The sequence below is a fragment of the Colobus angolensis genome, unplaced genomic scaffold (genome assembly GCF_000951035.1).
Source record: "Colobus angolensis palliatus isolate OR3802 unplaced genomic scaffold, Cang.pa_1.0 Scaffold160, whole genome shotgun sequence".
NCBI lineage: Eukaryota > Metazoa > Chordata > Mammalia > Primates > Cercopithecidae > Colobus > Colobus angolensis.
In genome coordinates this window covers 163,811-235,899 of record NW_012114711.1, presented here as the reverse complement: position 1 = coordinate 235,899, position 72,089 = coordinate 163,811, and the positions used below count along the sequence as shown (strand labels likewise).

At 45.6% G+C, this 72,089-nt stretch overlaps 1 long non-coding RNA gene across 1 annotated transcript; it reads right to left on the bottom strand.

Annotated features, from left to right (window-relative positions):
• Positions 1-14,223: 14,223 nt before the first annotated feature.
• Positions 14,224-37,577, bottom strand: LOC105508352. The gene is made up of 3 exons (XR_001001243.1): positions 37,404-37,577; positions 29,396-29,502; positions 14,224-16,630 (listed from the first exon to the last, which is right to left on the bottom strand). It is a non-coding gene; the product is annotated as an uncharacterized LOC105508352 (long non-coding RNA).
• Between the last annotated feature and the right edge of the window lie 34,512 nt (positions 37,578-72,089).

Sequence of the window (72,089 nt, the reverse complement as noted above, 5' to 3'; positions counted from 1 at the left end):
TTTCCTCATCAGTAAAATGGGTCTAATGATACATACCCCATCAGATTATTGTGAAGATTAAAAGTAAAAAAGTATAGGCTGGGTGCAGTGGCTCATGTCTGTAATCCTAGCACTTTGGAGGCCGAGGCAGGCGGATCATTTGAGGTCACGAGTTTGAGACCAACCCGGCCAACATGATAAAACTTCATCTCTACTAATAATACAAAAAATTAGCAGGGCATGGTGGTTCGCGCCTGTAATCTCAGCTACTTGGGAGGCTGAGGCACGAAAATTGCTTGAACCTGGGAGGCAGATGTTGCAGTCAGCCGAGATGGCATCACTGCATTCCATCACAGAGTGAAACTGTGTCTCAAAAAACAAAAAACAAAAACAAACAAGCAATAACAACAACAAAAACAAAAGATGATGTTAAAATGTACAAGCTTTGAGGTTAGACAGACCTGAACTTGAATCCTAATTCTACCATTTACCAGCTGGTGACCTTGGACAGGCTACATCACCTCTTGGTCTCAGGTTTTCTTATTTGTAAAAGGCAGATAACATTCACCTTCTAGAACTGTTGTGAGATTGTTCTAGAATATAAATGAAATATATTAAGTGCTCAGTGCCTGGCACAGTACAGACAATCACATAAATGTATGTTTGTACTGTTATTCCTTATAGAGGTATGAGGAAGAGATGAACTCATCACTAAGTGGTCCATGCCTAATCTGAGATGCAACTCTGCTCAAGTCTATCCAGATAGTTAATGGATTTCATAGATGGGATGAATTAAGCCTATGGTAGGGCTGGGATTTCTGAGGAGAGAAGATCCAGGTGGTCATTAGGCATTGCCATCCTTCTGGGAATATGTTCCTACCCTCTTGAATTTAGGCACACCCAGATGACTTGCTTTGGCCAATAAAACGTGAGAGAGGTGGGTGGTACTTCCAGGTGGAAGCTCCAGGAGCAAACGCATGCTTGGTCTGTGCACCACATGTGCCGTGCCTGCTACGTGTTTTCCCTCCCCGATGATCAGTGAAGGTTGTGATGGTAGAATCTGGGACCCTGGGTTCCTGACCAGGGCTAGCATGGCACAGGGACCTCAGACAACTCATGATGGACATGCAGTGTGCATGAGAAATAATCTTCACTATTTGGGGGATCATTTGTTTCCACAAATGGACTTTGTCCAGGGGTCAGCAAAGTGATGCTGGCCAAATAATTGGAGCACAGCCATGTGCATTTGTTTACTTACCATGTAGGGCTGCTGTCACACTACAAAGGCATAGTTGAGTAGTTGCAACAGAGATCATCTGGCCCTCAAAGCCTAAAGTACCTACTATCTGGCCCTCTACATGAAGGTTTACTAACTAGCCTATCCTGATTGACATATGGGTTATTCATCTTCTGCTCTATCTCAACTTGGGGTTTGTTGGGGATCTTCCAACAAGATCCCAGGACATGCCAATGCTGCTGGTCCATGGACCCTTTTTTGAGTAGTGAGGCTCTAGGGCAAGGTTTCTCAATCTCAGCACTGTTGACATTTTGGGCCAGATAATTCTGTGTTGTGGGGGCTTCCCTGTGCATTGGAGGTTGTTTATAGCCGCATCCCTGCTTTCCACCCACAAGATGCCAAGAGTTCCTCCTAAGATGTGACAACCAAAAATATCTCCAGACATTGCCAAGTGTCCCCTGGGGTGCAAGATGGGAACCACTGCTCTAGGGACTCTCCAATAAGCTCACAATTCTCTGGGGTGCTGACAAGAAACCCTTGGGCCACAGGCTTGGTATATCTCCTGTCTGATTCCAAGAATGATGGAAACAGTGCCAATGATGGAGAACTCCTGAGTCAGGCAGGAAGAGCCAGGGTCAAGGGACATACAGAGGATGCCAGGGAGGAAAACAATGAAGTCGTTATATCCTTCTGCTCTGCTTGGAGTAATGTGTACATTTTAAACGTTTCACTGAAAAACGTGGATAAGATAGGTGGATAAATATCACTGCTTAGAACGTTTAGAGTCTGGAAAAACAACTCTAATGTGTAGGCTTCTTCATGGATGGCTAAGAGCCTTCCCAGGTGTGTCTGCCAGCCAGACATTTGCAGTGGGGCAGTCCCAGCCTCTTCTGCCTCACTCTTTCCCATCACAGTGCTACCCCATGGGAAGGGGCAGCTGACTGTCGCCTTCACTCTCACTCTGGAGGAGAGAAAGGGGAACGTTATCACCCTCCACCCTTGCCGTGTTGTCCCAAGGGCATGCTGACTTCCATCTGCTGCATGAACAGACCTCAAACTAGATGAATCAGAGGTGGCGGCTGCCGTGCGGACTGAGGGTGCTTTGAAATCAGGGGAAAAAGAATCGTCAACGTGTCTCAGTTTTCACAATTTGCATATCTGACCACAGAAGAAAATCCTCACAGTCTATGTATATATTTTTTGTAGACCCTTTGACATGTATTACGGTTTATTACTCTATTTATTTTTCTGTCTTGTCTAAAATTATAAGAGCCATATATAATTGTTATTTTGTAATTTAAAACAGTACAGAAGTGGGTACAGTTAAGAGGGAAGCCCTTCTTTCTTCCCTCCAATGCCACATCTCAGAATGAAACACTAAGAATAGGTTGGGTGTGATCCCTCCAGAGATTTCTATATATTTAATACACATGCGTAGTGTTTACATACGAGATCATACTACACATGTGTAAGATGGTTCTGCTTTACTGTTTTCTTTTCATGTCAGGGCCAGGCCAAGGGTGCAGAATTTAAGGAGGCACCCACTCTCAGGCTCATGTTAGCCCAGGGACATGGTTTGCACAACCCTGACAGTGAGCACACCCTTAAATTTCGTGTCCCAGGTGTCTTACTCTTAAGGAAGTAATACTTTTCTTTATGTCCTGGTACTCCCTGCGTAATATATCTTAGGTATCTATGTCAGTTCAAACAGCCCTACTTCATTTTTTTCATAATACAGTTTAAATTTAAAGGTAACTACTGCCAGGGGTGGTGGCTCGTGCCTGTAATCCCAGCACTTTGGGAGGCCAAGACAGGAGGATCGCTTGAGCCCAGGAGTTTGAGACCAGCCTAGGCAACATGGTAAAACCCCATTTCTACTAAAAAATACAAAAAAAAATTAGCCAGGCATGGTGGCGGACACCTGTAGCCCCAGCTACTTGGGAGGCTGAGGCAGGACAATGGCGTGAACCTGGGAGGCAGAGCTTGCAGTGAGCAGAGATCGCACCACTGCACTCCAGCCTTTGTGACTGAGTGAAACTCTGTCAAAAAAAAAAAAAAAAATTTAGCTGGGCATTGTGGTGTATGCCTGTGGTCCCAGCTACTTGGGAGGCTGAGGTGGGAGGATTGCTTGAGCCTGGGAGGTTGAGGCTGCCTGAGGCTGCCATAAGCTGTGATCACACCACTGCACTCCAGCCTGGGTGATAGAGCGAGACTCTATCTCAAAAAAGAAAAAAAATAATAATAATAAAACATAAAAATAAAATGCAGGGTAACTTTTGCTTTGGTTTCATTTTTGTCTACCCAGTGTGATACCAACAAAGTGATTTGGACATAGCTTTTGGAGCTGTTGCGCCTCTGCTACCTTCTGGACTTCTATGCCTGTGTTGCTTGGCTCCATAGCTCCTTCCTTGAGCTGCCCAGGTTAGTGGGTGGAGGGGACAGTGGTAAGAAGCTGAGAGAGACAAAGTAGGCTTGAGTTAGGAAAGGTTCAAGCTACCTGGAAAAAAAGAGGTGCACGAGGTGAGAGAAAGGGGCAAGAGTGGGCCTTTAGGAAGAGGCAGAGAAAGGAGATTTTGGGGAGAGTAGCTGCTTCCACGAGTCAGAATTTGAGAAAAGAATTGTGTGAAGAGGAAATGTAGCCTACGTTCCAGGGTGTGACTCAAGTGTTCTTGGAGGAGATTTACATCACTCCTCAAGGTCTTCTGGAGTTAGGTTTATTTAATGGAGTGCATCATGGCCTAGAGCCCAGTCCCAAGGCTAATTGGCCATAATTGGGTTACCTGTGTCTATTTGGTAAAGTTGAAGTGGGATCACAAGGGCCTAGGAGGGTTACTCAGTTTTCAATAATCAGCTCTCTTACCAATAGGGATTTCTTTTTTTCTTTTTTTAACTTTTATTTTAGGTTCAGGGGTACATGTGCAGGTTTGTTTTACAGGTAAACTGTGTGTCGTAGAGGTTCTGTGTACAGATTATTTCATCACCCAGGTACTAAGCATAGTACCCGATAGATATTTTTTCTGATCCTCTCCTTCTCCCACCCTCCACCTTCTGATAGGCCCCAGTGTGTGTTATTCCCCCCATGTGTCCATGTGTTCTCATCATTTAGCTCCCACTTATAAGTGAGAACAGGTGGTATTTGGTTTTTTGTTCCTCCATTAGTTTACTGAGGATAATGGCTTCCAGCTCCATCCATGTGGCTGCAAAAGACATGATCCTGTTCTTTTTTATAGCTACATAGTATTCCATGGTGTGTGTGTACCACATTTTCTTTATCCAGTCTACCAGATCTACACTGATGGGCATTTAGGTTGATTCCATGTCTTTGCTATTGTGCTGCAATGAATATATATATGCACGTGTCTTTATGGTAAAACTATTTATATTTCTTTAAGAATATACCCAATAATGGGATTGCCGAGTCACATGGTTATTCTGTTTTACTGCTTTCCACAATGTCTGAATTAATTTACATTCCCATCAGCAGTGTATAATGTTCTCCACAACCTCACCAGCATCTATTATTTTTTGACTTTTTAATAATTACCATTCTGACTGGTGTGAGATGGTGGTATCTCATTGTGGTTTTGATGTGTATTTCTCTAATGATTAGTGATAGTGAACATATTTGCATATGCTTGTTGGCGGCATGTATGTCCTCTTTTGAAAAGTGTCTGTTCATGTCCTTTGCCCACTTTTTAATTTTTTTTTTTTTTGCTTGTGAATTTGTGTGAGTTCCTTACAGATTCTAGATATTAGACATTTGTCAGATGCATAGTTTGCAAATAATATGGGGTCCTAGGCCACTTTGAGGAGTTTTGGAAATCTACAAAACTATTCCTCAGAACAACACAGGTGAGCAAATACACATAACATTTTGCCAACAGTTTTTAGGGGTTTTTGAACCCAGAGGCCCAACCTCGGCCCCCTGTGTCAAGGAAGCTGGGGAGGGCTCTGCCTGATGCTGCAGTCCCAGCCACCTGCAAATCAACTCATATTGAAAATGTGCCCAATCAGTGAGCACATTACCATCTCCAAGAGTGCCTTGTGGAGGCAGATATGAACTTGAAAACTGCGTATTCTAGAGTCTTGGCCTTTCCTGCTTGACAGCAAGAGGAATATGCAGGAGTTTGGTGGAAGTTTCTGACACAGAAATCTTACAACGGGAGTTTACCTCTGAAATCCCAATGGAGTCCATTAGTGGAGCGATTTGCAGCTCCTTGCTTTGCTAGGTGTGCCAAGAGCGGTTCTGGTTTTAGAAGGCAGTCATCCAGGACTGGGAAGGGGCAGGCTGGGAGAATCTAAGCCCCACTGAAGGGTCCCAAGTGGAAGATGAAGAATGATGAGGATGTAAATTCTTGGTGTCTGGGAGAAGCCTGAAAGACTGGAGGCTAAGACTAGCTTTGAAAATGTATAACAGGAGACTAAGTGGCATTTTCTTCATAATCTCAGACTGGCTGACAGTGGCACAGAGCTAGGGAGATTTCTGTACCACCGCTGGGGTAGGGGAGAACAAGGAGGCAACACACTGTCCTCAGGCCTGACGAGGTTGGCAGAATGGTCCCTGTTACTACTAATCATCATTACTGCCTTTCCACAAGCTATCAGTTTAAAAGAACAAAATGAGAGGGCAGAGTCCTGTAGCCTCGGAAGGAGTGTAATTCTCCTTCTCCTTCATCTTTTTCATCTTCCTTCAGCTCTTTCTTTTCCTTCTCCTTCTTCCTTTTATTCTTCTTTCTCTTCCTCCTCACCCTCCTCCTCCCTCACTATTTTTGTTTTTTAAAGCTATTCTAACCTCACTAGGGAAAGGAAGGGGACTGTGCTTTCTGAGGCCAAGCAAAAGGAATTGGAAGACAGTCAGGGGTTGTCTTAGTTACAGTTCCCTTAGATGCAGGTTCTGAGGCAATTAGTTTGTTTAGGAGGGGATTCCAGGAAACACTAATAGAAGAAATGGGGAAGCGAATCAGGGAAGGGAAGAAGTCACACTCTTCAGAGTGTGTCACAGAGCAAAGTATCACTGCAGGCAATAGGAGCTTAGTCCCACTGGGGACCTCTGACAGTCAATAGAGACCATGCCTTCTTAGATATTCCTCACAGGGGCTGGGATACTGATTCAACAACTCTAGAGAGCCATTGATTGCCTCCTGGTCTTGAAAGGTGTTAATTCCCTGGTTAATTTCAGCCTGCTGCTTGCTCTGGCAGAGTGAGCTCCAATCCTCAGAGGAAGCCCCCAGGCAAAGAGGCAAAGAGACACAGGTGCTGGCCAACAAAGCTAGGCTGACACATTATTTGATTTCATTCATAGCAAGTTCAGAGAGAAGGAAAACAGATCTATGGTGTTAGAAGTCCAGACAGCAGGTACCTTGTGAGGGGATGATTAGAGGAAGGTTTGTAAGATTATGATCTTGTCTAATTTATTGATCTGAGTTTGCACAGATGCATTCATTTCATACAAATTCATTGACCTGTACACTTGTAATCTGTGTGCTTTTCTACATGTCTTTTCTATTTAAATATATTTACAAAAACACTAAGTCTCATTTCTTGGAATGGGCTTTTTCTAGTAACTTAAAGTGTCTGAAAAGTTCCAGAATTGAATCAAGATGTCACCAAGAGAGACATTACCCAAAGGAAAATGGGAATTCAGCTGAGCAGAGATGAGGGCAGCAACATCCAGACATGACAAATGACCTGCCGCTCCAACAGAAACCACTAGAATCAAACACAAAGAAAGGAAATGGATGGGAAGAAGTCAATTTTGAGATTGTTTCCCAGCCCCAGTAAACTGCAATTTCTTGAAAAACCAGTTGCAAATGTTTGGCAGCAGCTTTGCAAAGAAGGTCCTCTGAGAAAGGATTCCAGATGGATAGGATGTTTCCCCAATACGTCTCTTGTCTTCAGGCTCCAGGGAGACCTGGCAGGGGCCGGCGTTGCAGCCCAATACACATGAGGGACCCATTGGCTTCTTCAAACTTCCCACTAAATGTTGTGATTAACCACGCTGTGGCTCCAATTAGATCAAATAAAAGCAACATGTTAAAAGAATAGCAGCAGGAGGTAATGTGCATATCATTAAAGAACAAGTTACAAATATGAGTCCTTTGGTGAGCCTAATAGAGACATGTTGCATGGAGCTGAGACAATGCAGAGTCTGCTGGTTTGAGGTTGCACCCTGAGTTTGCCATGGGTTGGGAGCTGGGTAGATATTAGTAAGAACGTTATCAAGGAATAATAGCCATTTTTTAGGGCTTCCTATCTGCCTGACACTGTGTGAAGTGCTTTGCACACAATACTAATGAAGTAAGTTGTATTTATTCCATTTTATGTTGAAGAAACTGAGGACCTAAGCAGATGGGAGAATTGATAAAGGTTAAACAGTTAACTAGTGGCTGGGTCTGCCTGAATCCAAAGTCCACCTGATTTTAATTTTTTATTGAAATTGAGGTATAACTTACATATAGGAAGATATGGACATCTTAAGTGTAAGGAACTATTGCCTATGCATACACCTGTGCAATCACCACCTAGGTCAAGCTATGGAGCATCCCTGGCATTCCAGAAGGTTCTCTTATGCCCCTTTTCCAGTCACTATCACTCCCAAAGAAAGTGCTGCTCAGAGTAGTTTTGCCTGTCCTTGAACCTCATAGGTGGCAGCCTACCCTGTGTGCTGTTTTGTATCTAGCCTCTTTCACTCAACTTATTTTCGAGATTTACCCATGTGTATAGTGCTTGAATTAGTAGCTCATTCGTTTTTCATTGCCGAGTAGTATTCCACTTAGAAATATACTGCACTTGATTGATTTGTTCTGCTGATAGTATTCAGGTTGTTTCCAGTTTTCAAGGCCAAGTGCTTTTAACCACACATATTTCACTGTAGATTGATGAAGGCAGCTGGGTTACTTGTTTTTGTTGTTGTTGTTTGTTTGTTTGTTTGAGACAGAGTCTCAGTCTGTCACCCAGGCTGAAGTGCATTGGCATGATCTTGGCTCACTGCAACCTCCACCTCCTGGGTTCAAGCGATTCTCCTGCCTCAGCCTCCCGAGTAGCTGGCATTACAGGTGCATGCCACCATGCCTGGCTAATTTTTGTATTTTTATTAGAGACAGGGTTTCACCCTGTTGGCCAGGCTGGTCTCAAACTCCTGCCTGCCTCAGTCTCCCAAAGTGTTGGGATTACAGGCGTAAGCCAGCTGGGTTACTTGTAATAGTCGGGCAGGGGAACTTACATGAAAAAAGAAGGAGGTTTCAGAGGTCACAACTATGAACAGTAAAGCTAAGAAAAAATGAAAGCTGAACGGAAACCTCTTGCTCTCAGATTTCTGCATAGCTCCTGCCCTTATGTCTTTCAGTCCGGTCTCTGTTCAGATGTCACATTCTGCATACAATGGCACGTCCTAACAGATGAAATGATGGCATAGGCATGCAATCTGCAAAATCCATACCGCAGGATATTCTAGGGGACAAATGACCTGGCCATTTCAACAAAAACCTGCAAGAAACAAAAACAAAGAAAGGAAATGGGTAAGAACCTAAAGACTGAAAGAGATTTGTTTGAACCTGAATTTAAGTAAGGTTCATAGCATGCAAAAATATTTGCGACAATGGGGAGGTGTGAACACTGATGGGACATGATCGTATATTAGGGAGTCCTGGTTATTTTTTAAGTGCGATAATGGCATTGAGGTTATGTTTTGTAAAAGTCTCTGTCTTTTAGAGTTAAAATAAATGACACCTCTCCACCTTCACACTCTAGCTTGCTTACCTTGTGCAGGGGAGGAAAGATTTCTTTCCTCACCCATTGCTAGGTTTATGATTGAGATACCTATAATAAAAGACAGATTCACAAGAGAAAAGCATAGAAATTTATTTAATATAGTTTTATATGACAAGGGAGACTTTAGAAGTGAAAGACTACAAACAACAACAACAACGCGGAAACCTGTGTATTTTTACGCTAAGTTTGATGAAGAGGTGGACAGTCCTGGAGAAGTGTGATTGGACAAAGGGGGTGTGATCTACTGATAATAACCTGGGGGCCTGTTTGTTCAGATTCTTCGCCGAGTCCCTGCGTCATGGACTCTCCTTTCCTCCGCTTATGAGGTGGGCACAGCCCACATGAGTAGTATTCCACTGTATTCCACATGAGGCTCTTATGACCGACTTCAGCAGAAGGTCAGAGGATTCTATGATATTTGATGGTGTGTTTCAGGAGAGAAGGGTGGGGGTCAGAGAGACCTTCCCGCTTCTGCGGTTTTCTCAGAAGCCAAGATGCTCTAGTTTGGGGTAGCATGTCCTAAATCCTGTCACCTGCCTAATGTTACTTACTAGCTCTCATTTCCCTCTCACACTTGCCCTTTTTGCTTTCTTGAGTAGAAGCTTCATAAAGGCAAGACCTTCATCATATTCACAGCAGCTGATTCTATCACCTCATATGGCACCTGACACATAGAAGGTACTCAATAAATATTTGTTGAATGGACGCATGAAGTGTTTCAGAAAGTTCCCCTGCAAGCAAAATGTCAAAGAATTGAAAAACAGAAAGAAATGATGAAGCCTGGGGACATGGTTTCTGAAATCAGTTTTTTTTGTTTTTTTGTTTTTTTTTTACAGTGCAAAGAGCTGGCTGTGAAAGGCAGCTGTGTTAGAACTATTTATGAAACTCTCACTTGTGCCTGATTGGGGGGAGATAAAAATCAACCTCCCCAAAGGCCCCCCAGCTTGAGTTGTGGCTGCTGCACTATGGGCTGGTTTATGTTTAGCAGCTGGGGTCCACAGGGAGCCTGTGACAAGGGCCAGGACTGCAGCAGTTGAAGATGTGCCTGTCATTATTTAATTAAATCATCATGGGCATGTCCCTTAACTTCTCGGAGACTCAGTTTCATCTATGGTAAAGGAGGTTGATTATTCATCTACTCACAGGAGTTCTGACAGAAGCAAAGGACGGGCTGGTCCCAAGGAACTGCATTTGATAAGCCCCCTCCTCCCCCAACCCTACCCCTTCCCCAGGTGATTCTCAAGCTGGTGTCCCTGGGAGAAACCACACCAATGGAAGTTACTTGAAACACAGGAGAAAAGATTGTAAAGTTGTGTCTAAAAAAAAAATTGCTAACAGTCAAACTGCCTTTGAAAATTCTCTGGGAAGGGACCTCCCTAGAGAGGACAGCCATCTCTCCAGGTCACCTCAGACAGTGTTTCCTCCAGCGCTGGAACGGACCACCATGCTTTCCCTGGGCCCCAGATGAACGAGGTGATGTGAGGCTCACCCCCTTTATGGGAAGACGCTCTCACTGAGAGGGGCTCGGAGAAACTGGGATCCAGTGGTTGGCACAGCCAGGTTCTGAGCGCGTACCATCTGGCCCCAGAGGCAAGGACCTACAAGCCCTGTGCAGTATGGGTGTCCAAGGGGACCTCCACGGACCGGTGGTGCTTGGGTTAAAGTAGCTTTAGGGCCGTCGGTCTGGACGCGGCGCACAGGCAGAAGTGAAGACGGGAGGAGGGGAGGAGGGGAGGTGTGCAGTGCAGCGGAGATAACCACAGAAACCACGGCAAGGGGAGACGTGGGCCTTCGCCCGGCTTCGGTGGTCACTGGTCCCACGGGCGGGACTAGGCAGGTGAGCTGTGATTAAAAATTGGCTCAACCACCGGTCCTTGACCCAAGCTGCTCACAAATCAGAGAGGCTGGCTGCTTTGAGTTTCCTCTGTTTCCTTTCTTTTTCTTCTTGGTTATAGGCACTGCACAGTGTTGGGACAGGCTAGAAGGAGACCCCAGGACAACAAAAAGGCCTGCACGATCCCCAGCCTGACCATCAACAGGGACCTGCCATGAGTCAGAAACGACCTGCCCACACACCTCCGCACGTCCTCCGAGGCTGCGGAGGAGGAGGCAGGATTCCTGGCTGCCCTCCAGGCTCTGCAACCACTTCCCCTCCTCCCTCTCTCCTGCTATTAAATTTAGGTCTCTTTCCGGAATGTTCTAAACCTTTTTAAAGGCAGCAACACACTGTTCCTGAGTTGGCTGTTACCTCTGAGAAACCAGGAATGAATTGCCAAGTAATTGCCGATGGCTTTGAGCCTGGACTCTGGGCTGGGGATCCTCCTAGGCCCACCCCTGGGATGAGTCATCATTCATCGGAAGGACCCCTCCCTCCTAAGACCCCTGAGCTGCCCCAGGCGCCGCTGTAAAAGCTGGCCTCGGCATGGCTCCTGTCTCTCCCCATGCCTGACCGCCCTGCTCCTCACCCCGCCGTCCTCTCCCTGATGGTAGCTCATTCATTCCACCGGTCTCTGTCACAGACCCCAACAGGCTCTGCTTGTGGCCGCTGACCCTCACTCCTGGGCAGGCTGATCCCACCCTAACGGTTTCCAACAACTGCTGGCTTTGCCCGAGGGTCCTCTCTGGCTGCCCCAGCCAGCCCAGCCCCTGGTACAAGCCAGACCAGAAGTTCCAGGGTGTTACCCCTCCAGTCCCCAGCTGCCCTCAGCCATGCCTGGTGGACACACACGCCAGCTCCTGTGCCCCTCCATGGGGATAGCTAAGGTGTGTTCCATTCCCCATACTGCGGACCCCAGTTCCCCACAGACACACCCTGCAGGGCTTTTTCTCCCTTCCTTCTCTCACTTCCCCTCTCTTACTGGGTCACCTAACCACTTGCATCTGTGCCAGTGGGAACTCAACCTTGAGAACGCCTTTCAGAGGCTTAACACATACTCATGCTGAGCCAGGTAACTAACCGCTTGGGCTGTCTTAGGCAAAAGAGGTGTGACCGCAAACAGACAGATCTGACCCCAGACATTGCAGAGGTCAGCCTCACAGACACAAGGACTGCTGAAGCACTACGGCCAAATTTGCAATTCGCTTTTAAAAGATTTGAGTTCCTACCATGGGCCAAGCAGTGTGCCAGGTTCTGGTGATATGGGATTGAGTAAATTAGACGAGAATTTTCTTTACTGGGGTATACGTGCTGGTGGAGCTATCCAATGACTAAGGAAAAAAAAAAGTCAATTGTAACTGTTATGCAGAGTGTAATGTGTTACTTTAGGTGCTCAGGGAAAGTCATGTTTAGGCTGAGCTATGAATTATACAAAGGAGCCAAATGGATACAGGTAAGACAGATGGGCCAGGCGCGGTGGCTCATGCCTGTAATCCCAGAACTTTGGGAGGCTGAGGTGGGTGAATTGCTTTAGCCCAGATGTTAGAGACTAGCCTAGACAACGTGGTGAGATACCGTCTCTACAAAAAATGTAAAAATGAGCCATGAATGATGATATGTACCTGTAGTCCCAGATACTCAGGAGGCTGAGGTGGAAGGATCATAAGCCCAGGAGGTTGAGGCTACAGTGAGCCATGATCGCGCCACTGCACTCCAGCCTGGGCGACAGAACAAGATACTGTCTCAAAAACAACAACAACAAAAAGACAGGAGACCACAGATAGACGGAGCAAAAGCATGAAAATGGGAAGCTTTCTCAAAGTGCTATGAATGGAGTGACTTCCTGGAAGCTGGGCAGTGACTAAGGGCAGTGCCTGGTCAGAGTGTAGGCTCAACCTGGTCTTGGAATTAGGGCAGAATTCTCTGCAGAAGTAAGGAGACATAAATCTGAAGAATCAGAAGGAGTAATTGAGGACTAGGAAGAGAAAGAGACTTCCAGGCAGCGAGAACAGCATATGCAAAGGTCCTGAGGCCAGAGACCACCCAATACATTTTGACTGGCTAAATAGGAATTAAGGGGTAGAGCGCTCAAGATGAGGCTAGAGGGATAGTGTGGTTGATAATCTTATTGTTCAGCAAACGTTCACTCTTCTCCCTGCCCATTTAGGGAACAGGGTACTTCCCCTGCCCCACTGACTTGAGTCTTGTCCTTGTGACTTGCTTGAGTCGATGGAATATGAGCAACTACAACATAAGCAGAGGCTTGAAGTGTGCAATTCAGCATGGTCTCTGGCATTCCCACTGTTCACCGTGAAAAGAGTATACTCTGGTTAGCAAGTAAAGCAGATTAAGGTCGATCCTCAGCCTGGAGCTAACTGAACTGTACAGTCAGTGGAGAGAATCAATAGTCATTTTAAGCCACCAAATGTTGAGGTGGATTGTTACACAGCATTGTTTTGGTAATAGCTGACTAATACAAGTGGGTAGGGAACCAATCCTGCAGGGAGGCCACTAGGAAGTTATGTACGAAGCTCTTGCTACCTGCTCAGGTTGGTCAGCTGGGTTGGGAGGTTACTTCTATGCAGTTGTCCTGCAAAGATGATGTAATGCAGGTAAATGAATGATTTATGGGAAGCTGAAAAGTTGCCTTTTGGGCAAGATCAAGGAGCCAGGCTGCTGAGAATAAGCCTTCATATGACACAAATCTTAAGTTTGGCTCTCCTCATCTGTCCCAGGTGAAAGGACCGTCTGTGTGTATAATCTAGGATGTTTAGTGTGAAGTCGGGTCATGCTGTCATTTCCAAGGTGAACTCCTTGTGGGCAAAGATTTAACCGTGGACAGAAGTACAGGTAAACATGCTGACAGAAATGAAGAGAAGATGAGTCAAAATGGAGGCATACAAACTCAGGGAATAAAATGTTATACCTTTCAAAGTAACAGTGGAAGGCTGACCACCATTTCGGCTCCTCCCAAAGGGGCTGTTGTCTCTTGAAATGCAAACTCCCAGCAGTATTGGTGGTTCTGGAATGGGAGCATCTGTTCTCCAAGGGAATTACAGGACAGAGCAGGAATCTTCAGTTTGGGGAGGAGACAGGGGAAAAGAGGTGGGGTAGCTCAGACATGATCAGATGGGTCACTGTCTGGGACAAGCCATTTACAAAGGCCACATGAACAAAGTCAACCTTGATCTGGGTTGGCAACTGGGTGGTGGTGGGGGAAAGAGCTCTATGTACTCAAAAGCCAGGGCTCCTATGGGACATTTCAGGAAAAGTTCCAGCCTTCCCTTGTCAGCTCTTGGAGTAACTAGATTTCCTTCCTCGTCTTAGAAAAATGCTTCTAGAGTAAATTGATAGCAACTGAAACAGTAGAAGCATCCAGTTTTTGTTAAAATCCTGCTTTCATTACAGCTGCAAGGGATGGATCTAGAACTGATTTATGGAGCTTAGGGATTCTGTGAAGTCATACTTGGCCTTCACAGCAGGAGAGAGAGAAAGACAGAGAGAGGGGGAAGCAGTCAGAGGATGTGACCTCTCTACTCGCTTGGGATGAAAAAGCTCCTTCTCTCTCCAACATACACAGGCACAGACATCCTCCCAGGGGAGGTATTGTGGCCTGACTCTCACTTTGGGAAGATTCTTCTCCTGCTGCCTTTTAGGACCAGAGCATGCTTTATCTCCAAAGGCTGGGCCCCTGTTTTATGCCTCCAGGGCAATCCTCTTGGACTCACCTTGTTAACCTGAGTATCACACCATTCTCTGTCTTGATGGTAGAACTAGAGAGTCCTGAGGCACAGACGCTCAATTGCTCAGGTAAATCAAATGGTCTCACATACTCAGCTTGGCAGAGGCTCAGAGCATGAACCAATTACTCCTCCCTTTATTCATGCAACATGTATTTATCCCTTATCTACTATGTGTCACTCACTGGAGCTACAGAGGTGAAGGCACAGTCTGACCAGTGAGAACAATGCTTCTCAACACTTTTGATGCCACAGCACATAGTGAAAAGGCTCATTTTATAGGACATAACTCTGAGATGTATGGTAGCATTTCAGAGTTTCTGTCTCTTTTCTCTACTTTACCTTCTTCTATTACCCTTCGTTTGTATGGACCACATCCCCAAAGGAGGGGGTGGGGGCTATTAACATGCTAAAATCCATACGGGTGGTGAACGTGTTAATGTTGAAAAATTCAAAATAATCGGAATGACCATCTTAACAGAAGCAGATCCTGAGACAAAGATTCAAGTGCAGTTGTTATTGTATTGGGGGGTGTAGACAGCCCCAGGAGGGAAAGGAAAAGTGATATGGAGAAGGACAGGCAGCCAATCAAGGCAGGTTATTAAGCCAAGTACTGCTGTGGGCAACTGGAGCTTGCAGCCATGGAGAAAGCTCTGGGATACTGTGTACAGCACACACCTGAGTTGTCCCACCCAATGGGCAAGGGAGCTGGGGTATTTACACACCAATTCCCTCTTAGTCATTGGTCAAGAGCTATTCCTGGCAGCTGTTAATTCTATGGCAGTTTTTCCTGCTGAAGTGATACGCAGCATGGCATTCTGCAGATCTGAAATGCAGAGCTGGCAGTGGAGTTTGGCTGGAACACACAGAAATGTTAGAGATATGGGCAGGGCATGGACAGATCCTGCTAGATGCATCAATGGGGGGTTAGTAAAATATTTGATAACACATCCTTCAAGCCCAGGACAATGTGGAACTATATTCATTGACATAGAGTGCTCAACTACACATTATTGAGTGAATGAAAGCAGCATACAGAATATCCAGTAGAGTTAGACCATTGGATTGCTTATTTTTCTCTGTGTGTAAATGTGTCCCACACACTGGAAGGCAAGGCCAGGACCAGGGTGAACCAAGCAAGGCTGTTGCTTTCGGGTAAAGTCTAAGGAAATGTCAAAAAGCTCAGTAATCAAGATAAATATTTCAATGCAACATTTAAAAAATATCAACATTAATACAAAAATTCCATGATGAACAAGGTCAGGAGCTGACCTCATATTTGCACAACGCAGCCTCATTCACTTCATCCTAATCCCAGCCCTGTTGTATTCTGTCTCCCTAAAATTTTGACCATTTGAGGCAGAGAAAGAGAGAGAGGAGTTGGAGAGAAAGTCTGATTTCTTTCCTCTTCTGGCCCGCCAACCTCTTGCTAGTGCCTCCCTTGGTCAATTCCAACCACAGCTAACATTAGAGCCTTAAAATATCCACCTACAATGGACGGCGTCCCCTCTCCTCCTTCTCCCCATTCTGTCTCCTCTCTCAGCCTCTACCCCCGGCACAGAGCAGAGCAGCTAAAGGGCAAGGACTGGCATGGTTCCCTCAGGAACCTGTAATAATTTGCAGGCAAAAAGAATCGGTTCCCGAGCAGGCCAACAAAAGCCCTAACAACTGAGACGTTGTCTTCCAGGTGCAGGTCAGCAGTGGCCAGTTAACTGCACATGTTAGTTCATAGCCCTCTGGGGTGACAACCTTGGGTCAGACTGACCCGGCCAGAGAACACAGAGTCAAACGCCAAGTAATCAAAGCCAGTTTGTTGAAACCAAGCCATCTTGACTCCCGTCTCCCAGACAATCAGGCCACAGCCAAGAGTTTCCTACCCCTGCCTCCTCTGGGAGTCTGCGTTCTGTGGGCTTGTGCAGCCGTCCCCTTCCCAAGTTGGCTGATTCTCAATTAATCAGGGATCGGGACCCAGTTTATGCTTCCTCCCTCTAGTAGCTTCCACTTGCCTCCCTCTGGTAGCTCTTACATCTGTGGAAAGATGGAGAAAAGTGAGTTCTGTCTGGTTTTTGCAGGGCAGCAATCAGAGAGACCAAAGTAGCTTGGTTAGGAGCAGCAGAAACTGAAAGGCCTGGCCTCCGAAGATTCCATTGACTCTAAGCAGCATTTTTTTTTTTTTTTTGAGATGTTGGCTCACATCAGTGTGAACAAAATCATGTTTCTGTCTCGACTGAGTCATTTGGCTGAAGCATTAATTTCACAGCCAGCATTCACACTGACACACACGACCTTTAGTTTTCTTCCATGAAGAATTAACACACAATGACTTGTTTTCAGGTCCCAGGCCACTGGCAACAGTGGCTTTTGTCTTGTTTGTCACAGTGGCTTTCATTCCCTTCCACCTGATGTGCCTGTGATGAACACATGAGGCTGCTGCAGAGGCAGAAAGGTCGAGAAAGGAGGGGGAATTTTGCAGTATTCCACAATGAGCATCAGCACCTTGTTAAAAATAGAACCAATCAGAGAAATGCATCATTCCCTGGATCTGGTAGTCCAGTGGAGTAGAGGAAGAGGGAGGCTTTGATCTATACATCTTCATCACACTTTGGGCCTGGCACACCGGCGACCATGGGATTCCTGTCTGCACCACCTACCTGTTTGGACCTCTTTGGACAAATGACTTAATCTCTCTGAGACTCAGTTTCTTCAACCACAAAATGAAACATAGTAGGACCTCCCACATAGCATTGTTGTGGCGACTGAATAAGATCATGCCCTTGGTCACAGTATCTGACAAAAAGTAAGAGCCTCATAAATGCTGTCTTTTATTATTATTTATGGAAAAGGCCAGTCCAGAAACTTCGTTTTAAATGTCTGCTCCATTTTCTCCAGGGCTTCTTCAGCAAACCCATAATTCTGGGTCTTGGTAAGACACTTTCAATAAATGTTTATAAGGTTGACATATGCATTGCATGTCAAAACCCAAGAAGGATGAAAGGCCAGCTGAAGAAGAACAATCCTTCATCTGAAATCCCAGCCCACACCTGTAATCCCAGCACTTTGAGAGGCCGAGGCAGGCGGATCACTTGAGGTCAGGAGTTTGAGACCAGCCTAGGGAACATGGTGAAAACCTGTCTCTACTAAAAATACAAAAATTAGCTGGGCATGGTGATGCATGCCTGTAGTCCCAGCTACTCAGGATGCTGAGGCACGAGAATCGCTTGAACCCGGGAGGTGGAGGTTGCAGTGAGCCGGAAGATCATGCCACTGCACTCCAGCCTGGGCAACAGAGTGAGATTCTGTCTCAAAAAGAAAAAATAAACAAATAAAGAAATCCCAGCCCGGTTTGTCATTCTTAGCTTGGCTCATTCGTCTTTCTCTGCACTGACCCTGACCCACCCCCTTTATGACCTTTCCACAGAGGAAAGCCCAGAGTAGGTGTTGAATAATTGGCATCTATTGTCTTTGGATGCAGACTCTGAAACCAAGCTGTGAGGGCCTGTACTTTATTTGAAGTGAACTAGGAGGTACTAGTAGGGGAGTGGGGAGGTGAGGAAGGGAAAGGCAGGCAGTCCATCAGGGTATGTCATGAGCAGGTCACTCCTGTGGACAACTGGACTCATCCCACTACTAGTTACCTCTAGAGACGTTGTAGAGCACACCCCTGAGTTGTCTCACCCAAGTTGTGAGGAAGCTGGGGATTTAGCCACCAACTCCGATCAATCATGGGCTGCCAGCTATTCCTAGGGGCATGTATCCTGTGCAGAGTTGACGGTGGCCAGAGTGGAAGGCAGCAGTGGCAGAAGGGAAGCCAGCAGGTGTGAGCTGGTCCCCAGGAGACATGGGCAGGGCACTGGAGGCTTTGGCTACACCGTCCTCAGGTTGCTCAAGTTTAGCTAATCAATTGCATTTGACTCAGGAAATGTATTGCTTCATTGGTGCCAAGTCTGATGGGATTGTGTCACTGTAGTGCCCCAGGACCGTGGGTCTTGGTCTCAGAGGCAATGTGATTTCCAGCCATCTGGGCACAGCTCCTGCTAACAAATCTGCCTCTGGTGGATTGTCTTTTCTAGAAGGCAGCCACAGAGACAGAGTTCCAGTGCTCATTCTTTCTTTGAGAGATCTGTAGAATGAGCAACATCTGGTGCCTTGGGTTTCTCTGTGATAAGCATTCAGCTGAGACCAGCAATTCATCCTCTTAAGAGGTCACCAGACCACAGCTTTTGGTCAAGGTGACCTGACAGGGCTGCACTGACAACTAAAGAATAAAGCAGTGAGGTGAAGTCTGCTGACCTGGGGGCACCATGACAGTAGTCTCCAAGACCATATTCCAGGCCTCTCTATGTGTCTCTTGGTTCTAACTCAATAGCCAGCATTCATGGAGCTGCTTCTACACATGAGGCATTAAGACCATATGTATTGGCCGGGCGCGGTGGCTCAAGCCTGTAATCCCAGCACTTTGGGAGGCCGAGACGGGCGGATCACGAGGTCAGGAGATCGAGACCATCCTGGCTAACATGGTGAAACCCCGTCTCTACTAAAAAATACAAAAAAACTAGCCGGGCGAGGTGGCGGGTGCCTGTAGTCCCAGCTACTCGGGAGGCTGAGGCAGGAGAATGGCGGAAACCCGGGAGGCGGAGCTTGCAGTGAGCTGAGATCCGGCCACTGCGCTCCAGCCTGGGCGACAGAGCGAGACTCCGTCTCAAAAAAAAAAAAAAAAAAGACCATATGTATTATGTCAAGAGATGAATGGTGTTAGCCCTGCGTTATAGATGAAGAAAATATAGGCACAGAGAAATCAAGTATCTTGCCAAAGTCAGAGAATCAATAAATGACAATACAGTTGAACCCAGGTCTCTCTGGCTACAGAACCCATAGTTTTAGCCAACATGCTATATTTTATTTATTGTACAGGTTTTCCTTGTTAACCCTGAAGGGTTATGTCCAGTAGTGTGGAGTAAACTGGTCTCCCTGAAGGTAGAGGAGAGGATGGGAATAGCTGTGATTTGGAGCATCTGCTAATTTCTGTAGTATAAATACTCCTACCATGGCCAATTTCAAGCTCCTTAGCATTTAACAAGTGGCTTACGAAATTCCAGAATGTGGAACAATTGGCTCCCACAAGCCAGAAGGAACCAGCTCCAGCCTTCCACTGGTGATACCACCCTCCCAGAGGTCTTCATTATCAAGGTTTCTAGAGAATATTGTTGAAACAGTTTCTTTCTTAGCCATTCCACTCCTTAAATCTTGCCCGAGAGCTCTAGGATTATAAATGAGATCTTGGTATCATTCATTCAACAAACATGAAGTGTCCATAAGGCATGAGGGGTGATGCCTCATAGGGAGACACAGTTCTAAACTGTCTTAGGTCTAGTTTTCCAGGAGCAGATTCAGAGGCAAAGATACGTGTGCTGCATGAGGAAGTGTTGCAGGAAAAAACACAGGGTGGTGAGAAAGTCAGATGGGAAGCGGAAGGGAGCAAGCAGGGGTATGGTGGCAAGCCAAGTCCCATGAAGCAGCAGTCCCCAACCTTTTTGGCACCATGGACCAGTTTCATGGAAGGCAATTTTTCCATGGACCAGGAGGGTGGGGGGATGGTTTTGGGACAACTCAAGCACATTACATTTATTGTGCACTTTATTTCTATTATTATTACATTGTAATATATAAAGAAATAATTATACAACTCACCATAATGTAGAATCAGTGGGAGCCCTGAGCTTGTTTTCTTGCAATTAGACAGCCCCATCTTGGGGTGATGAGAGACAGTGACAGATCATCAGGCATTAGATTGTCATAAGGAGTGGGCAACCTAGATTACTTGCATGTGCAGTTCACAACAGGGTTTGTGCTCCTATGAGGATCTAATGCTGCTGCTGATCTGACAGGAGGTGGAGCTCAGGTGGTAATGCGAGCTATGGGAGTGGCTGTAAATACAGGTAAAAATTAACTCTCTCACCTGCCTCACCTCCTGCTGTGCAGCCTGGTTCCTAACAAGCCATGGACAGGTACTGGTCCATGGCCTGGGGGTTGGAAACCCCTGCTGTGAAGGGTACTTTAGATTCAATCTTGCAGGGGAGCTTTGGAAAGAGTGGGGTGCATCTGGGGTGTCCTGATGAGGGGTGATATGATGAAGTACTTCTATTTGCCATTCTCATCACCTGTCATTGTGCCCCAGAGGGGCACACATTTTCAGGTACTGCCAGCACTTGACTGGTGCAGCAAGGCTCCAGTTGTCTGACGGCAGCCCCTAATGAAGAAGCTCAAGGATAGACTGGTAGGAAACAGAGTCCCTCAGGAGCTGGTGTAAACAGAAACAGTGAAGGGGTTAGGTGCAGAGCTCTGAGAGTGTCTACTTCACAGTCATTCACTCGACCAGCATTTACGAGAGCTATAGTGTACTGAGCACTGTCCTAGGTTCACAGGACCCAAGGATGAATGCAAACAGCCAGGTTCCCTGTTCTCAAGGAGCAACTAGACCCCGACGTGATCTAGTCAGAGAGCAGGAGTCTGAGCAATCCAGATGACAAACAGATCGTTACCAATTGGGATACATGGCTACAGGAAAACTATGGGGTCATGAAAGAGTAGATAAGAAGACAGAAGGTGGATTGAGGTGGGTTAGAGAAGGCACTCCTCACATTTTGGCAGGGAAACCTTAGGTATTCACTGAGGATCTCAAAAGAGTGTGCAGGTGAACAGCTAGTCTTCTCTGGTCTTTGAGTTTTTTGGGGGGTACTAGAAGACCTGTGCAAAATCACAACAGGTACACCAAGACCACAGATTACTTATGGTGAGAAAGATTCATGGTTACATAAATCACCTACCCAAATTTATGTTGCATTTTTTTCCTAAGCAAAGCCCTATGTACCACTCTAGTCCTTAAAACCTATTCAAGGTATGTTTATTCAGAGATATTGGGACTTCCATACTTTTGGTTACTATGAAACCTGCAGTCTCTAGAGTCAGAGTGCCTGAGTTCAAAACTGGCTGATCACCTAAGTAGCTGTGTATCTTCGGATAAGCAGTTTAACCTCTCTGTGCCTCAGTTTCTTCATCTGCAGATAGCGGTAAATGTACCTACCTCACACAGGTTCTTTTGTAAACAGTAAATGGAAATGAGTTGATGCTTGCAAACTGCTTAGCACAATCTCTGGACATAGTCTAAGTACTAAAAAGGGAGCATTATTTACATTATTAGATATTATATTTGAACATATATCCTTGATATGGTGTTAAGTGAAAAAGTGAGATTTTCCAAGAAATAGTTTGAACGGATGTTCTCAAACTTTGGCCTCAGAACCCTACACCTTTAAAACTACAGGAGCCCAAAGAATGTTTTTAAAAATATGTATTTAAAATATTTATTAATTCATTAGAATAACAATAATAAACCCCTTATATGTTAACATGTATATCACATTTTTATGAAAAATAACTATTTTCTTAAAAATTAGTAAAATAAAGTTGTATTGTTTTTACATTTTTGCCAGTCTAATCTTTTCTTTTCTTTTTCTTCTTTTTGAGACAAGGTCTTGCTCTGTGACCCAGGCTGGAGTACAGTGGCACAATCACAGCTTACTGCAGCCTCAATCTCCTGGGCTCAAGCGATCATCCTCCTGCCTCAGCCTCCCAAATATTTGGGGCTACAGGTGCACACCACACTATTTTTTTTTTTTTTTTTTTTTTTTTAGCAGAGACAAGGACTCACTATGTTGCCCAGGCTGTTCTTGAACTCCTGGGCTCAAGTAATCCTCCCACCTCAGCCTCCCAAGGTGGTGTTGGGATTACAGGCTTGAGCCACCATGCCTGGCCTCAATTTCTGTCTTAATTGAAGACAGCCAGATTCCCATATATGTTCTTCATTCAATCTATTGTGATGCATTGTTTTGGTTGAAGGATATTTTAAAATCCAGCTTCATACAGTTGGAAACAAAAGGACAATTTTAATACCCTCTTCAGAAAACTGTGGCTATTCTTTTTTGATACTGTACCAAAACTCAAAAAGTGGTAGTTTTGTAATGGTTAGGTGCAACCTGAAATCTGAAACCCTATCAGCTTTTATATTTTATCATATTAAAATCAATCTATGTTGTGTTTTAAATGGACCTTTTACCCATGTGTGATTCTATAACATTATATCAACTATTTGGAAAATATTGGTTCACAGAGTTCTGCAGATCTACCAAATGTTGACACATTTTGTTATATAATATCAAAAGGTCACATGTGTTAATATCCACGCTGATCTTATCAGAAGACTCTTCAAACCTGGGGAAGCCCTCAAGCACATAGTGGAGGATGTAAGTTTTCCAGAAGTTCTATTTTTTGATGGCAAGCTAAAATTTTTTCATTGGCAGCAATGAGAAGGCGTGAGATTACTACCTAGCCTTAGTCTCACATAAACTCAAAGCTTCCCTCCCTGATTTCCCTCTTCTTCAGTCTTTGCCATGCACCAGAGGTCCTGTCTTTCAGCAACGCTCTTTGCAAGTGAGGTAATATTGTATTAGCTTTTGTGTGTCACTGATTTTTTTTTCTTTTACCTTTTTCTATATAGTCTGGGTAAGCCTATTGTTTCTGTATCTAACCCCGCTAGCTTCAAATTACTTTCTCCTCCTCCCTGTGGAATGGTGGGTTGGTTCCCATGAGCAGTCAAAGACAAGACAGGGAACAGTATGAGGTTACCTACTGAATAGTTCTTGAATCAGTCACCTTCCCCCACTCCTAGCCACCACGACTTAGCCAGAACCCACCATTTTCTTTGGCTAGGATTTTGACAACAGGCTCGTAACAGGTCTGCAGGCCTCGAGTGTGGAGGCCTCGCCTAGTCCGTTCCCCTCTGACCAGCCAGAGAGCAAATCTGCAACAGTCTTGTCCCTGATACCTACTGCAACCTGGGAGAAAAGCACAAAGGAGGGTGCAAGGCCCATCTCCAGCCCCACACATGTGGACCCCACAGAACGCAAGTTCAAGAGCTGCCAACCCCTCCCATACACACACAGTTGCCTCTCAGATTGGCCTGCTGAACAAAGGCTGTAGCGGCCTCCCTGGAGAAGGAAGAGGGACAATAGAAATAGGTGTGCACAGACCCCAAAGGTAGGTTCAGGGTGTTTGCAGCAGGAGTTCCAGGTATGTAAAGCATGATGCATAAAGAAGTGGGTGTAGGTTCCAGGTGGCATATCCTTTGGGATCACCGACTCCTCAACCAGGTTGTCAGGGAGGCAGTGGGGTCCAGGGCAGAGTCTTATAAATCACACCCTAAGCAAGAACCTCAGGTGCCCACGTCTAAGGGTGTAACGGTGTACAAATCTAATCTACACAACCCTGCATCAAGCCCCTGAATGGCTCCCCATCACCCCATCACCCACAGGATCAAGTGCCCATGCCTTGGTCTACCAGGCGTCTCCCCGTCTGGCTCCTGCCTACCTGTCTTTCTTGCCCTTGACTGTGTCTGGCTCTGGTCCATAGGTGCCCCATGCTCTCTCACTGCAGGGACTTTACAGCATGTGACCTCCTCTGGGCCTTGCCCTGGATGACATCTCATCTTTGCTGTGCTCTGCTCAGGGATCATTCTTCCCTGGCACCCAGTCCCCCAGCTCTAGCCTAAAGTCTGGGTTGGCTTCTAGTCTTCGGCCTTCACAGCTTTCATATCCTCTCTGTCCTCCACCAACCACAAAGTATGACAGCTATCACTAGGCAGTGCTCACCTCTTACAGCTAAGGGTACTGAATGCTTCCAGTAACTCTATGACATGCATGCTGTGTTTATGCCCATTTTACAGGTGAGGGAACTGAGATGAAGCATGGTAACTAATTTGGCCACAGGGCCAGCTAATAAGAGAGTCAGGCTCTGAGTTTAGACACCAAGCTTTTAACCACTGTGCCAGTGATTTTCGGTCCTTAAACTTTTGAGTACAGCAGAATCACTGGTGTGCACACGATCGATATGCAGCAGAGGGGAGGGAGTAAGTTTATTAAAGTGCAGACTCCTGGGTCCCACCAATCCAGAGATTCTGATTCGATAGGTCAGAGGTGGGGCCCAGAAATCTGCATTTTCATAAGCTCCCCAGAGGATTCAGATGCAGGCGTTAGGGGGAACCACACTTTGAGAATCACACACTTTCCTGCCTAACCGCAAGTCCTAAACTGCAACCCGTAAAATATAATTAGGCCTTCTGGGCTCAGCAGGGCCCCTGAGAAGGAGGAAGAAGACACTGCGTGCATCTAGCAAGTTCTCCACGCCACCTGTGGTGGTGGTTGGAGTGGGGGAAGGCCTTTCCCTGGGGGGAAGATACACACCCTGGTTGCATCATATAGACACAACACCAGAGCCATAATCTGGGGTGTCCGGAAGCCAGCGCACCCTTCACATTTCTGTGACGGTGTTCAGTTCTGGCTTGGCCATAACTGCTTGGAACGTGGTCTGTCTGCCCACCCCACTGGCTGCTGCTAGTTAACTGGAAGCTGTAGCCAGAGGGAGTATGGGCTGAGAACATAATTAGGGAGCCCATTCCCAGCCGACCAGCAGGAGGACTTTTGCACCTTGTCCATCTCTTCCCTGAGACTTGTCAAGACACTCAGTGGTTGGTCAGCAGCCCTGACTTGGGCACCGTAAAGCAGGGAGGATGAGGGGCAGCAAAGAGGACTGTGTGGTGACCTCATTGGGTGGTCTCCTTCCAGCCTTTCCAGCTCTGCCAGCAAGAACATTGTGACAAGTCCTTTCTTGGAAGGAAGAAAGAGATGTGTCCCCAACTCAGGGACACCTGGGGTGATCTGAGACACTGGGCCTTTCTTTCAGCCCATTGTTTCCTCTGCCATAATTTTCAATTTTCCCCTGCCTTTCTTTCTTTTCTTTTCTTCTTCTTCTTCTTTTTTTTTTTTTTTTGAGATGGAGTCTCGCTCTGTCATCCAGGCTGGAGTGTAGTGGTGTGATCTTGGCTCACTGCAACCTCTGCCTCCCGGGTTCAAACTGTTCTCCCGAGTCAGTCTCCCCACTAGCTGGGATTGCAGGCATGTACTACCACACTCAGCTAAGTTTTGTATTTTTAGTAGAGACGGGGTTTCACCATGCTGGCCAGGCTGATCTCGAACCTCCTGTGATCCTGACCTCAAGTGATCTGCCCATCTCACCTCCCGAAGTGCTGGGATTACAGGTATGAGCCACCGTGCCTGGCCTCCCCTAGATTTCTATTCCTTTCTCACTCATCTTCTTCCCTCTGTCTCAGCCCACTTTACCTTCTGAGAGAGATTATTCCCAGAGTCCCCAGTGAGTCATCTGTAGCCAGGTTGTGACCTCCTGACCAAGCAGGGCCAATGGGATTTCCCTCCCAGTGACCTGGCCTTAGGGCTCAGACTTACGAATCAAGTCACTTCATGGACTAAACCTTTAAGGTGCATAGACTTGGGCTGGAGCTGCCCGTGCTGGGGTGGCTGGGGTGGCCGTGCTGGGCAGGCATTCAGGGGTCACATGTTCTGGTGTGCAAACAGAAAGAGCTCGGGGCTGGTCTACAGCTAAAAGCAGGCAAATGAAGCAGAGAAAGAGAAAAGTGCTCCCTAAGAACCCAAAGAGAGAGGAGGAAATGCCCATTTGCTTCCTTCCAGCTTTCCAATTCCCAGTACCAGTCTGTTGTGAAGAATTTCTAGTCTTAAGCGAGAGGATACCCAGATGAATTCTTGTCCTTGTGACCCACAAGATAACCTCACTCCTCAGGACTGTTTTCCCTGTGTTTAAGTTAGCTCAAGTGAGTTTGTTTTGGTCAAGCAAATCATCCCTGATGAAGACAGTCCTGGCCTGACACACCCGGTGAGTTACAAACACTGGCTGAGTTTGGGGCTGTGCCAGGCATAGGATTTGATGAACAATGAAAGAGATGCTATCCCCGCTCTCTGGGAACAGTGAGGGTGGGAGGAGTCAGAGGTGCAGAGAAGCAGGATGGGGCTTCATCCTCAGGGAATGGCAGTGATAGAAGTTCGAGCAACGATCGCTCCTATTATGTATGTTAAGCAGAAGGGCTGGGGGCAAGGTCAGAATGCCAGGATTCAAACTGGAGATCCGCCAGGGGCTAACCATGTGGGCCTGTGCAGGTTTCTTAAACTCTAGAGATTTCGATTTTCTCAGCTGTGACATAGAGATGGGGACCCTCAGAGTGCACTTATACTTAGAACAATACGTCGCACTTAGGAAGTACTCGGTATTTGTCAACTATTATTTTTTTCTCTGGGCGTTGGGGAGGGTGCTGGGTAGAGCCAAGCATCTTGAATTGTAGTAGCAGGGCCATATCACTGAAGATTTTACAGATCCAGCGAAGGAGTTTTTATTTTATCCAGAAAAACTATGGGAAACCAGAAGAATTGTAAGCCAGCAAGGGGCCTGGTTAGATGAACGCTGGGGTTTTCAACCAGCCTCCAATCTGAAGACGCTGCTGTTGCCAGGGGCCAGGGAGGTTCAACTGGCCTCTGGTGGGTAGAGGTCAGCGTTGCCACTAGCCATCTTACAGGGGGTAGGACAATCTTGTAAAACAAAGAATTATTTAGCCCAAAATGTCAATAGTGCCAAGGTGGAGAAAGCCTGGATTAATGTATTATAAAGAAGAGAAATTCTCAAAGAACTTAACACAGAGCTACCATTCAACCCAGCAGTCCCATTACTGGGTATATATCTAAAAGAAATTGTTCTACCAAAAGGATACATGCACTCGAATGTTCATTGCAGCACTATTCACAATAGCAAAGACATGGAATCAACCTAAATGCCCATCAATGGTGAACTGGATAAAGACAATGTGGTGCGTATACATTGTGGAATACTACACAGCCATAAAAATCAACAAAATTATGTCCTTTGGAGCAATGTGGATGCAGCTGGAGGCCATTATCCTAAGCAAATTAATGCAGGAACAGAAAGCCAAATACCGCATGTTCTCACTTATAAGTGGAAGCTAAACATTGGGCACTCATGGACATAAAGATGGCAGCAATAGACACTGCAGAGTACTAGAGCAGGGAGGGAGGAGGACAAGGTTCAAAAAACTAACTGTGGGTACTGTGCTCAGTATGGAGGTGATAGGATTAATTGTACCCCAAACCTCAGCATCATGCATATACCCAGGTAACAAACCTGCACATGTACCCCCTCCATCTAAAGTTGCAATTATTAAAAAAAAAAAAAAAAGAGAGAGAGAGAGAAGAGAAATTAATTAGAAATGAAACTTTCCCACCCCAGGGGCTCAGTTTCCCATCTATCAAAAGACACACATAGGAGGATGTAGAAGGCTGAGTGCTGTGTGGCTCCCATGCCTGACCTTCCATGATATGCTTATTCTCCTGTTGCAATGGGCCCACTGTCCTGGACCCTTCTGACACCAGCTATGTGGTCCTGACCCTGGGCTCCCTGAGCCTCTCATTACAGATAATCCTGACGGGGCCAGAGAGTATATGAAGAAGACAGGGCTCAGGATCTAGTCCAACTGTGGGATTAGATTCTGGCACCACCCCTTGCCAGTTATGGGACCCAGAACAATTTTCTTTGCCTCTCTGTGCATCAGTTTCTCCATCTATAGAGTAGGACTGATAACACTTCCCCAGAAGCACAGGTTTGAGGGTTTGCAAAGCTCTCATTCCAGCCCCTGGTTCATCACAGATGTTCCATCATCAGCTCCAACAATGTGAGATTGCTAAACACAAGGGTAAGGCATGAGAAATGCAGCCAAGTCGATGTCCATTATCCACGGAGAAGTCATTGCAGACAGGCTCTCTCCAGAAGCCTGTGACAACTCCCATCAGTCAGAAGGAGCTCAGGGAATGTGTGCTCCTTTGAATATTTGCTTGAACTAATCAGGGACGGAGAGCAGGAAAACAAAAGGAACCTTCAGAGTAAGGCAGGACTTGCAAACTCAGTGCCACGAGGGCCAGGGAGGCAGTAGACTGCAGGGTTAGTTATGAAATTTAATTAGTAATTACTTGAGTGAATAGCACCAGAAACATGGAGACCAGAAGTGCTTCCCTCAGAGGGGCAGGATGGCAGACCCGAGAGGCTGGGTGCTATTTCAAATTCCAGCTTGGCCACCCACCAGCTGTGCAAATTTAGGAAATGTGCTTTGCCTTTCTGTGCCTCAGTTTCTCTATCCATAGAACTAGAGATATGCAGATAAAAATCATACCTACCTCAGAGGGTTGCTCTGAAAATTCACTATCTACAATATATATAGGCACAAACATCAGTGTCCGACACAGGGTCAGCACTTGGGGTATCATTGCGGCTGGCTTCTGTTTCCATCTTGTGATAAAAGCACACAATCTGAATTAGCCTCAGTGTCAAGCAGTGTGGTCTGCAGACCAGTGCCATCAGCATCACTTGGGAGCTTGTTAGAAATGCAAATATGCAGGCTTCACCTCAGACCTACCCAATCAGAAACTCTGCATTAATTGGCTAGGTAACCTGTTAGAAAAATTAACCTCTCTAAGCTGTGGATTTCTTATCTGTAAAATGGAGATTTCTAATATCAGCCACCTCCTCTTCTGCACTCGGGGCTCTAGGATGGCTCCAGCCTTTTGTCAGTTGCTGGGCTCTTTTCTGCCCCAGGGCCTTTGCATTTACCGTTCCATCTGCCTGGAATGCCCTTGGCTCTCCCCATGACTGAGGTGCTATCTTTTAGGCTTCAGTTTAAATAGCACCTTCTCAGAGAGGCCTTCTTCACCAGCCCTGCCCCATCTCCCATGAATCCTTGTCACTACACTCACTTATTTCCTTCAGGTGCTAATGACAATCTACAACTCCCTTATTTTTGAGTCTACTTACTTGCTTCTTGTCTCTCTTCAACTCGTGTCATATAAACTCCAAGAGGGCAGGAACTGGGTCTCTCTGTGCACAATGCCTGGCACAGCGTGTGCATTCCATAAACAAGTCTAGAAGGAATGGAAAAGCCTATCATAGAAGAACAAAGAGTGCTCATCACAGCACCAGGCGCAGGGTGAAGTCCCCATAAGAACAACAGGACTGTACAGTTATTATCATAAAATAGGCCACCATGTAGCCCTGGGCTTCACAAACAGCTACGCGGAGCAGCACAGAGGCTAGCGGCGGCCTTTCTGTCCCTGGCACCCGCGCTTAGTCTGCACTGTGTGACCCTTGCACCCAATCATGTAACAGGGCTGCTCTGAAGAAGCTGCCTCATTAAAATATGGAAATAGTTGTCACGTTGCTATCACCCAGCCCAAGCCATCAAGTGCTCCAAATTGGTTTTTGCCATTTCATACGGCACAACATACATTTGTTAACTTTTCAAACAGTAAACACCACCTGCAAAGTGCCTTTAATATTTAATGTAACTATAAATTGTTTTGAAAATAAATCCAGCCATGTGGAAAAGCAGCAGAAGGAATGGGAAGTGAATCCAGGAACCTGCTCTGCATGGGGGCAGCGCGGGCTGCGGGGCTGAGCCTCCAATTACTGGTCAGGCACTTGGATGCCCCACTTCAGTGCTTTATGGGGCCAATGGGTAATGATTGCTTCCCCTCGATGCTCTGAGGATTCTGACCTCATGACAGTGCTTATTTGGTTCTCCAGAGGACGTAGGGTAAAGCTACAGAGGGCGTGCGGGGGTGCACCTCCACCAAAACCATCTTGGTGGGGAGCGCTGGTTAATGCCAACATTACTCATGGCCTTGGTGGGGAAAAGCATGTCAGCCATGAGCTCTTCTGGCCAAACCAACTGGTAACACTGCCCAGTGTCATGGGATGTGTGCTTGGGGCTAGTGACTGGTCTGTGACAAATTAATTTGTCACTGCTCATCACATGCTGTATTTGCTCCTTTCTGTCTCTCTCTCCATCTCATTTCATGCACTATATAGAACCTCAGAAAAGTACCTGTTTCTGTCTTACTTCCCTCATAGGTCAAATTGGGATGCTAATGATACCTACCTCATTGCATTACTGTAGGTTTAAGCAGGTGACTGCCTGTAAAGCGGTTAGGACAATGCCCAGCATATGGGGCCATTTTTAAATGTGTGCTGCGCTGTCACCACTGCTGCTTCTGCCGCTGTGAACAGACATGATGCCACCTGCTCCCTGTGGCCCTCTTCATTCCCACTGCGGCTGCACTGGCCTCCTTTTCATGCCTGGTGTCCTCCATGCTCCCTCTTGCCACCAGGCCTTTGCATGAGCTGTGTCCTCTGCCTGGAGCACTTTTCCTTCCTTTTTTTGCCCGGTTACTCTCTTAGCTATTGGCTCAATCAGCTATTAGGTTGGTATAAAAGTAATTGTGGTTTTTGCCTTTGAAGGTGTGAGCAAAACCACAATAACTTTTGCACCAACCTGCTGAAATGTTGAACTTCAGGGGAAAAGCCGAGCTCTCTCCTCCTGGCATGTCAGTCACTGACTAAATCTCTGGAGCTGGAATGGTGGCATTCTCTGATTAGCCCACACTAGTCATCTGCCAACATGTGGCCGGGGCCAGAGGACCAGGATCAGCAGTCCCATCAAAAGCCACATGCCATGCAGAGAGGGGCTGATAGAATTCTGAGAGTTGCTCTTCTTGGCAGACAAAACCATCATTGTCCATTACAATGAGATGTGTGTCCTGGCAGTCACCATGGAAACCGGGTGAGGACCAACTGCTGTCAATCGGTGAGCAGTTAGGCAGCTATTACTTTGATCCATGCTAGAAGAGTGAAGCCTGACGATTTGCAAGACATTTCGAAGATACAACCGAGAGAGAAAGAAGATAATTCTGAGGCTTCTAACTTGATACCCAGAAGAGTGAATGACACCACTGGTGTCTTATTATTGGCCTCATATGATGCAACTAAAAAAACTGGGTGATTATGGAGGGATCTGACATAAAGGTATCCAGCTCAGACTGGGAGACAATTTTGGGGGTGAAAAGGGAACCTAAAGTCTCTCAGTTCATACCCTTTAAGTAGACACGTACATATAATGCTGGCACTTATTCAACTAATTAGTAAAGGGGTGCTAATGCTATGCTAGCGATTGGCTGGCCCTTCTGGCCAAATTCAAAGCTAATGTATATTATGTCCCCAGGCTCTCTTGATTCTTCTGGACTTGGCAAGGGCTCTGCTGTGGGTCCATCTTAGTGTCTGTCCCCTTGATTCCTGACTCTCCCAGGGATCATGTTCCCCTGTGTGAGAAGGCTGGCTCCCTTGTGGAGTAACTTCTGAATAGCCACGGAGTTATCTGAATGGCATGAGAACCCAGATGGACCCATGTACAGAGAGATGCTCTGTGCTTTGCCTCTCCCTATGCTATCAGGCATCTCCAAATAGCATGCCCCAAAGACTTCTCAGTTTTCCTTCCCAAACATGACCTTCTCATTTCAGTAAATGACACCATCATTCACCAAGATCCTCAAGCCAAAAGCCTAAAATTTGAATTCCATCATTCCTTTTCCCCCACACCCAAACTACCAATATATCTGGTTGGCCCAGGTTCTCCCCAACCAATATATATCCCCGTCAACTGTGTTCCCTTCTAGTCCGGAGGCTAGCAAATGTTTCTCATAAAGGGCCAGATACTACAGTGCACTATCCACATGGCAGCTAGAGTGATCTTTAAAAAGTAAGCAGCAGTTGTCTCTCTCTGGCTTAAATTTGCCCAGTAGCTCCCCATTGCCCTTAAATGAAAATTCAGTCTTTCCATACTGTCTCCACCCCTCCATGACCCGGTCCCTACCTCCTCTCTGACCCCACGTTCTGCCCACTCTTTGTCCACACTGCTCCACACCCCCTAGTTTCCCTTCTACTCCCCAAACACTCCAACTTCTTTCCCTTCACTCTTCCCTGGGAACATTCTTCCCCCCACCTCCCCCACCAGTTCTCTCCACATCTGGGTTCTTTTTCATCAATTAACTCTTGCTGACTGGGCACAGTGGCTCACGCCTGTAATCCCAGCACTTTGGGAGGCTTAGGAGGGGGTAGATCGCTTGAGGCCAGGAGTTCAAGACCAGCCTGGCTTGAACCCCGTCTCTACTAAAAATACAAAAATTAGCTGGGTGTAGTGGCACGCACCTGTAATCCCAGCTACTCAAGAGGCTGAGGCAGGAGAATCACTTGAACCCAAAAGGCAGAGGTCGCAGTGAGCCGAGACTGCCACTGCACTCCAGCCTGGGCAACAGAGCAGACTCTGTCTCAAAAACAAACAAAACAACAACAACAAAAAAACCTCTTGCTTCCGTGAAGAGAACAGTCTGACTCTTATCTAATGTGGCCCCGTCTTTTCCCCATTGTCCCATCTGAAATTATCTTATTTGTTTAACTGCTTGTTGTTCATCCTTCTGGAACATAAGCTCTGTGAGAGCAGGGACTTCATCTGTCCTCTCAGCACGCAGATCAGCACGCTTTAAATCCTCAAATAGTTGCTCACTGAACAAATACAGGCTCCTGGTCTATATTTCTGGGCAATGCCAGATGTCTGCACCTCAGATTTCTCCAGCTTTCCCAAGCCCTTCCTATGCTGGCCTAGAAGAGGGCTGCCAAAGAGTTCGTTCCCTGCGTATGACAAAGCCTGAAAAAACACGCTGCTTGTCTGAGTCATTGTGCTTGTCCAGGGACCTCTGTGCAAACTGATTTGTGATCGCAAGGCCCAGCCGATAGAAGGGCGGCTCTTCCAACAGCTGGACTCTACACGGGAGCCTCTTTAACAACAGATGTGATATGGTGGAGAGGCGGTGGGGAGGCCGGGTCCCACGGAAGCTCCCATGCAGAAACCCTGCCGTCTGTTCCTGGTACTCCCTGACATGTGGCAGAGCTTACCAGAGCTTAATTTCCTTGTTTCCAAAGTGCCCTCTCCTAGGCACTCTCATAGCTCTCATTTGCTCACTCTCATCTCCCAAACCCCTGAACCCCATCTCCCTTTTTCATCAAGGCATTGAGACCAGAGACTGCTGGTTGCCACCTAAATGCTTTTTGTCCCTTCTTCCTTGGTCATAGAAGCCTGATTTTTTTTAAGATGGTGATGAACCCAGCAAAGAGACAACATTCACCCACCCCTTTTTCAGGTAGGGGTGGCCAGGTGATGATGTCTGGCTAATGACGTATAAACAGAAGTGCCGCTGGAACTTCTGGGAAGAATGACGAAAGGAAGATGACTTCAGCCACTAAGACTTCAGCCACTATCTTAGTCTGCTGGGGCTGCCATAAAAGAATGCCACAGACTGGGAAGCTTACACAACAGAAATTTAGTTTCTCACAGTTCTGGAGGCTGGAAGTGCAAGATCAGGGTACCAGCATGGTCAGGTTCTGGTGAGGGCTTGCTTCTTGCTTCATGATTTGCTTTTCTCCATGTGTTCACATAGGGGAAGGGGACAGAGAGAGGGAGAAAGTAGGAGCATGGAGAGAGGCAGGAGAGGGAGAGGGAGAGAGGGAGAAAGGGAGAGAGAGAAAGAGAGAGAGGAGGAGAAAGACCCTTTTCCTCTTCTTCTGAAGCCACCAATCCTATCAGATTAGGATCCCACCATTATGACCTCATTTAACCTTAATTACCTCTTAAAATCCCTATCTCTGACATAGTCTTGTTGGGGGTTAGATCTTCAATATATGAATTTAGGGGGGACACAATTCAGGTCATCACAGCCAGGCATTACATCATTTAGTTCTTCCCTTCCTTCTGCCTTCCTCCCACCTGGAATCCAATGTGATGGCTGGAGCTTCAGCAGCTATACTGGACAATGTGGTAACCTTGAGAATGAATGCCAGGTGCTGAGGCTGAAAGTACAGAAAGATGGAAAGAACCTGGGTTGACTTTGTGGCACCATTATATTATCATGGAATTGTTAGGAGTTGCTTTATGTCAGAGCTCTGGTTCTCAGTCACCCTGTATATTGGAATAACCTGGGATCTTTGAAAAATGCTCATGCCTGGATGTCACTCCCAGAGATCCAGATATAATTGATCTTTTGGGGCACAGCCTAGGCATCATGATTTCTTTTAAATTTCTCCTGGTGATTCTAACGTGTTAAGCTTGAGAATACTGCTAAAGAAAAAATCCCGGTGTAAAGGAATTGATTGTGTTTTAAACAATGGTATTTTAGTTTTGTTATGCAGACTAACTCAACTTCATTGAGAAATCTAATTCTAGAAGATGAATCACTTCCGTCTTCTAAGATTTTTCAGAACAAGCACCGCCCAAAGCTATCAGGAGACCTGGTCGCATCCTACCACATTCAAGAGTAGATATGGGTAGATATCAATTCAAGCTGAATGGTGACAGATCTGTGCAGTATTAAGTATAATTTTCTGTCCTTTCACTCACATGAATAAAACAGTGTGTGTAACTTAAAATAAACTTCAGGATTAAAATAAGCACTGAAATTCAAAATAGTCAGATGTGGTACTTTTGTCAACAAACATCTTTTCTGAAAGTGAAATCCACTGGTAAGGATCATTAGAGGCCAATGAACTCTTCTTTCCTGTGATCCAAATGTCCCTTCTTGTCCCCAGCCCAAGTGGGAAGAGCTCAAGGGGAGGAGCTCGGCCAGCTGGTGAGAGAGTTGGCTTAAAATAAACAGGTACCAGGGTTCAACTCTCAGCTTCACCACTTACAGCTGAGTGCTCTTGGGTAAGCCATTTAACCCCTCTGTGCTTCAGCTGCTTCCTGTGCAAAATGCAGTTCATGATTTTGTCCAGGACTCGGGACTGTGGCAAGGACCAAAAAGCAATGTTCAAAAAAGCACTTAGCATTGTGCCTGGCCCATAGTAACTGCTCAGTAAATGTCAGCCATCATTCTTAGGCTATGGCCAACCACTCTTCCCGAATGATGTGTCCTTCCCCTTCATTTCTGGAAAACAGTGCCAAAACAGGGCTGCTTTTATGAATAGGGTACTAAATGAGCAAACACATGTCTGGAAATAAAGGTAATTCATCCCTGGGGAGATAGCATCTCCCAGGTTCAGGGGTTAATGGGCTGGAGGATTCATAACAAACGGTGCCCGAGACAAATTGGCTGATGGAACTGAGCAGCTATTGTTTCTCAGACAGCTCTTCAGCTGTGGCCCATTTATTAGCATGGCTGCCGGAGAAACAAATTAAAAGGCAAGCCCCTCAAAGATAACAGAAATTGAGTGCGAGGGGCAAAACGCCCTGAAAGTTTGAGCCGGCGAGAGAGAGGCCATGCTTCTTCATCTGCTGCCAACCTCCAAACACTGAACTCTGGAGGAGGCTGGACGGGAGCCAGCCTCTGACGGCGTGTGCTCTCTTCGGTAAATATGGGAACTGCCAAGAGCCAAGCCCGTGGAAAAGCACTTACAGATTAGAAGCAAACACATGGCAAGCAGGACCCTCTGCAATCGTAAAATGCATCGTGGAGGAAGAGGAAAGGAAACAAACCATTCTCTTTGGGACTGTCCATCTGGAAGCGTGGAGCCAGGAGCATTATTACAAATAAATGTATCCAGCCCAGCAATGTCTGGGAGTCACTGGATGTTTTCATCCTCCTGGAACCTTTGGAAGAGCTCTATCCACAAATACAGACTTCTGAAGCTGCAACAGAACCCTGGTGCTGGGACACCAGTTCTGCCCTTCACCTCCTGTGAATTGGTTTAGTCCATTTTCTGGGGAAGGCTGGGGAGTGGTGAGGGCTTAATACTCCAGAAGCTTTGTGAGTGGGGGTGTGAGCCTGGAAGGGAAGACTGGAGGCCTCGCAGGCTGTGGGATACGTGGCCAGATGGAGCACTGGCCTCTGTGTCCAAATGGCTTCTACTAGACTTTTCTAGGTGTGACCCTGGAACCATTTTTATCCTGGGGTGCTGACTAATAGATTCCTGGGTCCTACTTCAGACCTCCAGGATCAGCCTCTCTACAGGGAAGTGCAGGGGTCTTACATTTAATATCGCTTCTTAGGCGACTCCTATGCACACTAAAGGAGTGCTTCTCAAGCTAGAGCATGTGTGCGCCAGCATAACTCTGACAGTTTACTAAATGCAGATTGCTGGACCCCACACTGACAACCACCCCTGATTCAATAGGTCCAAGGTGGCACCCGAAGATTTGCATTTCTAACAAGTTTCCCTGATGCTGGTGCTGCTGGTCCAGGGACCACACTTTGAGTAACACTGCAAGTCTGCAAACCCACTGAACTACAGAGTTTGCTCTCAGGCTGAGTGAAGTTCCATTTGTCAACAAACATATACACAGCCCCAGCTGGGTGCAAGAGCCCTCTATTCCTGGGCATCATGGTGTCTGGGAGCTAAACCTTCACTCCTACGCCCCCAAAGGAACCTGAAGATGTTTGAGTTAATAATGACTCCAGGACGAGTTTGTGCTAGGACTTTCCTTGTAAAAGAGAAGGGTCTAAATAGTGGTTCTCAACTTTGAGTGAGATTTTAAAAACACTCCAGTGCTGGGGAAAAATGTGGGACCTGGGCATCATCCAGATTTTTAAAGTTGCTCTGGAGGAGTCCAATGTGCAGCCAGGCTAGAAAACGTAGCACAAACGTTGTTAACTCTGACTACCATCAGTAGCACCCAGGGAGTGGCTAGAAAGCATTACATTGGGCCCCACTCCTCCCTTGCGATTCTGACTTCCATGATTCAGGGTGGAGCTTGGGCGTTGGCATTAAAACAAAAGCTCTCCAAATGTTCCACAGTGCACCTAGCGGCAGGGATCCAGACCTGCCAGCCTAGTGGAAAGGGACTCAGGAGCAATAAATCCTGGGAAGGCTTAAGGGGTGGGATGAGACCAGAGACTGGGGCTGATTCATTTGGATCACCACAGTAAATGACAATGGTAAAGCAAGTCACAGTTGTGTAAAGCAGTTTTATGAAGTGCAATCAGAAGAGATTTCTTGTTCTTACCCCATAAACAACTGCACACTCAAACTCTCTTCCTTGCTGGCCTGAGCAGGAATTTGTTGGAGGGGAAGGGAGGCTAAAAGCTTCCTCTGCAGACTTCAGACGTGCCTCCTCTGGGGTGCACAGAGCAAAGGGTGCCCCTGCCAGCCATGAAGCCCTATGCAACTGGGTTTCTACAGATCTGCAGGGGCCTAGGAGGAAGGTTTGCTAGAATTACTGCCCCATGTGACTGTCTTTTAAAAATTAACTTGAAGATACCTGGGTGCTATATCAGCTTTCTCAACCTGGAAGTTGGACCCTGGAGCCTGCATTTTGAACAGATGTTCTGGGCAATTGCAATGTGCATTATGAGTAGGGAACCATTTACATGAAGGTTCTACCTACCTGAGCAAAGGTGGAAGTTGGGAGAGATAGGGCCAGAGAAAAGAGTGGATAGTTCTTTGCCATCTTTGGTTTCCCCGAGGTCTCTGCTGGGCAAAGAGTCTCTCAGAAAAACACTTCCTTAAAGATAAGAGCCTGACTATTTACCAAAATTTACATATAGGTCCAATAAATGGAGCTGACTTTACCCATGCAGGGCTGGGTGTCAGACTCAGCTGTCTCTGTCATGATGTACTTTTAAGGCCTTTTTAACAGGATGAGCTAGATTACTGGCAAAGAAATGAATTTCTCCTATCTCCAGAGAATTCTAAGTCTCCTCACTAGAGAATTAGACTGTCTGTCCCATTTCCAACAACGACACATGTTGAATGGCCCAGCTTTGGCCAATGGTCCTGGCCTGCCATGTCTTCTCACAACAAATGTTTCCTTGCAGTTTGCTCACTCTGGGGTCAGTAAGAATTTCAAATTGGGACAGAAAGAGAGAGAACTGTTTTAAGTGGGCTGACCCTGGCCTTCACAAATTACCTCTGAAGTTCCAGGATTTGTGAATGACCCAGAGGTCCATGATCCACAGTCATGCACCATTTGAATGAAGCATGAATTTGGATGGTGTGCGTCTGGAACCATGGAGGGGAACTGGGTCTCACGGCTGGGGAACACCAGCACCTTAGCTTTGTGGAACTTACCACATAGTGGAAGTTCTGTTTCTTGGCAAAAAATGGTCATGTGGTTGAAAAGAAAGTTTCAGAGGATATAGAAATAACCATCAACTTGTGGTAGGAGAATGGCACTGGGTGCTCATGGAGCTTTACAAGACACGTGAAGTGGGAGGAAACCAGGAATCTGTGTCAGCATTTCCAGTGCTCCAAATTCAGGATCCCTGGAGGTTTCAGAATCAGTCCTCCCAAATATTTACGGAAAGAATAACAAATGCTTGCATTTATTGAGTGATAATTACATGCCAGGCAAGGTGCCAAGAGCTTAGCCCACATCATCTCCTGTGACCCTCACAGCAACACTCCAAGCGCGTACTTTTACGATCACCATTTTCTAGAGAAGGAAACTGAGCACAGAGCGGTTGTCCAGTTTCAACAAGAACCCACAGCCAGACAGTGGCAGAGCTACGATTCGAACTGACAAACACTCTCTCCTCGCCCAAACTTTAGTTCAGCTCCCCTGAGCCCTCTATTCGACTAGGCCTCAAATATGGCCCCAGGCCTGCCCAGCAAAAATCATGCCAAGCCAGTTTAGCAAAAATGTCTTCACCTTTGATCTCTGATCACCCTTGAAATCTGATCAATTTCCTCATCTCCCACCCTTAATGTATAAGTCCTTGACCTGCTTTTAGCAAGAATCCTGTTCGGTCAGTTTAGCAAAAATTCCCCAACCCTGGGTGTCTCCTCTTCACAATTTTTCATCCACTGACTCTCCTTACTCTGCTCACTGACTATAATCCCCGACCTGTCTTTTCTGTATTCAGAGTTGATCCCCATCTCCCTCCCCTATTGCAGTACCCCTACTGTGATAGTCTTAAATAAAGCCTTCCTTACCTTTTAAATAAGTCTCAGAATCATTCTTTCGTGAACAGAACATAGGCAGTTGGACTCTGGTACCTGCATTCTTAATCCACACAGTATCCTGCCAGACCAGTGCTGTCCAATACAACTATAATGGAAGCCACATGTGTAATTTTAAATTATCTAATAGCCACATTAAAAAGGGAGAGAGAAACAGGTGAAATTTTTTTTACAGTTTTTACCTAGTATATTTGAAATGCCATTTCAACATGTCATTGATTTCACAAAATTATTAACAAATATTTTACATTCTTTTTCCTTACTAAATATTTGAAATCTGGAGTGTATTTTACACTTTAAGTACATCTTAATTCAGGTGAGCCACCAGTGGTAAATGGCTGCAGTAATGGGCAGCATGGGGCTGGGTTACCCCCTGGCGGGCAGAATACTTGATGTAGTTTGGATGTGTGTCCCTGACCAAATCCCATGTTGAAATGTAATCCCCAGTGTTGGAGGTGGGGCCTGCTGGGAAGTAATTAAATCATGGGGGCAGATTTCTTATGAGTGGTTTAGAACCATCCCTTAGGTACTGTCCTCGCGATCATGAGTTCTCACGAGATCTGGTCATTTAAAAGTGTGTGGTACGTCCCCCCTCCCTTTCTCTTGCTTCTGCTCTGGCCATGTGACATGCCTGCTCCCCCTTTGCCTTCTGGCCACAATTGTAAGTTTCCTGTGACTTCCCCAGAAACCAAGCAGGTACCAGCATCATGTTTCGTGCACAGCCTGCAGAACCGTGAGCCACTTAAACCTCTTTTTTTCATGAATTGCCCGGTCTCAGGCATTTCTTTATAGCAATGCAAGAAGGGACTAATACAACGCTTGAGTTGGAAAATTTTTTCATGGGAGTGCCTAGGGTAGAGGAAGCACAAGAGAAAGGAAGAGAGGAGAATGAAGAGACAAGGAAACTGTCTGGGACACCTGGGTGCATGGCTGCCTGTACGGCTGGAATGGAGAGACCATTTCAGGAGCAGGGTGTGGGGTGATTAGAGCTGAGCAGAGGCTCTGAGGACATCTGTGCGGGTGGAATCCAGGAGACTATATGTGAGAATTACACTGAATAAAGATAGAGCTTTGGGCCTCCAGTTGTGAAGTGTGCCTGGGATGGAGGTGAAAAGCGACTTAGAGTGGATGGAGAGAAGAGTTGGGTAATAAGCAACCCCAGAGGAACTGGCTCCAAGTCTGGGCCAGGCAATGTGCTGTCTGATTGGGAAGAGCAGGCAGGTGATGAAAGAGGACAGTGTCTCTCCAGCTATTGTGTGCACAGATATCACCTGGGGATCTTGTTCAAATGCAGGTTCTGATGCAGTTTATTTGGGATGAGGCCTAAGATTCTACATTTCTAAAAAACTTACAGGTCTGATGAGGCTGCTGGTACATGAACCTTCATGCTCTGAGTAGCAAGGACTAGGACACAGATTCAGGCTTTGAATGGTTAAGTGGCATGGAAGGGGAAGAAGTAGAAACTTAACTAAGCTCTGGAGAGCCTTCAGCTTGTACTCTTTCCAAGCTGTGGCAATAATAACTGACTTGCTTCCACTGACAACCTACTATGTGCCAGGTACTGCGTGTTGGGCTTTATACCAGAGATTAGCAAACTAGGGCTCATGGGCCAAATCTGGCTGCTTCCTGTTTTCGTGAGTAAAGTTTTATTAGAACTCAGCTACACCCATTCATTTATTTACATATAGTCATGGCTGCCTTCATGGTACAGTGGCAGAGTTGAGTAGTTGCAACAGAGATCATTCACAAAGCTTAAAATAGTTACCATCTGGCCCTTTATGGAAATACTCTGCTGATCCCATATTTGCACATTATCTTATTTAATTCTCATCACAGCCCTGTGAGGTAAGTATTGTTATTGTTCCCTGTTACAGACAAACAAACAGAAATGTAGAGGCATCAAGGCACTTGCCCAGGGGCTCAGGCTAACACAAAAGGCAGACAAGTTCCTCATAATCAAGGCTGATGGAGGCCAATGCCCGTATTTGGTTTTGTGCTCCTGCATTAATTCACTTAGGATAATGGCCTCCAGCTGCATCCATCTTGCTGCAAAAGACATGATTTCCTTCTTTTTTACGGCCGTGCAGTATTCCATGGTGTCTATAGACCACATTTTCTTTGTCCAGTCTACTTTTGATGGGCATTCAGGTTGATTCCATGTCTTTGCTATTGTAAATCATGCTACGATGAGCATATGTGTACATGTGTCTTTGTGTTAGAACGATTTATATTCCCTTGGGTATATACCCAATCATAGGATTTCTGGGTCAAATGATAATCGACCATTCAATTACCTGTTTCCCGTTTTAAGTTCTTTGAGAAATTGCCAAACTGCCTTCTACAGAGGCTGAATTAATTTACATATCTCATGTTCTCGCTTGGGAGTGGGAGCTAAATGCTGAATACACATGGACACAAAGAAGGGAACAACAGATGCCAGGGCCTACTTGAGGGTGGAGAGTGGGAGGAGGGTGAGGATAGAAAATCCCTATTAAGTACCATGCACATTACCTGGGTGATGAAATGATCTGTACTCCAAACCCCTGTGACACGCAATTTACCTGTACAACAAACCTGCACATGTACCTTGAACCTAAAGTTTAAAAAGATAAATAAGTTAAATTAATGCACTTGTCTCATGGAAACAGGAATGGCCTCTAGAAAGCAAGCGTATATGTGTGTAAGCAGCAGGAGGCCGAGGGAGACCAAGACGCTGTTTTATGGAAAGGACCCAGTGTTTCCTTTTGTAGTGGCTTCTCTCACACCCCACACCATCTTCCCTTACCTACCTCTGAACTTACCTGCGACAGTGTCTTACTTAACCCAAGCACTGGCCTCTCTTCCTATTGTGGGATGGCAGTTGTTAAATCCCCCAATGTCCCCACCCCTCATGGGACAATCCAGAGGCACGTTCTACACAATTCCCCCGGGGTCTGCAGTGAGCTTGCGCCCCAGGTGCCCACAGTGGTCACCTGCTCATTACTGGCTTCTCCTATCCATGGCCCCCACATCACCCTCCCATTCTCCCACTTGTGGGAATCACCTCCCAAATAAACTACCTGCACCCAAACCCCATTTCCAGTTCTGTTTTCACAGAAACACAAACCAAGACACATCCTCAGCTGTGCAGGTACCATGACAGTCATGTAAAATGCCTGTGGTGTTCACCTTTTACAGATAAAGAACTGGGACCCAGAGAGGAAAGCTGCTTGTCTCAGTTACAGAGGTTCCTAGCCAGGTCCATCTGACTCATTCATTGATGAGTCCTACAGCTCATTCTTTGAATAATAACAATCATGGCATCATCATCATCATCACATGCTTACTGTGAACAAATGAGGAGTCCATGGCTCAGAGGAGTTAAGAACTTGGCCAAGTTTTGCCCACGTGTTAGAATGGGAATTTGCACCCCCAGAAGCCTGGAGTAAGAGGTGAAAACCCCCACAAGCAAGGCTGCAGTGGGCACGGAGCTGTCTCCTTGGGGCTGAGTGCCCTGGTGTGGCCGGGCCATCCCTCAGCCCTACCCACTGGGTGGGATAAACATCTTCCTCAACGACTGCTCCCATGGCCGGTTGCCATGGTTACCTCTGGGTACCATCTGAATATTGAAGGACAGTGACGGTAACCGCAGCCACTGTCACCGCCTCTGTTTGACATTCTTACCCCCCCACCCCAATTCCTAGTACAACGGGCTGGAGAGTGGGAAGGGGGTAGGCCTGGTTGTCGTGAGAACAAAAGAGCAGTTCCCCATGACCTCATCTCTAGAAATCCCGGGAGCTTGGCAGCTGCGGCTGGGAGCTATCACTGCTCTGCTGTCTTCCCTCCCCTTCCAAGTTTCCCCAGCCTCAGCGTAAGCAGGAGCCTGCCTGCCAGTCCGCATGTGCTGTTCACGCCTGCGCCTCTCGTGTACAATGATTATTCTAGACCCATGTCTTGCCTATCTCTCTCCCTTCCTCTGTCTCTTCCTTCCGCCCCCACAGAAATTCACTATCTAGGATGCAGCCCTTTGCTGGTGTATTATGCTTCGGAGAGAGGCCCATAGAGTTCTGACTGGCCCCTCCTGGGGTTCTGAGAGTTTCAGTGATGATCCCCATCTTCTCATCTGTAAAATGGGGACAAGGGCTGTTGGAAAGATTAAGTAAGGGCAATAGCAGAAGCATTAAGAGCTTGATCCCTGAATTGGACAGACTTCTATTTAAATCCTGATGTCTCACTGCACCACCTGAGGCAAGTTAATTTTCCGAGCCTCTGTTTCTTCTTCAGTGAGGATAATAGGTGTATCCACCTTTCAGGGATTTAATTTGCTAAGGATTAAAGCATGGAGTCTTTCTTTGTCCCAGTGCCCTTGCCTGCTTCATGACCCTCTAAGCCTTTGAGTCTGTAAAGGGCAATGACCTTTGTTCTCCCTTGTTCCCAACCAAGGGCAGTGACACGAGACTCTGCCCTTCACTGAGAAAGAACAGCTCGTCTTCCAGCCGGATACAAGCAAGGCAGATAAGATACCTCCATTTCCTCTCTTGAATCCTGTGGCTGTCACCAGCCTCTGATAAGATAGCACCAGCTGGGTGGCCCCACAGCTCCAGTGGGAGATTAAGAGCTTGGGCTTGACAGCGATGGGTTGCTTTCTAAGCTTGTAGTAGTAGCACCCTTGATCAGTTTGCGGCACAGGGCAAAGGTGGTGGAGCTTCAGGAGGAGGAAAAGGGAAGGATCTGCAAAATTCCTTTTCCCCCAAAATATTGATCCTTCCATCATCCTTCCCACCAGCCCTCAAGACACTCTCACAGTGCAGGAGGGAATCAGGGAAACAGGGGGTCCTCCAAATCCATCTTGAGCTTTGGGCTATTTTTAAAGTCTCCAAGAATTTGAGTAAAAATGTGCAAGTATGTGCATTTCACTAGGGTGAGAGAGAACAGAGTGTTCATTCAATTCTCATGGGCAGGGTTCTTCAAGCAGCAGCCCTGTCATGGTGTGCTGGCACCTGCCTATACCAACTTTCAAGAGCCAATTGTTAAGTATTTAGGAATTTTGTGAGCTAGTTGTGAAACACAACATTAAATACTAAATTACAGAAAATTACAATTAAATAAATTATACTAAAAATACTTATTTCCTAATTATTCTATTTCTCATTCCTTTCACCTATGCTTTTGTATCTGTAATACAACATAATGGTGTGTTACAGAACATCTCTTCCCAGCTCGACACTCAGTGACATCGCATGGATAGCTTGAAATTGAAGTGAGAGTATTTACACCCCTGGAAACTGGCAAATGCTACAAACAAGCCAGCCCACTCCCAGGCCCCAAGTCCTTGTTAAACATTTACTAGCACATGCCAGTCCCTGCACCACCCACAACAGAGGTATCTAGGTGGTCTATTACAAATATAGACCCAGAGCTGCTCTCTAGACACACTGAATCAAAATGTCTGGGTTTGGGGCCCAAGAATCTACATTTAGAGAGCTCCCCCTGAGATTCATAAGCACACTGAGAACTCTAGGAGATTGGAAGGGAATAAAGGAGGGAAGAAGGTGGAAGGGAGTGGGAGAGGGAAGGAGGAATGTGGAAGAAAACAAGAGGCAGAAGAAAGGGTTCACAAAGTAACTTTTCCCAGGACTAGCCATAGGACAATTTTGAAGTGGGTGAAGGCTGAACTGCACTATCTACTCTCTATTATTAGTAGTATTGTATTGTATTGTATTGCTGTATTGAGAGAGACATCTATTAAGCACTTACTATGGTTCAGGCACAATGCTAAGTGCCTTAAGTGTATGTTTCATTCATATATCACCTTGATGTAAAAGTTATTTATTGTTCCCATTTTACAGGTGAAGAAACTGAAGCTCAGGCTAAAAGTGCATTGACCAAGGTCCACACTCAGCAAGAGTTAGAGGCAAAAAGTGACTGGACTCCAGAAGTGGCGATCTGAGTCAGCTCTAGTGACTGGCACATGGAAGGGCCTTGGTAAACATTTGTGGGTGGACTTATCCCAAGGGTGCTACCCTGTCAGAGCCGTGTTTTCTCTGGAATGAGTTTTAAACTCAGGATGATTTCTTGAGTGCCATTAACTGCCTCACATAAGCAAGGAGAAATGCAGCTCATCTCAAGATGTGTACAATTCAGACAGAACATGCAGGGGCTAGGCATCTGAGAGATGGCCCACGCTGTGGTTCACAGAGCAAAGGGCTCTTCTCACATGGCTCTTCACTGGCTCATCCCTCAGTTCCTTGGCTGGGCCAAATGCCTGCACTCAACCCATGTTGGTCAGAAAGAAAATGTAGATGGCAGTGATCAGGAGCTCCCAACCTGGTTTGGCAGGTTAAGACAAAAATCAACCTGAAAAATTAGAAACACTACAGGGGTCAACCAAGAAAACCAAGCCACCATCTCTTATAAGAAATTTAGCTCACAAACATGTTTAATTAGTTCAAGTTGAATGATGAAGAATCATTAAAAATAAAAAAAAGGAAAGAAAAATATATTTAAAAACATATTTAGTTTGGGAGAGAGCAGGCAACTCTGGTGGGGGTGCAGGAGGCTCAGAATGGAGTTGTGAGAATAAGTTCAAAAGGGCCATGCTTGGGAAGCTCTTGGGGGGCCCTGGAAGAGTCCAACTCTGTTGGTGTGAGACTGTGTGTCAATTCTGTTGGCAGCTTATACTGAGCACCTGGAGGCCGGGGTCAAGAGGTGGCGGTGAGCTGGGAATGCCCCTGTAAGGTCTGGAGCCCAGTCTGGCTGGGTTCCTCTTGGCTTCCAAAAGACCCCAGGGCAGTGTTTAGCTGAGGCCACGAGAAAGCCTTTTCTGCTCTCAATTCTCCATCGTATGGGACCGTAAGAGTAGGGGTTCCCCAAACTGAGATCTGTAGGCATTCTGGAAAAAAGACAGCCTCATACTCAGTTGAGTTGGGGAGTTGCTACATGTGCTATCCTTTCCATAGAGATTGCAATGATCGCATTAAAAGTTCTGAAAAGTTCTGCAGACAAAAACAAAACACTTTCAAATTTGTAATTCATTTAGAATTGCTGGAGGTAGCAGACAATGGCAGGGCTCCACTCAGATAGACACAGATCTCTAGTTTCTGTTTCTGCCCCAACCCTGGTTTCTGCGTGCATAAAAGTGCTCTAAAATTTACATCCCCTAGGGACAACCTCCACTAGTGACCAATATGTCGTCCTGGGTGGGGCAGCTCTGAGACATCATTCACAGTTGATAGTTCCCCTGTGGGACCAGCCTAAAGCCATCCTTATGGGACATTGCCCAGGATCAGTTCTTCCTTTGCACACGAGTCCTCAGCTCAGGGTCAGCCACTGGGGAACCAGACCTAAAATGCCTGCTTTCTCCAACAGTCAGGCTGTTTGTGTCTGCAACATCTTTCAATATCATTTAGATCTAGTATTCTTTGGCACATACTTTGAAAAACTCCTCCTTGGAGAAAAATTCATCCCCTGAAATGATTTTCTGGAGAAGAGCCTGAGGGGAAAAAAACAAAACAAAAGCCTCCTTTGGAGTCTATCGCTAGCTCAGCCCTCTTTCTCTGGAGCCTTTCTGTGCTGTCCTTAAACACTGTCAGGGTTTCTGCAAGAGGCCTGCTATGGCCTGAGTATGACTTGTCCCCAACAAAACTGACACTGAGGCTTGGTCCCAAACATGACGGTGTTGAGAGGTGGTGGGACCTTTAAGAGGTATTGGGTCATGAGAAGTACATTCACATGAAGGGATTAATGCAGTCTGTCTCTGGAGGGACTGAATTAGTTACTGCCAGAGTGGATTTTTATAAAGCAAGGCTGACTCTTTTATTTGCTCTCTTCTGCACACCATTTCCCCTTCAGCTTCCCTGCTGTGTTACAACATAGCACAAGGCCCTCACCAAAAGCCAACCAGATGCTGGCACCATGCTTCTTGGACTTCCCAGCCTCCAGAACCATGAGCTAAATAAAACTCTTTTCTTTATAAATCATCCAGTCTCAGGTATTCTGTTACAGCAACACAAAACAGACTATGACAGGGCTGAAAAGAGATGTCCTTTGTCAGTGTCCAGCTGACACTGGGATTTCAGGAGCATGCCTTGGGGAATTCAATCGATTTTGTGACTGGATTTTTCAGGAAAGCATAATTCATCTTTACCACAGTGCACATTTGTTTTTGGAGAATGTGGTCACATCCCCCTTTCCTACTGTCTTGAATCCATTTCTGTGCATTATGAGATTTGCCTGGATCAGAAAGTCACAAATTCAAATGTCTGCATTGGCCAGACAAGTAATGCAAATGAGTGCATCAGACCTGATATAAAACAATTAGGAGTGATGGGGCTTGGGACAAAAGATGTCCCATCTAAGGGGCAGCCGCCAGCAGCCCCAAGCCAATTGTCACTGGGCAGGGATTGGACCCAGGTGCTAGGAATTTTTTTTTAATAAGAGAAGCCAGAGATACAGATTTTCTTTGAGATATCTTGACTTTCTAATATTGGCAAATAGTTCAAAAGTTTTTAAACTATGCAACCAAGCAGTACAGATTTACCAGCTTGATGAAAGATTCCAGGTTATGATCTTGATCTTGGCGATCTACAAAAGATCAAAAGTAGAGTGAGGAGAGACTTAGCCATGGAGTACGAGGTTGCAAGCTCACCCTCCCTCACAGTGCTGTGCCCTCCCTTTGCACATGCTCTCCCCTCTGCCTGCAACACACGTCCCTCCACTGTTTGCCTGGCTACCTCCTTTTCATCCTTTAGACTGGGGTCCACAAACTCTGACCTGTTAGGTCTGTGGTCTGTTAGGAACTGGGCTGCACAGCAGGAGATGAACTGAGCAAATGAGTGAAGCTTCATCTGTATTTACAACCACTCCCCATCACTCCCATTACCACCTGAGCTCTGCCTCCTGTCAGATCAGTGGCGGCATTAGATTCTCATAGGAGTGTGAATCCTATGGTGAACCATGCTTATAAGTGATCTAGGTTGCACATTCCTTATAAGAATCTAATGCCTGATGATCTATCACTGTCTCCCATCACCCTATCACCCCCAGATGGGACTATCTAGTTGCAGGAAAACAAACTCCAGGCTCCCACTGATTCTACATTATGGTGAGCTATATAATTATTTCATTATATATTACAGTGTAATAATAATACAAATAAAGTACACAATATATGCGATCTGCTTTAATCATCCCAAAACCATCCCTCCCATCTTGGTCTGTGGAAAAATTGTCTTAAACAAACTGGTCCCTGGTGCCAAAAGTGTTGGGGACTACACTTTAGACCACAGCTATTTCCTGACTCCTCAGATGGGCTTAGCTTCCCCACAAGAGCTCCCATAGCCCCTGAGCCTCCCCTTTTGTAATTACTCATTCAAAGTCTCTCTTCTCCACAATTCTGCAGGTTCCATAAAGACCAGAACTGTGTCTGTCTTGTTCTCCGTTATATTCCCAGCACTGGGCCCAATGCTTGACACAGAGCACCTGCTCAAAATGACTCTTTTCATGAATGAAAGAGTAGAATGCCCAAAAGTTTCCCCTAAGGTGAAAGGAAGATCCTAGACTCATCCCAGAGGATTCTACTGCCTCCTTGAAAACACTCCTCCAGGATGGTGTAAGGCACTCATCTGGATTGTTCCTGTTTTCCCAGAATTGAGGCCCAAAGAGCACACAGTGCTAAGCAGAGCCACAGCTTAAGACTGTGTGCATTGTGCTTTGTGAATGGAATCCCCTAGAATGAAGGATGGCACACTATAATCCTGGGGCCAAATCTCCTCACTGTCTGTTTTAGTGAATACAGTTTTATTGAAACACAATTATACTCATCCATTTATGTATTGTGTATAGCTGCTTTCTTGCTAAAACAATACAGTTGTATAATTGAGGCAGATCTTACGTGGTCTGAAAAGTCCAAAATATATTTATTTATTTAACTATTTGAGACAGAGTCTTGCTCGTCGCCCAGGCTGGAGTACAGTGGCACGATCTCGGCTCACTGCAAGCTCTGCCTCCCGGGTTAAGTCCAAAATATTTATTATCTGACCCAGTACGGTAAAAAGTTGCAGACCCCTGCCCTGGGAGTTGGGCAGTGCCCAAACTGCACAAGACATGTTGCAGCCATAGTGTTAAGTGTTCCTCAATCCAGATTCTGAGAACCACCAACTGCCTGGACCAGCCACTTCCCTGCAGGGTTTGTGGGTGGTGACATTTTGGCTGAATCTCCAATACCATCAGCCCCCTCTATTCCCACCCATGGATGGAAGAGAAGCTGGGAAGAGAGAGAAGGGCAGTAACCTTGTAGGCTGATTGCAGCGTGTGGGGCAGCAACCTCCTCTCCCCTTTGCATATCCCACCTCTTAAAAGATGGTGCACGTGGAACATGTCAGGGGATGGTGATAAGTCTCTTTGGCCCAAAATTGTCAAACTGTAGTCCAGGAGCTCATAGGAATGGAGAAAGGGGCAGGAAGGAGATGGAGGAAATGAGACAGTGTCTCTAGGAGGGGTGGGGTTGCCTGCAGGCCCACCTAGGGGCCTAGCCAAGGGTATGTCAGTCTTCCGTGGGTCAGCGGATACCAGTGAAGGTAACTGGGCTGTTCCCACCAGAAACGCCACCCTCTGGGCACAGGGACCTTGCTACTAAAGTCTGTCATGAAGCTGATCGCCCAGAGCAGAACCCAGGGGTGGGGGAAGAGTTACTTGAGCCTGGACCAGATCACCTGTGTCTAAGCTCTATGCAGCAGGGAGATCCCCAGTGGGTTTTCCAAAGAACCGATCATTTTTGTTGTGGTTATTTAATGCTGGGTACCAAACCATCCCAATACTTGGTAGCTTAACAAAACAACTCATCATTCTGCTTATGAGTATGCAGATTGGGCAGTTCTCAGCAAGACAGCTCCTCCCTGATCACTTATAAACAGCTTGAGTGGCTCCAAGGCCGAGAGCTGGGGCCTCTCACTCCCACGTCTGGTGGTGAATGCTGGCCCTTGGGGGAACTTGCTGGAGCTGTTGCCTGAAATACCTACGCATGGCCTTTCCATGCTTGGCTTCTGCACAGCATGGTGGCTGGTCCCAAAGGCAAATACTCCAGGAGACAGAGCCAGGTGGATTTGGATCACATTTTCTAACCTAAGTCAGAAGCCACACTGCATAACTTCTGCCACATTCTGTTTGTTAGAAATGAATCACTAAGCCTGGCTTATGTTCAAGGAGAGGGAAACTAAAGAGTCTATGGGCCTATTTTAAAAGTTCCACAAATATGCTTCACCAAGAATGAGCCTTTGGGAATTGTCCTACAGAGAGCTTGGAAATGATGATAAAGAAAAAGGAGACATCCATGCCAGCCCTGGGCTGCAGAAGAGAAGAGGAAGTCAGTTTTCCGTCTCTCTCCCCATCACCCGAGGGCTGGGCCTTTGTGGGGAGAACCACCTCTCAGGCCACCTCCCTGGCACAAAGTAGACAAGCTTTCAATCAAATATGAGATTGGAGCTTTAAAATGAATAGAGTTGAGCCTTAAGATCCAAAGTAAGACGATGTTAATGATCAGCAGAGGTGGAAAGTTACGGAATAGGATTAAGGAATCAGTGAAGGAATCCTTTACCACTTGGAGATGCAGGGACGGGATGAGGGTGGATGTCCATGCTGCACTGCTCATAGTAGCAATTGCAAAGGTAGAAATGGCTCAGATTTTTATACCCCAATGTGGATAGGTTGAGACACCTGTCCAGATGGCTTCGTTTGGAAAGCCTTCATCGGTAGTCTGATCCTTCTGCAGTTTGCTTTTCAAGCCCTAAATTTGGGGGAATTTGGAAGAATTGGATAAACGATCTCTAGGGGCCCCTCGAGGACTCACAGTCCCTGATTATCTTGCTAACAAGGACTGGGTGCTGACAGCTTACGAAGGAAATGGTCTTTAAGAATGTGTTTATTTAATTAAAGAATCTTTCAGTACAGAAATCATAGTAGTATCTGGAGAAATTAGCTCTGTTCTCTGATTTCACTGAAGTACAAGTAGTCACATATGGTCTTTCCCAGCCTCTCTTCTTTCCCTCTCCCACCCCCTCTCTTCCTTCTTCCCTCAGCTCCTCTCTCAGCCTTTCTCAATCTCTGTCCCACACATACCCAGAGTGGTGATTTGAGGAGAGACTTTAGCAAGCTTCCAGCAGGGTACCAAAATTCTGCTCTGATGTCTTCGCTATTCAAGTCCGTTTTACAGTCCCCGCCTTTAAAGCTTTGCTATTCAAAGTGTAGTCTGTGAACCACCAACATCACCTGGGAACTTATGGAAAATGCTAAATCTCAGGCCCAATCCTGGGCCCACTGAATCAGAATCAACAGCTTAACAAGAGCCCCAGGGGATTCAAGTCGACAGGGAAGTTTGAGAAGGGCCGTTTAAGGATCCCAGTTCCTCACCTCTGTCGTTCTTCCTTGTCTTTTTCAAGATATCTTGAAGTAGATGATCCCCTGTGTAACTCCCCTGTGTTTCAGACCCCTCTGGGTCCTTGGCAACCCCTTTAGAGCTGACTTTTGATTTTTGACTCTTAGTGATTCCAGAGTCTTAGAGAACCTAGACATAGCTCACCTTCAAGCAACACCTAACAGGAGTCAAGCCACACTTCCAGCCCTTGGATCTCAAATACTCTTGATCTGTATCTGGAGAAATGTTGGGCAGAAATCCTTATGGGAAATGGCTTATATTCAGATGGCATGTTGTGGAACACCATTGTCATTTCTTTTGAATCCAGACCCCGCAGTCACTTTCATCTCCCTGTGTACTTCAGGCTTTAGTTAATGTCAAGAGACTTGTCTCCTTGCAAATCTCAGAAACATTTCTGTGACAAGGTTGCTTGCCTAAAGCTATTTGTTTACAAACTAACTGAGCATTGGGAAGGTACCCTAACCACCCTTTCATGCCCTGGAAAAATCACACCATTGTGTTTGGCTATTGTACAGACGTTTTTTGTTCCTTTATCTCTTTACTTTGAGGACATAAAAACCAATGGGGGGAGAACGGTTATTATTTTAGGCACCCACAATTTTATACAGTTGGGAGGGTGAAACACTTTCATCCAACTTGAAGAAATACTCCAAACCCTTCCAGGCATTTTCCATTTTGAACAAATTTCAGCTTAGCCAAGTGACATCCATCTACAGGTGGACTCGATCCACTTTCTTAGGGCCGTTACTAAGGTGTATTGACACCCCTTGGGTCCCTGAGATGGCCCACCTTAAAAACAGGGTTTCCCAGCACCCGTGTGAACTCTCAATCCCAGACAAATAACCACAATGGACATTTCTGAAATGCCTGCTTGACATTTGCTAAACCTGGTTGTGACTTTTAATTATCCTAAGTTTGGGTTCCCCTGAAGCCTGAGCCTGCAACAAGGGCTTGGATACAGGGGATTTACTTGAGGGGTGATTCTAGGAAGCTGGAGTATGAGGTGGGTGGCTGTCAGGCTCATAGAAGGGGGCTTCTCAAAATTGCTGCTCCAGACCCCAAAGCCAGCTGCAGTGGGGCCTTGGAGAAGCATGGAGAATGCCTCCAAGAAATGTTCCCGAACCTCACAGAGGTCTGAGCACTGATTCACTGCTTCTAAGCCTAATTGGTAGAAGGTTACTCTTAGGGCCATTAACTCTTCTGCTGTCCTGGCCTCTGCTTTCTGCACTGGCCAAGCAAGCTGCTTCAGCACAGAAAGCCTTAAAGCAAAATGCAGAAAGATGCTTGCAGGCAAAGCAGGTGAGTCTGAGTTCAGCCAGAACTGCTCACCTCAGGAACATCCAGGGGCTACTGCCACACCTCTCAACACCTTTACAGGGTAAGTATTATTCTTGTTATCCCCATCTTCAACCTAAGGAAATTGAGCCTCAGACAGGTGAATAGTCTGACCAGCCAGGAGGCAGGGGCTGGGGTCCTAGCACAAGCTGTCTGCTCCACAGCCTCTCCTTGGAGCCTGCCACCCTGTGGGGCAAAGGACTGGAGGGAGACCAGCCATCTGGTGTGCCCAGGACTATCCAAGTTTTAGCACTGAAAGTTCCAGATCCCAGGAATCCCTTAATCTCAGGCAGAACGAGATGGTTGGCAACCCTCATGGGTCTCTCTGCCTCTTCAGCTCTTGGCTCTCCCAACGGGCTCCCTTGTGAGCAGCAGCAGACATGTGGCTTCAAGACTGTCTTTCTTCTCTTCTCTTGCTCCACTTCTGCATTCTGGTAAGGCTGTTTCTAAGTAAGACCCAGATAAAACTGGCTTTCAAATGGTGATTTCCCCTGAGTAAACCTTTTATGTAGAAGGTGAGAGACAAGAAAGTTTTTCTTTCTTACTTCCTTTAATGAAGCCCTTTTATTCTAGTGGTGGAGAGCAGGGGTGGGTGGTGATGACTATAAATGAAATTTGGTTGATTTCTTTGCTAAGCATTCATGATCATTTTATATTTTAGGGGCTTTTTTAAAAAAAAGAAATAATATGTGTGTGTGTGCATGTGCACTTGTGTATGTGTGTGTGTGCACATGCAATGCACATAGGCAAGTACATGGTAAATCTATGTATATTAGTTTGCTAGGGCTTCCCTAACAAAGTACCACAAACTGGGTGGCTTAAACAACTGAAAGTTCTTCTCTCACAGTTTTGGAGGTCGGGAGTCTAAGATCAAAGCGTCCACAAGGTTGGTTCCTTCTGAGGACTGTGAGGGAAGGATCTACTCTAGGCCTCTCTCCTTGGCTTGTAGATGGACGTCTTCACCTTGTCTTCCTTTATGCATGTCTCTGTGTCCAAATTTCCCCTTTTTATAGGAACACCAGTCATACTGGATTAGGGCGCACCTTAAAGACCTCATGTTGACTTGATTACCTCTGTAAAGATTTTCTTTTCTTTTTTTGTTTGTTTGTTTTTTTGTTTTTTTTTTTTTGACGGAGTCTTGCTCGGTGACCCAGGCTGGAGTGCAGTGGTGCGATCTCAGCTCACTGCAAGCTCCGCCTCCCGGGTTCACGCCATTCTCCTGCCTCAGCCTCCCCAGTAGCTGGGACTACAGGCACCCGCTACCACGCCCGGCTAATTTTTTTGTATTTTTAGTAGAGACGGGGTTTCACCATGTTAGCCAGGATGGTCTTGATCTCCTGACCTCGTGATCCGCCCGTCTCGGTCTCCCAAAGTGCTGGGATTACAGGCATAAACCACTGCACCCAGCCCAAGATTTTATTTTCAAATACAGTCACATTCTGAGACACTAGAGGCTAGGATTTTGACATATGAATTTGGGGGTACACCATTCAGCCCATAACACTATGTCGTCCCTGTGTGGAGGTAATGAAAACGCCCAGCCCACAGTGTTGCCATGAGGAGTAAGACACAGCCTAATTTCGTGCCCCTCAGTATAGTCTAGCACACAGTAGGCATTTAGTCAATATTTGTCGAATGAATGAAATGTATGAATTCAAGTTACCGAACTGAAGTGATGATAACTAGTAGCTAATGGTTTAAACAGATAAAGGAAAATACAAAATGGTAAGTGCCACCCCAGCTGTGGAAGACAAAGACACTGTGATTTTGGTCTGCTTAGCATGGCTCTTTGGGGATCCCCTCTCCAACACCATGGGTTCCACTGGAGCTGACCCAAAGTGACCTGTCTTCTCCATGCAAAGTTGGATCTATGACCCAGAGTGGCCAATGACAGAGAATGTTATCCTCTCTGACCAAAGTGATGTGGTTAGTGATGGGCAGGGGAACAACAGGGCAAATTATTCCTCCTTAGGACTGGCATTTGTGTGAGGGAGAGAGGGCCTTGTTTTCCACTGGGTTTGTAAAACTGGAATTAGGTGCAGATGGCAGTCACTGTCTCAAGCTGCATAGGTGGGCATATGGAAAAGGACAAAGCTAGGGAGATGTAAAGAGAAGGAGAGAGGAAACTCAGGAAGCTGACAAAATTGGCTGAGACCCTGGATCCAGCTATACCTGAAGCAAGATCCACTCCTGAACATCAGCTACGTAAGTCAGTAAGTTCCTGTTGGGCTTAGGCACTTGCAGCTGCAGCATTTCTGTCTAAAAATGGGTATGAGCAAAGTGACTGGGAGCCCAGAGGGCAGTCCCATTAACTCTGACCAGGGGAATCAGCTTAGGTTTTCTGAAGGACGTGATATGTGGGCCATCTTCAAAGATAAGTCAATTCTCACCCAGCAAAGGAGTCCATGGCACTAGCGGGAGGTAAATATGCATATGCAGTGATAAGTGAAAGGGCAAGGTCTGTTCAGGGCTGGTGAGGAGCTGGCTGTGGTTGGAGCTGGGCCATGTTATTGGGAATGGGGGCTGTGGCTGGAAAAGTCAGAGACCACAAAGGGCTGAATGCCATCACTGAAAGCTGCCGTTCACCCATCAGACTCCTCTCAGCTTTCTTCTCCCACTCAGGGCTTATGACTTTGGGAAAAAGGCATGGAGATGGGAGGAGCTGTTTGAAAATAGAAGCAACCCAGTCTCCAGCCTGTAGAATGGGAGGTACCCATTTCCCCCACATTCCTCGTGCCCAACCTAAAGAAGATAAATGAATGGCAGTGACCAGTTCACTGGGAGACAAGGGACCCCACGCTGCCTAGGGCCCATGTTTCCCAGGCCAGAACACTGTCTGACAGATACAGGTGGGCAAAGACCCCAAAAGGAGACTCACCACGGCGTGGAGACCCCAAATGCTCTATCACAATTTCCTCATTAAAGGGAAAGATGGGAACATGGAAGAGAAGTCAGGTAAGTGTGGTAGATAGAATGACATTCCCCCAAAGATTTTCACATCCTATCCCGGGGACTTGTGAATATATTTCCTTCCATGGCAAAAGGGACTTTGCAGATATGACTAAGTTAAGGATGTTGAGATGGGGAGAGGAGCCTGGATCGTCCCAGCAGACTCAATGCAGTCACAGTTATCCTTATCCAATAGAGGGAGTAGGGCCGGAGTCAGAGAGGGAGATGTGATGAGGCCAGAGTGACATAATTGTTGGAAGGTATGTGGGCACGCCCTCAAAGCTGAAAAAGACAAGGAATGGATGCTCTCCCAGAGCCTCCAGAAGGGATGCAGCCTGGCTGATACCTTCATTTTAGCCCATAACAACCATGTTTTGACTTCTGAACTACGGCACTGTAAGATAACAAATTGGTATTACGTCACTAAGTTTGTGATAATGTGTTACAGCAGAAAAAGGAAACTGATATGACAGAGTAGCAATGGAGATCATAACTATGAGACAGTAGAATGAAAGCTCAATGCATGCATTTCAGGGCCAACTTAACCTGGATTTATAAACCGGCTTTGATACTTTATAGCTTGAAAAGTTACTCAAGATCTCTGGGCCTCAGTTTCTCCCACTGTAACCTGCATATAGTAATACCCTCCTCTTACCATAGCTGGAAAAAAATCAAAAAAGATGATGTACATAATAATAATTACAGTGTCCCATATATGGTAGGTGTTTAAGAAATGTTAGCCGTTTTCCTTTTTATTATTTTTATCATGATATACATGAACAAATTTAATATGGTGGCTAGCACTCAATGTAAAAAAAAAAAAAAGGCAACATTTTTTTCTACTTTTAGATGTTTATCTTCCAAATCCTTTTCCCAAGGGTGTTTTGGGATGTTATTTGTTACATAAAACAAGAGAACTATGAAGGAGGTTTTATGTACACTTTTAATAACAAATTTTACATTTATATGGTGTTTCATGGGCTATGCCTAAACACATAAACTGATACTGAAAACCAAAGCAAAGACAAGCAGAGTTATGTTAAACACAACTAAACCACAACTTACTTTTATAACAGCTGGCTATAAAACATTCCAGTTGACTGGATAAAGGTACTAGGTTGTTTCAAAGTACACTACTTATATTTTGATGCAGAAACAAGGACTATCTTTCATTTGCAAAGCATTGTATGAAGGCCCATGCACTTTTCCACACACATTCCCATTTTGCAGCTCAGGCAACTGAGTTTTTGAGGGATCTATGTCCTATGTCTCAGAGTTGTACATATTAGAATACATCAAGGTTTTTGCCCTTAGCCTCTCTTCTTTCCTTTCCTCTTCTCCTCTTCTTGCATCGATATTCTCCATAGGTGATCTCACCCAGTTCTATGGCTTTCAATGTCATCCACGTGCTCAGGAATCCAAAAATATATATACCTCCAGCCCTGGCCCTGCCCTTGCACACCAGATTCCTCTACCAACGGTCTATCTGATGTCTCCACTTAGATACCTGCTAGGCACTGCTAACTCCACCAAAAAAGAACTTCTGATTTTTCCCTCTCTTGGTGTGCTCCTCTCCCAGCCAGTTCATCCTCAATGAATGGTGTGACATTCCTGTCTAAATTCCAGGGACATTCCTGACCATACTTCATTTGATCATACCCACATCTAAATTATCAACAAGTTCTGTTGGTTCTATAACCACAGTATGGCTCAAACTCAACCACTTCTCAGCACTGCTATTGCTACCACTTTTATCACCTCTCCCTTGGAGCACTGTACTGGCCTCCTGGATGCTCTTCCTGCCTTATGTGTGCCTGAGTACATCGGGTGCTCCAGAGTAGCCAAGGTGAACTTTTAAAGATGCACATTGGATCACATCATTCACATGCTTAAAACCCCATAGCGGCTTACCATCTTCCAATAAAACTAAACTATTTACTATGGCCTATGGGGCCGCTATGAGCATGTCCTCATAGGGCATATAAAGAACATGTTCTGACTGAGGGGATATGGAAGAGATGAAACAGAAACTACTTGTAGCACTCTAATATCTGCTCTATCCTTTTCTTTAGTAATAGCAGCCCTGATTTTTACTGGACTCATGACTGGAATAAAGACTAAATTTCCCAACCTCCCTTGCCTCCAGGTATGGTCATGCAACTAAGTTATAGCCAATGCAACGTAAAGGTTTGTGTGTATGATTCCGGGAAGTGTCCTTTTAAAAAGGGGGCATGGTCTTCTTCAACCCTTTTCCTCATTCCTGCCGGCTGCAATGCAAATGTAATGGCCGGAGCTCTAGCAGCCATTATGATACATGAGGTGACCTTGGCACAGAAGCCACACAGTAGAACTCAAGAAGGAAGAAGCCTGGGTCTCTGGTGATGTGAAAGAATGTCACGTCAGCCCTGGATTTCTAACCTCCATACTTCTTACACTGTTATTTTGAATGTGTCAGAGCAGAAACTAACGATAACTTCTGCAGAGGAGGGGTGTGGCAAGAATAGAAGCAGGAATAAGAATGTGGGGGTGTCTGCAGCTCTCCAGCAAGAGGCCTGAGTGGGGCGGTGGAGACAGAGAGATGTGGGAAAAAATTGAGAAAGATATGGCATATGAAAACCTCGATAATAAATTAGAAATGGAGTATGAGTGTGTGAATGAGAAATGTCAAGGTGCCTCCCAGTTTTTTGGCCGAAGCAACCACATGGTTGCAAGTCCAGCTATGGAGTTAGGGAATCAGAGAGCACACACAATTAACATTTCTGCAAAAGAGCTGTCTAATGCTGTTTAAGTCTGGCATTTTGTTATCTGAATCAGTGTATTTATGTCCCAAATTTGCAGTGAAATGACCCTCTCTTTAAATCAATGCATAGGATACTGCTATTGTATAAATTTCAATGCTTTTCAAAATATCCCTGTAATTTCCATTTCTCATGAAGAGAAATGCTTTTGTTAGAGTCTATTTTTAGGGGCTGATTTCTCAGGTAACAATGTTATTCTCCCTTTGAGCTCCGGGTCAGTACAATCTAAGACACATGCACATCAAGCCCTGGTGAATAAAAAGAATGCCATGAAAGATAATCTTCCAGGCCCTTCTCCACAGGCCCTACTAACATTGGATTTATGATTTGGAGGGGGCAGGGTAGCTCTAAAATGTGCTTGGCACTTTAACTCATTTGGCCTTCCCTCTTATTTGGGTTGGCAGAGTCACTCATCTTCTTTATAAAAGCTTGGCACATTGAGGATGGTATTTTATATTTTTTATGTTAAGCTGGAATTTCCGGATTGGGTTCTGCAGCATATGGCTCTGTTTTTATTAGGTTCTGGTGGGCTTACAAAGGAATTTTCTCTCTTTTGTTTACTTCACGCTAGAGTTTAGGATCTGTTCACTGTGGAGGAGGAGGTAGAAAATTGGCAGGGGAGAGACTGTCTGTCCAGACACAAGTCTATCCAGCACAAGTCACATTTTGGTTCCAACTCTGGCAACTTGGTTATTCTCAGACTCAAGGCCAGAATCACAAGCACAAGTTAAATAAACTGCACTGATGTCCTTACTTTCACAACATAGAACATGTTGGCTACATAGTAAACTGTTACATTAAGCATCTAGTTGTGGACCTAGTAGATGTGGGATGGGGTTCCCTGACTTGACTCCACAGTAGAATTGATTGTCAGTTTCACAAAGACATCAAAAATAGTTGACTGATATAAAAGAAGATGAATACTGTGCCAGCCTCTAAATGGTCCCCACTATTCCCCACCTCCTGATATTTACACTTGTATGGAGTCCTCTTCCACTTGGAATAGGGCTGACTTGTGTAAACAATTGGATTCTGCAGAAATGAATAATGTGACTTCAGAAGCTAGATCTCAAAAGACAGCTTCCATCCTCCTGCTCTTGCTGGATCACTCACTTGGGGCCACCATCTGCCGTGTCAGGAGGACACTCAAGCAGTCCTTTAGGGAGGCTCATGTGGTGAGAAACTGGGGCCTCCTGCCAACAGTCATGTAAGAACACCAGCTTGGAAGCAGATCTTCCAGCCTTCAGGTGACCTCAGCCCCAGCTGACATCTTCCCTCTAATCTCACAAGAGCCCCCATGCTAGACCCTCCCAACAACGCTGTCCCCAAATTCCTGACCCACAAAAACTGTGAGATAATAAATAGTTATGGTTTTAAACCACCATGTTTTGGAACAATATTTTATACAGCAACAGATAATTAATACAGGTGTACTTCTAAAAGACATGATGACACAACTGGAGGATCTTATTCTATTTACCTTAAAACAAGGTAGGAAAATAAAAGCTTTAAGTAGGGAAAAACCTACAGTTTTCCGCCCCCCCCCCTTTTTTTTTTTTGAGACGGAGTCCGCTCTGTCGCCCAGGCTGGAGTGCAGTGGCCGGATCTTAGCTCACTACAAGCTCCACCTCCCAGGTTTACGCCATTCTCCTGCCTCAGCCTCCTGTGTAGCTGGGACTACAGGCGCCCGCCACCTTGCCTGGCTAGTTTTTTGTATTTTTTAGTAGAGACGGGGTTTCACCGTGTTAGCCAGGATGGTCTCCATCTCCTGACCTCGTGATCGGCCCATCTCGGCCTCCCAAAGTGCTGGGATTACAGGCTTGAGCCACTGCGCCCGGCCAGTTTTCCCCCTTTTAAAAAATCTTGTTAAAATCTTTTGTTGCTATCGTTTTAATGGATGTGTGATTATTTGACGTTTGTGGTTGTTCATCATCAATTCCCTTTACCTCATAGCAGCCCAGTTGCTTATTAGGGAGTTGACTCTACCCTTTTGCATAGACCTGGTTAAGACATTTTAGTACGGGTTCCCCTGAAGCAGACCTTGGGACAGAGATTTAGGTGCAAATGGTTTATTTGGGAGGAGATCTCAGGAAGCACTAAGAAGTGCAATGTGGAATGGAGGAAGCCAATATCCCTTACTGACATTAATGCACAGATTACTGCTGTGGGCAACTTGGCTCATTCGCACTGAGAGACTGTGTAGAACACACTTCAGAACTTCCTGAGGGTCAAGGATGCTGGGCTATTGATCTTCCAAATCCTAGCCCTCGTGGGTTGAGGGTAGCCCTCTGGCCACAGAGATGGAGACAAACCTAGAGGCAACTTCTGGGGGAGGCCAAGAGGATACACATGGGTACTGACAGCATCATCTGCAGAGGGCAATTCTTAGTTACCCCTTTCAACTGGGAAAGTCAGATCCCCTGCTCTCCACTCTAGTTGGTGAAAGGAGTTGGGAAGAGGTGGGAGAGAGTGACTAAGGCCTCAGCTGAGTCACCCAGGCACTTTCTCTGTACACTTTTTGAGTTATGCCCAGTACAAAAGGAGGGACTGGCTAGAAGTCTTTCGTGGTGGAGTCAGAGGCATTTGGATCAGACTTTTTCAGGTTCCAGAGAGGAGCTCTCTTCTCTGCTTCCTTGATACTGTGAAGCTTCCTTAGTTCTTACCTATGTCAAATCTAGTCCCTAAAAATTGTGCAAGTCTCCCCAAAATTTGACAAGCCCTTAATGTATTTTCAATAAGTTTCTCTTTGCTTAGGTTAGCCACAGTCGGATTCTGTTGCTGGCAACAAAGAAGCCTCACGGAGACAATGCGTTGCACTGAAATTAATGGGAAAGTTCACACTATTCCAACCCAGATCCCAGTGGGATGGGGGTAGATTTAAGAACTTGCTAAATGGAGTCTAAAGGTCATCTGTATGTGCAAGATATTCAAGAAGGTTTCGAAAAGGAAATGTGAGGCCACAAAGATCTATGACTGAACTAAGTGGAGACTATGGTTTGTAGAACCACCAGTTTAAAGATAAAGGGTCTCTGGCTGGTCTAATTTGGCAGACAAAAATTTCATTCCCTAGTGCACATAGCCTCTCACTCTGTTGGACTGAGCTGAGATCCTATCTATAAAAGCTGGCTTTCAATTTCAAAGGTCAGCACTCACAATGTGTACATCTGCCACCCTCTTATTGAAGACCAAAGCGTGGCTGGGAGTGATTTGATATTTAAGCATGACCTGCCTGTCTAGACCTTTTTCATTCTCTCTCTCTCTCTTGCTCCCACCCTCCCACTCACACTCCACCACTTATAGATCTCACAGATTCAAAACTTTTTTTAGCCTCTCAGAAAAAGATGAAGAAAGGATGCTTGGAGTGAGTGCATCTGAAAATTGTCAGCAATAATGCTGATCATTTTTATCCGGTGTAGACCAGATACTAATCTGTTTGTATCATTATTTGGTGCCGGGGGGAAAAAACAGTTTCTAAAAATATTTCAGTGATCTGCTGAATTTTGTGGAAATGGAGGTTTCCAGTGGCGTGGCGTAGTGGTTAAGATCAGAGTTTGCTCAAACAGACAGAGGAGGGATTCAGTAGGGATTCAGTTCCTGGTTTGTTATTTTCTAGCTCTGTGATTGTAATTTCTTTAAGCTTTAGATTCATCTTCCATAAGGTGAACTAGTAACACTCACTTCATGGAATTCTCATGGGGATTAAATGACACTGTGTTTGCAGGACTTACAGCCAATGTTTAATAAAGTTCATTGTTACTGACATTAGTCGGGTTGCAGCAGGAAGCAAATGACAGACTTAAATTGGGGAACTTGGGGAGATTTTAATAAAGAGACTATTTACTAAGTGTGAGAACAGTATAGGGACACCAAGAGGGACACAACTCCACCCAGATACTGGAAGACTGGGCATTTCCTACGACTTTAGCAAACTATTTTGAAATACCCACCATGCTTTCCCAATTTTTAAAGTTTAGATGGAAGTGTTTACTGATAACTGGAAATTCTGACTCTTGGTTCTCAGCGTTTTGGAAATGGCAGGCCCTATATACTCAACTCTGAGCAGACATACATATGCTCCCCCTCAGGGTGTTCTGCAGCTGAGATAACCCTACTGGGCTGATTCCAAAGGCAGACTCCCTACCAAAAGCGCCTCCTGCAGTTTGCGCACCTCTTTCTTGAAGGGAGATCTGGAAGGAACATCACCATCTTCTCCCCAACAACTTTATAAGGGAAGATAGGATTTTATACCCACTGTATTGATGGGTAAACTGAGATTTAAGGAACTGAATTATCTTGCTCAAGATCATGCCGCTACAAATCCACAAGCCAGTATCTGACCCAAAACTTTCAGTTCACAAGTTTTCATATTCATAAATCTTAGATTTTAGAAAGGAAATTCAGTGCATATATCATATATACCACTACACCTCTATGCTACTTTCTATTATTACCGTTAAAATTAGCACAAACTTAATGACTTAAAACAATACAGATTTATTCTCTTACACTTCTGAAGGTCAGAAGGTCTAAACTCAAGGTCAGCAGGGCTGTGTTTCTCCTGAAGGCCCTGGGGGAAGATCTGTTTCCTTGCCCTCTCCAGCTTCTAGAGGTTGCAGGTGTTCCCTCACTCACACCCCTCCCTCCATCTTCAAAGCCAGGAGCGCAGCATCTTCAAACCTCTGTTTCTCTAAGCTCTGCTACTGCCATAGCATCTCTGGTGCATCTGAACCTTCTGTTTCTGACTCTGCATCCCCTCCTAGAAGGACCTATGTGATTACACTGGGGAAGGTGTGATCACCCAGAGAAAGGAGGCTCACCTCTGCATCTTCAAGGTCCTCCATTTAATCACATCTGCAAAGTTCTTGTTGCCATGTAAGGTAACACATCCACAGGTTTTAGGGATTAGGACCCAAGCATCTTTGGGGACCATTAGTCTGTCTACCATAACCCCAGAGGTATCTGGGACAGCACCCAATAATGAGAATCATGAATGTTTCTACAGCAAAATGTCTGAATTGTTTGCGCTAAATAGTATACGTCAGAAGTCAGCAAACTACACCCTGGGGGCCAAATCCCACCTGTTTATGTAGATCAGGTTTTATGGGAACACAGCTGTGCCCACTTCTTATGGTTGCTTCCCTGCTACAAGGGTAGCGCTGAGTGCCAAAAATACTATCTGGCCCTTTACAGGAAAAAAAGATTGCCAACCTCTGGTATAAATGATCTTTCTAAATAATGCAGGTCAGTTTTGCCACCAAACAACTGTAAACCTACAGAAAATCTTTTGGGTTTCTAAGTTGTTGAATTCTGGAAGCACAAACAATGGAACATGGGCCCCTAGTTAGTGACAGAGCAGAGGACTCAACCCCACATTACTGCAGAGCCCATGTTCTTCATCCAAACAAGCTACAGTCCTATGTCCTTTGTATTTAAGAGTGAGATGGACCCCCTCTAGGATCACAGACACCCAAAAGCTTAGGGCCATATGTGGCCCTGGGCATCATTCAGTTCCCACGGATGGATAAGATAGTCTGCAGGCCGAGTCAGGACAGAGGCACGTTCCTCAGGCAGCACTTTAGCAATCATGCACCTGAAAGATTTTAGCCAGGAGTGGACACTCTTTTTTACATTTTTATTTTTTATTAGAGACAGGGTCTCGCTCTGTCACCCAGGCTGGAATGCAGTGGCACAGTCATAGTTCACTGCAGCCTCACACTCCTGGGCTCAAGTGATCCCCTAGACTTCAGCCTCCTGAGTAGCTGGGACTCCAGGCACACGCCACCACACCCTGCTAAGTTTTTTTGTTTTTTTTTTTTACTTTTTTAAAGACAAGGTCTTGTTATGTTGTCCAGGCTGGTCTTGAACTACGGGCCTCAAGCAAGCCTCCCACCTCAGTCTCCCAAGTAACTGGGACTACAAGTGCCACCCACCACACCCAGCAATGGATACTCTGTGGTTGGCCACAATCACCCACATTCTCTGCCTCTTTATTGCCTCACCCAATCTCCTTCATGATAGACATTTCCAGCCTGGTCCCTGAAGGCTTTTGAGATTTGACTGCTGACCTAATCTTCCTCTTCTATACGATAGAGAGAAGACAAAAAAGTTCAACAGCAAAGCCTCTCATATAACGTTGCAGAAAGTAAGTGGCCAAGTTGGGACCAGAACACAGGGCTCCTGTCCCCTCCACCAATCTCTTCTACTTCATGCTCAGGTACTTGTCTTGGCTTGGGGCCAGTGATGATTCATACCATCGGCTTTCACTGGCTGCTTCTGCCTGCTACGTCAGTCCCCTTCTCTGCTTGACTCTTTTTTCCCTGCAGGTTACCAGTAAATCACTTGCCTGAACAATCATCACCTTCAAATGTTCAGTGCTGGTCCCAGATGTTGTAATCTCTCTTGGCTTCCTTTGATGCTCTGGAAAGAAGTTTCCTTGGAGATCTTCCAAATCCAGGGCTGGAAACTTGTTATCACATGAATTTAAGGCTACGTCAGACCTCGGCTTTCAAAGTCATCACAGTTTACCTTTCCTCTAACACAACTGAACTATGGCCTGCAGGTGAAGGCGCCCGAGTCTTGGCTGATCCCTTCTAGATGGAGTTCTGGGGTCTTGTTTTTGGAAGGAACAACTCTGGGCCTGGGGATGATGATCCACTGACATCATTCTCCCCGAGGTCATTCCTGCAGGAATTCCAGAAGACAAGCAAAGCATCTACCTTAATTAGAATAGGTATAAAATATCTTCCAGCTGTTGGCCTTTTGTGAGGGTGATAAAGTTTATTTTACTGAGTACCTTTCCTCTGGTTTAGGCTCAGCTAAACGTCATCCATAAGGTATCCACCATAGGGATACAAATCACTTTTGAATTAGAATCCCTCACCATTGGTTCAGGGATAAGGGCTGAGAATACTCAACTATGCTCCATGGCATGTCCTTTTTGGGAGACAGTATAAAGAGTTAGATGTTTCTAGAAGTGAATGTCTGTTTTCTCTGCATTTGAATGTGGCTATTATCTTCATCGCTTCTTAGTCCCTTCAACTAGTATATGGTCATTGATGTAGACTGAGAGTTGTACCTGGAAGAGGTCTTGTACAGGGAGGAAAAAGTTAATTCTCCCATAATTTCCATCAACGAACCTCCTCAAGCCATTCCAATGAACACACAACCTCAGTGGAAATAATGAGCTTCTCTGCAGTTGCACTTCACTTCGATGCTGTGACTCCATGCCATTCCCTTTCTTCTGCCATATTGTCCCCAAGCACCTCTGGTTAGAAGATTTGGAGGACCCTGACTGGAATTCAGACAAGCCTATTGGAACTTTAAGAATTGTGTACTTGGATAATTAGCATACAATCTCCACCATTCAACCTGACGTTTTGTTTCGTTGTTTTCCCTTGGACACATATATAGGTATCTTTTCACAGGCTAAAGTTTTTTTTTTTTAAACAGGATCTCACTTTATCACCCAGGCTGGAGTGCAGTGGTGCAACCACAGCTCACTGCAGCCTCAACCTCTTGTGCTCAAGCAGTCCTCTCTCCTCAGCCTCCTGAGTAGCTAGGACTACAGGTGCACCACCCTACCCACCTAATTTTATTTATTTATTTATTTTTGCAGAGAAGGGATTTTGCCATGTTGCCTGGGTTGGTCTCAAACTCCTGAGCTCAAGCAATCCACCCACCTTGGCCTACAAAAATGCTGGGATTACAGGCGGGAGCCACCACTCCTGGCCTGTGATAGGCTAAAATTGAAACAGCCCAATCACGTCCTATTGTCCCTCAACTAATTGACCCAGGGTAGCCACATTGATGGGAATTCCATTGTATCAGGCTGCCATCTGGGTTAGCCCAAAGTTTCTGTGAGGACCTTGTAAATGATAGGTAATTTGTTCATTCATTTAGTAAATGTGTTTGTATATCTACCAGGTATGCTAGGTTCTATGAGGAATATTCTATCATCTCTACTACAGCTAGTAGACAAAGCTGGCACTGGATGGCTAGCTACCTACCAGGCACTGTTTTAAGCACCTTATATGTATTAGCTCATTTAATCGTCACAAGAATCCTATCGAGTAGGCACTACGATGTTGTTATCCCCATTTGACAGAAGAGAAAGCCGGATCAAGGAAAGGATAAGTACCTTGCCAAGGCCCACACGCTAGTGAGCATCAGTAGTAAATAGGACCCTAAACAGTTTGGGCCCAATGTCTGTGCTTTTAATCATCACACCAAACCAAGATTAGTAAGGAATGCTTCCTGCCTTCAAAGTTGTTACAGCAAGGCTGCAAACTCCACTGCTGACAGGGATCCAGCAGGGGTGACACAGGCCACGTGGGACTTGTGGAGAAATGAAGAACTGGCTCCCCTTCTGGGAGTGGGGTGGGGAAGCCGCTTTGCAGACCCAGTCCACTGTAACTACTAGAGTAGACAGGCCCAGTGGGGCCAGGCATGCCAGTGCTTCAAAAGAAGCCAGAAAGACAGAGTTTTGAAATCCGAAGTCTGAAATTTATCATTAAAAAATACATACTTTCAGGTTTCGCCAGTCACTGCAAGCTGAGTTAAGCCTGTGGGTTGTCAGTTTGTAGATCTGTTATCATCTTAGGAGCGAATACAACATGTATGCTAATAGCTCTAATGTAATGTAAAAGTTCTGTGTCCTAAGAGAGGTACATGAGGGACACACTATGGGAATTCACAATAACAGAGAAAGGTGACTTCTCTATGGCATTGTGTGAGAAAAGTGGCGATTAAGATGGTCTATGAAGAAAGGGCCAGACTTACAAACACAGAGAGGAGTGTTTATAAGGCATGGTAAGAAAGTATCCAATTCTTCTGTTTGTCCACAGGGAGGTCTGATATTCATCAGGTGTTGAAATGTGCTGTCATAGTTGGTAGAGAGCATTGTTCCCCCAGGAATCCTCCATCAGACCTTCTCCTGAACCAGGAACTGGAAGGGTACTGCCTGGCACCCCCAACTTCCTATCTGATTGGTCAATGCCTGTGGCTGGTTCTCAGATACAATCAAGCACTACATGGGAACATTGAGGTCAACGACAGATCACATATACGGCAGTGGTCCCATAACATTATAATGGAGCTGAAAATTCCTGTTATCTAGTGAGATCACAGCTGTCATAGTATCAGTGCAATTACTTTATCACCCAGGTGTACAGTGTTTATAAAGTCTACTGTAGTGCACAGTAACGTTCTAGACTTTTACATTCACTCACTGACACAGCAACTTCCAGTACTGCAAGCTCTATTTATGGTCAGTGCCCTATGCAGGTGGACTATTTGTCATCTTCTACACCATACTTTTACTGTATCTTTTCCATGTTTTGATACACAAATACATACCATTGTGTTACAATTGACTGCAGTGTCAAAATTGCCTAACAACACATTTCTCAGAACTTATCCCTCCAGCAATGCATGACTGTATTTAAACACCACCCTTGACCATAGTATGGGTAATGGAGTTAATGCCAGCCAGGGAAGCTGGGGCCATGATGCAGGAACACTGGGTACCAGGTTGAGGTGTTTGGACTTTTACCCTGGGGAGCCATGGAAGATTTCTGCACAGGAAGTGACTTGGCCAGAATTGGATCTGACAGGTCTGGGTCAGGTTAATTGGAAAAAGGAGGAAACTAGAGGTTACTAGTTAGAAAATGGAGAATGAGAATTTGTACAAGAAAATGGCTGGAATTTGGGGCACAGAAAGCAAAGAGAGGCAGGGCTTGGGGAGGGCTGAACCTGGTGAATGAGTGAGGGCATGGTCAAGGGCCACTTCCCCAGTCCAAACAGTCCAAGCCTAGGTGAGTGGTGACGTCACTGGGCACCTAGAGGTGGGGTGGAGACAGCAGGTTAAAGGAAAGACTAGGAATGCTCCTTGGGACATTTTGGTTGTGAAGAACTGGTGAATTTTCAGGCCCATGAACATTATTAAATGTCTTACCTGGGAGAATAATATGTCTTCAGAAATAATGTCTATACATTCATTTCCCTCCCCACATCCCCCGGGATAGCTTGTGGAAAACAGATCGAAGCTTTGGGAGAACAGAACACAGAATTGTTAAGTTTTGCTTCAGAAGCTAAAACACTAAATGTGAGAATGTTATGATAAAAAGCAAGTCCTGGTGGACGTTACCTGGGACAGCTCGGGGCTGAAGGTGATGACACGTATTGAGCTCCTGCTATGACCCAGGCCCACAGCAAGACTCTATGCAGATGATCTCATTTAATCCTCAAAATAACACTATGAGCAAGGTACTCTAATTATTCCCATTTAACAGATGAGAAAACTGAGACCTAGGAATATTATGTAATTTGTGAGACCTTCCAAAAGGAGAGATGAGGACCTTTGAGGCAAAGTTTATACAGTTCATGAATTTTTTTTTTAGAGATGGCCCTAGTTACAGGTTATGTAGTCTTTATTAATCACAGTTCCAACTCCTTTGTAAGTGATCTACAGTGTTGACTTTATTAGATCACAGCAATGATGGGCTTATCTTCGAGCATTGTTTATACAGCAAGCAGACAGTTTTTCTTAGAGTTAAAAATGCTGTCATTCAAATTTTATATAATTGAGAAAGTGTCCGTACTAAAGAAGATTTTTATTTGACTGGTATATTAGTCTGGGTTCTCTAGAGAAATGGAACTAACAGGTGATATAGAGAGATAGATTTATTATAAGGTATTGGCTCATGCGATTATGGAGGCTGGGAAGTCCCACCATCTGCCATCCGCAAGCTGGAGACCTAGGAGAGCCGCTGGTGAAGTTGGAAGGCCCTAGAACCAGAGAGTTGATGGTGTCAGTCTCCATCCGAGTCCTGAAGGCACAAAAGTCTCAATGACCCCCAAACCAGGGGCGTTGATGGATGAGTGTAGGAGAAGATGGATGTCCCAGCTCAAGTAGAGAGAACAAATTCACCCTTCTGCCTCAACTGACTGGAAGATGCCACCGACATTGGTGAAGGTGATCTCCTCTACTCAGTTTGACCAATTCAAATGCTCATCTCATCCAGAAACAACCTTGCAGACACATGCAGAAATATTTAAACAGTTATCTGGGCATCCCATTCCTCAGTCAAGTTGGCACAAAATTAACCATCACAATTGGGGTAAGAAATCATGTTGGGGCCAGTCCTTGTTGACACAGTGACTTGTACAGACAGACAAAGTTGAAAAGCCTGAGCTTTGGAGTCAAAGAGAAATGGGTTCAAATCCCAGCTCCATTATCTGCTCACTGTATGACCTTGAGTCAGCCATTTAGTGCTCTTTGCTTCAATTTCCTCATATTTCATGTCAGTCTTATTACATTGCTATGAGGGTTAAGAAATGTTTCAACTGTATATTCTTTTCTTTTCTCCTATTCTGTCCTATATTCTCTTTCTTTCCCTCCTATTTATTGCCTTTTGGAAATTATCTAGACCGGGGTTCAGTAAACTTTTTCTTAAAGGACTAGCCAGTAAACATTTTAGACTTTGTAGATCATGTGGTCTGTATTGCAGCTACTCAACTGTGCTGTCGTACAAGCCATAGACATATGTATAAACACACATAAACATATACATAAAGCTATGAGCAATGTACACACAAATGAGTATAGCTGCATTCCAATAAAACTTTATTTATAAACCGAGGGAGCAGGCCGGATTTGGCCCACATGCCATAGTTTTCCAACCCCTGATCTAGACTATCTGAGCAGTTATGAGGACCTCTCTGGAAGGCTTGGGAATGAGAAGTGCTCTGCAGGCAGGAAGCACAACTTCCTGATAGGGAAGGGAATTCCAAATGTTCTCCACTTACCCTTAGCAAACAATGGCAACTCTGTCTCTAAAGAAAGGCACAAAAAGATATTGGAGATTTTTGAAACAGCTTCTAGAAGGTGAGTTTTTAAGCACTTTTAATGGTTCTGAGATTAATCTGATCAGATTTACTTGCAAATGTACATTAGTGTTGATAAAAAAAAAATGCATGGGGAATTTTTGCCACACTTAGAATGTGTCGCCTTTTATGGCTTGCAGAGGGAAGGAGAGACACTGAATCCAAACAGCTTTGCTCACTGCCTTTTTGCCCACAGACCAGAATTATCTGTTACAGAAGCATTAATGCTATAAGCTTCTGTGGTCCCTGGGGCCTGAATCCCACTGGCTCTCATTACATATTCATGTGTGTGTATGTATATGTGTGCATATATATATGTGTGTATATATATATATATGTGTGTGTGTGTGTATATATATATATATATATATAAAAGACAGGATTTTGCTCTGTCACCCAGGCTGGAGTGCAGTGACGCCATCATAGCTCACTGCAGCCTCAAACTCCTGGGCTCATCTAATCCTCCTACCTCGGCCTCCTGAGTACCTGGGACTATAGGCACATGCCACCACACCCTGCTAATTTTTTTTTTTTTGTAGAGCCAGGGTCTTGCTATGTTGCCAGGCTGATCTCGAACCTGGCCTTGAGTGATCTTCCTGCCTTGGCCTCTCAAGGCTCTAGGATCACAAGAGTGAGCCACCATGCCCAGTCACATATTCTATTTTTTAAAATACTGGCTTTCACAGATATGCTCTTATTTGAGTCCCACAACAAGCTTTCTGAGGCTCAGAAAGGTGAGGCAAACACTGTAGTCTGAGAATGTGTGGGAATTCTTATAATATATGTGGCCCCCACGAGACTATACCCTGCAGACTACAGGGAGCCTAACTGGCCAAGTGCCCTGGCTGCTGTGCTCTCCGATCCATCCCTGCATTTGCATCAAAGCCACACTCCCCACAGGCTGCTCCCGGCCAATGATAAAGTGGGAAAACCGAGGCAGGCCCATTTCTGGGAGTTGTGAGCTCCTTTGATGACCGACTTTAGTGATCCAACTTGTTGAACTTTGGACTACACACATTCTAGAGCACATATACTTGACCTTCCTTCCCTCTCTCCTTTACACAGAGTTAGACCTGTACTGTGGTCTGACAGCTCTCCCAACCTCTTCCAGCCCTTTCTCGATTTTCTCTCATGAGTGTTTTTTATAATAAAATTTGTATACATTTAATCTCATCTTGCCATATGCTTCTCAGATATATACTTTTAAAAATAATGTGGACCCCAGCCCTAAGGTAGGAAGTGCATCTCTATGATTGCAGGGCCCTCCTGCAGACAGTTTGGTGGACATAAGCTTCTTGAGGCCCCAGCGTCCCTGACTTAGTTGGGATTCCTTCAGAAGACACAGAAGACAAACATT